The sequence below is a fragment of the Lactuca serriola genome, chromosome 6 (genome assembly GCF_051521515.1).
Source record: "Lactuca serriola cultivar US96UC23 chromosome 6, Lser_US96UC23_V15, whole genome shotgun sequence".
Lineage (NCBI taxonomy): Eukaryota > Viridiplantae > Streptophyta > Magnoliopsida > Asterales > Asteraceae > Lactuca > Lactuca serriola.
This window is the reverse complement of record NC_136413.1, coordinates 85,053,031-85,125,119: the sequence shown is the minus strand read 5'-3', so window position 1 is coordinate 85,125,119 and position 72,089 is coordinate 85,053,031. Positions and strand designations below refer to the sequence as shown.

The 72,089-nt window shown below is 37.9% G+C and overlaps 1 protein-coding gene and 1 long non-coding RNA gene across 5 annotated transcripts; both read left to right on the top strand.

Annotated features, from left to right (window-relative positions):
• Positions 1-25,766: 25,766 nt before the first annotated feature.
• LOC145059454 (uncharacterized) lies at positions 25,767-53,790 on the top strand. Of its 4 annotated transcripts, none has more exons than XR_013686781.1 (3): positions 25,779-27,654; positions 27,748-28,916; positions 53,570-53,790. It is a non-coding gene; the product is annotated as an uncharacterized LOC145059454 (long non-coding RNA). The 4 variants fall into 4 exon arrangements; XR_013686780.1 differs by lacking the exon at positions 53,570-53,790 and adding an exon at positions 32,035-32,434; XR_013686779.1 differs by lacking the exon at positions 53,570-53,790 and adding an exon at positions 29,589-30,463.
• Positions 53,791-55,902: 2,112 nt separating this feature from the next.
• Positions 55,903-61,163, top strand: KINESIN-12B (phragmoplast-associated kinesin-related protein). The gene is made up of 16 exons (XM_079007304.1): positions 55,903-56,414; positions 56,544-56,681; positions 56,779-56,862; positions 56,964-57,089; positions 57,176-57,235; positions 57,324-57,470; positions 57,604-57,699; positions 57,800-57,942; positions 58,028-58,177; positions 58,260-58,389; positions 58,464-58,680; positions 58,787-59,394; positions 59,469-59,567; positions 59,648-59,800; positions 59,901-60,692; positions 60,862-61,163. The coding sequence occupies exons 1-16, from the start codon at positions 56,085-56,087 to the stop codon at positions 61,099-61,101; spliced, it is 3,513 nt and encodes a 1,170-aa protein (XP_078863430.1). The 5' UTR covers positions 55,903-56,084; the 3' UTR covers positions 61,102-61,163.
• The last annotated feature ends 10,926 nt before the right edge of the window (positions 61,164-72,089 follow it).

Here is a 72,089-nt window from a genome sequence, read left to right as displayed (position 1 = left end):
GAGGATTAAAAACATAAATTTCAAGCCTATTGGGCTAAAAATGTAAATTTCGGCCCAATAAGGCCCATTATGCGAATTTTTCTGTTTTGAAGGGCCAAAACTGTGAAATTCTGTAAAACAGTGGACTATAAGTGTCCCAAACCCTTTTCAAAGGTTTAAAATGCTTTTTAAATTAAAAAGGACCAAAGTTGCAAAAATTTTCCATTTTGGGCCAAAATTGTCAAAATTGCGAAAAGATGGGCTAAAACCGAGAAAAACTGCATTTTCAGGGACTTAAACTGTTTTCTTTGAAAAATATGCTGGAAAATATTAATTTCAATAATTTTTGGTGTTAAAATGTCAAGAAAAATAGTTTAAGGACCAAACCGGGAAATATTCAAATAAAAGGGGTTGAAAATGTAAATTTTACAAATAATGAGGGGCTGAAAACAGAAATATTTCAAGGCTGATTCATTATGTACAATGTGGTCAAATAATGACACCTCAACTACCAACGAAATACAACTCATTACAATACCAAAAGTCGTTGTTAAACGAATTGGCTCGGTCTCGAGCCAATGAAAATCCACAACTACTAACTCTTTGATACATACAAATAACGATTGGTAATACACATACATGCGAGTGTGCACAGACGTCTACGCACCATCTTCGGGCCCCAAAAGTGTAAAATCTTGTTTGTTGGGCCTAGCTAGCCCAATGACCTGATCTTAAGGCCCGAAGACATTTTTTTTCTACGAAGTGTTGAGTTTTACCGACTTGGCACAACGTAGGGTGACTTTCAATGGCTTGTACCATTGGACCCCAAGGGCCATGGTATTGCTAGAAAAGTCTACACATTTTACGAGGCGGGTCGGGGACCCCTCGCACACATTTTTCCCCAGCCGGTTAATAGAGTTACCGGGGTCTTCGTGACCTCTTTCTCTTCGGATGTGGGACCACTCATAGTCCGGGCGATTGGATAACGTGATTAGTACTGACGACGCCTTCGGGAATCGTTGGTATATCTATAAACCGGGCATTTGTGTAATGCGGGTTTGTAGTAAATAATCAATGCTCGAGAACCTTCCAACGTCGCTTGGGACCGATACTACTATTTTTGTAATGGTTTCAACGCAACTCAATGGATTTCAAAAGAACTAGGGGAACATCGGGTTTCCCTAGGGTTTTTATCACATACCGATTTTAAACGCATACATCTTAAATGAACAATTTTTGCAAGTATAGAAATAAACAAGCATACCTATGGATCTTCACAAACATTTTTGAAAGCTTTTCTTTTCAGAAAATATCGGATTTTCTGGTGGTTTTTCAAACAATATAAACATTCGATTTCAAACACTACTTATGAACTCACCAACATTTCATATGTTGACGTTTTTCAAAATACTTGTATTCTCAGGAAACCAGTGAGTCAAGGGAAATCATGCTCAGTGACGGTTGCAGTTTATTTTTGAATGAACCAAACAATATTAATTTTTGGAAATGTAATATCTCAAACAATGTATGACATGTAAACACTACTGGTTGTATCATGTTGATGAATGGTGACGAATGTTGTTTTGTTTCATATATATTCAATGTTATGGTATTCAATTGAGTCACGACAGCCCCCGGACGTTTCCGCCGTCTGGTTCGGGGGTGTGACAGGTTGGTATCAGAGCTTTGTTTATAGTGAACTAGCATGTCGAGCCATACATTGATATGCAACTATAAACCAAAAAGAGGGACTAACATAACTCTGAACAAAACAAATGAATAAAATACACTTGCTTGCATTAGGAGTAAGGACCTAACGCTGAATCAAACACCATAATACTGGTATCTCGGTTAATTCGGGACTGTTCTTAGTAATACCAAGGGGTGAATGTAGCCTGATCAACTACATTCTCTCCAAGGTAAAACTAACACATGTCTTGATGAGATCGGAATAGCCAGGGAACCTAAAAATTTTACCCTATATCACCCAAAAAGAGAATATTTGCTTAGTCTGTGTAATAGTCATAGTACCCTAGGAATAATGTAGCATAATTACGTACTCGCGCAGACAGCATGGCTGGTTTTCATCACCCTGGAGACCCCTACTTCCCTAATCAGGGAAACAACGGGTGGCTAGAGGAGGAGGAGGAGCCTGAGGAAGAGCCTGAAGAAGAACCTGAGGAGGACCCCGAAGAGGAATCAGATGGGGAACCGGAAGCAGAAGTCGAGGGCGAGCCTGCCGAACCCGAAGAAGACGAAGAACCTTTCGAAGAGGAGCTCGATGACAGCGAAGGGGGTGATTCGGATGCAGAGTCTGAGGTCATCGACCCCCCTTACCCGATCAGGGTGCCTGCTTATCGTGTGGGACCCACTGGACCTACCCCTCCTTGGGGCATGGATCTTTGGAGATGGAGCAGACAACAGGGACAGCGACCCCCGTTTGGCATGTCACGTGAGTTCTTTGACTTGAGGGACGGAGGACCGGCCGACCGAGCCCTACCGGTCATGGTGAGACGGTTACGGGACACCGGCGACCTTGCTCAGGACACTGCTGATCAAGTACGCCAGCTGTGGACTAGAGTCGAGCGTGCGGAACAGGAGACGCGTGACGTCCTCCGGGAGTTTCACATGAGGCAGGTAAGGTGGGAATCTCGACTTCAGGATGCAGAACGCTTGGTGACTCGTTTTCAGGGAGCGTCCACATCTTCGGCACCACCTCCTGACGCAGCTCATCGCGGTTAGGGATAGACCTATCGTAGTAGGAGATTAGTAACTATGTTATGTACTCCGGCTCTATGTTTAAGTGACTACACTACTCGTGGAGCCGTTATGCTGTCGGATTAGTGTTACTTATGTATGCTCCTACGAGCAAATTTTCTTGTACTAAATGCGGATAATATTAATAAACTTTTGCGTGTTTTGCTATGATATTCACAGTTGTTATGTGTTGAGTTGTTACGATTATATGCTTGATGATAGTAATGCTTAGGTTCGTACCCTACACCTAGTTAGTAGGATCATAACCTCACCAAAACCACGTACACTCAACATCTTTCCGTTTCATGACAGAAAGATGCCTCGCCCAGCTACTCGCGGAAATCCCGAACCAACCCCGCCGGAAGTTGACTCCACTGCTTTCCAGGCAGCCGTGTCTGCTGCGGTCACAGCGGCTATGGCACAACTTCACCGAGGGAACAACGGAGGAGGTAACGGGCAAGGATCCGGAAGTTCGAACAACGGGACGAACCAAGGACTCACTAAAACGTGCACCTACAAGGATTTTACGAACGCTAAACCCCGAACTTTCAACGGTACCGGAGGAGTGATCGCCCTAAAGCGATGGATCGAGAAGGTAGAGTCGGTGTTCGAGATATGCGAGTGCCCCGAGCAGATGAAAGTGAAGTTCGCGGCCTGCACTTTTGTGGACCAAGCACTCACTTGGTGGAATGGGCATGTGGAAGCTATGACACTCCCTGTCGCCAACTCTATTCCCTGGACGGAAATGAAAGAGATGTTGACGGCTGAGTACTGTCCCCGAGGCGAAATACAGAAGATGGAGCAGGAACTATGGAATCTCACGGTGCAGAATGGGAACATCGATGCTTACATATCGAGATTCAGCGAACTATCTCTGTTGTGCCCGGGTATGATCACATCAGAGGGGAAGAAGATTGAACGATTCATTTGGGGATTGACATCCCCCATTCAAGGGAACGTGATAGCTGCTAACCCTGAAACATTTGACAGCGCGAAGAGATTGGCAAAGAGGCTCTATGATCATAACCACAAAAAGGGCGAGAAACCGGTAGAGACTGAGAAGAAGAAGGAGAGCGATGGTAAGAAAGGATGGAACAACAAGAGGAAGGGGCGTCAAGGTCCCGAGACCTCTAAAAAGCAGCAAACGGTGGCAGTTCACGCTGTCACTGCGCCGGTACCAGTCACATCACATGCTCCAGCCTCAGCTACTTCAAATACTTCAAGACCCTATTCCGGCACTCATCCCAAATGCAACAAGTGCGGTTTCCATCACCAAGGAGAATGTAGGGAGTTCCATTGCACCAGTTGCAACCGAAGGGGACACACTGCAAAGTTCTGCAGGACTTATCCTTCTCAGAACCAGAGTCAGGGAAACAACCAGAACAACAACAACAATCACCGCAACACCAACAACACCAATGCCGGCGGCAACAACGCAGGGCCTAGCCACACCTGTTTCGGGTGTGGAAGGACGGGACATTTCCGTCGAGATTGCCCTAACAACAACAACAACTCCGGAAACAGAGGAACAGGAAGAATGCTGACTATGGGTCAGAGTGATGCAGTTCAAGATCCCGCAGTTGTGACCGGTACGTTTCTCCTAAACCACACTTATGCATGCATCTTATTTGATACCGGAGCGGAGCGAAGTTTCGTAAGCGAGAAGTTTAAACATCTATTAAAACAACAACCCCAAAAGCTAAATGAAACCTATACGGTGGAAATGGCCAATGGGAAGACCGAATCCACTAGGGAAATCTACACTGGATGTACCCTAACCCTTAACCAGCACGTCTTTCGAATAGATCTAATGTCAGTATCAATTAGGAGTTTTGATGTGATTATCGGCATGGATTGGTTAAGCCCCCACCATGCTGAGATTATGTGCCACGAGAAGGCCGTTCGCCTTCGTCTCCCGAATCACGAAACCCTAGTAATTTACGGAGACAAACCTAGCACGAATCTTCGCCTCATCTCGTGCATCAAAGCACAAAAACATCTGCGAAAGAACAACTTAGCGTTCTTGGCCCACATAGTGGACAAGACAAAAGAAGAAACTAACATTCAAGACATTCCGGTAGCGTGTGAATTTCCGGACGTGTTTCCCGAAGATCTTCCAGGAGTACCCCCAGAAAGACAGGTTGAGTTCCGAATCGACCTCGTCCCAGGAGCAACTCCTCTCGCTAAATCACCATATCGACTGGCTCCTGCTGAAATGCAGGAATTGTCCAGCCAACTCAGTGAGCTTCTGGACAAGGGATTTATCCGACCTAGCTACTCGCCATGGGGAGCTCCGGTGCTCTTTGTCAAAAAGAAGGACGGATCTTTCAGAATGTGCATCGATTACAGAGAGTTGAATAAACTCACTGTTAAAAACCGCTACCCACTCCCGCGAATCGATGATTTATTCGACCAGCTCCAAGGAGCTAGCTACTTTTCTAAAATAGATCTACGGTCCGGATACCATCAACTCAAGGTCCGAGAAGAAGATATTCCTAAAACCGCTTTCCGAACCCGCTATGGACATTACGAATTCGTCGTAATGCCCTTCGGTCTAACAAATGCACCCGCCGCATTTATGGACCTGATGAACCGAATCTGCCGACCGTTCTTGGACAACTTCGTCATTGTGTTTATCGATGACATCCTCGTCTATTCTCGAAGCAAAGAGGAGCATGGCCAACATCTTCGACAAGTCCTAGAAACGCTGCGATCGGAAAAGCTTTACGCCAAACTCTCCAAGTGCGAGTTCTGGCTTCGGAGTGTGAATTTCTTAGGCCACGTAGTTAGCCAAGATGGGATTCATGTGGATCCCTCTAAGGTCAAAGCTGTGGAAGGATGGGCAACTCCGACTACTCCCACGGAAATTCGTCAGTTCTTAGGCCTAGCAGGCTACTATAGAAGATTCATCCAAAACTTCTCAAAAATCGCCAAGCCACTTACCTTGCTTACGCAAAAGAGTGTGCCATTCAAGTGGACAGACAGACAAGAGATTGCGTTTCGAAACTTGAAGCAAGCTCTTTGCAGCGCTCCTGTACTATCTCTACCTGAAGGAACGGAAGATTTTGTAGTATACTGTGACGCGTCAAATCAAGGCTTAGGTTGCGTTCTCATGCAACGTAGAAGAGTGATAGCGTATGCGTCCCGTCAACTAAAGGCGCACGAAGTAAATTACACAACCCATGACCTAGAACTGGGAGCTGTGGTCTTCGCTCTAAAAATTTGGAGGCACTACCTGTACGGTACAAAGTGCACCATCTTTACGGACCACAAGAGCCTCCAGCACATCTTGAATCAGAAGGAGCTGAACATGAGACAACGAAGATGGGTGGAATTGTTAAACGACTACGAATGCGAGATCAAGTACCATCCAGGCAAGGCCAACGTGGTAGCTGACGCATTAAGTCGGAAGGAATACACAAATCGACGTACGAAAACGCACGCGATAACGATTCAGTCTCATCTGACCGTTCAAATTGCATCAGCCCAGGCAGAGGCTATGAAAACGGAAAACAAAACTAGCGAGGCATTACGCGGAATGGAGAAGAACCTGGAAGTCAAAGAGAATGGGGTATACTACTTCATGAACCGCATTTGGGTTCCAAAAATCGGAGGATTCAGGGAGATCGTTATGAAGGAAGCCCACAAGACACGATACTCCATTCATCCTGGTTCGGACAAGATGTATTTGGACATTAAGCAGCACTATTGGTGGCCTAACATGAAGGCGGAAATCGCAACTTATGTTAGTAAGTGCCTTACGTGTGCCAAAGTAAAAGTGGAATACCAGAAACCTTCCGGATTGTTACAGCAACCGGCAATCCCTGAGTGGAAATGGGAGGGGATTTCTATGGACTTCGTGACCAAGCTGCCCAAGACATCGGACGGATTGGACACCATATGGGTAATAATCGACCGACTGACGAAATCTGCCCATTTCCTGCCAATCAAAGAGTCCTACAAGATGGAGAGGCTGACGCGTTTATACCTACGAGAGATTGTAAGACTTCATGGAGTGCCAAAATCCATCATTTCGGATAGGGACAGTAGATTCACGTCACGCTTTTGGCAGTCGCTCCACAAGGCAATGGGAACTCATCTTGATATGAGCACCGCGTATCACCCACAAACGGACGGTCAAAGCGAACGAACCATTCAGACGCTTGAAGACATGCTTCGTGCTTGTGTGATAGACTTCGGAAAGTCTTGGGATACCCACCTACCGTTGATCGAGTTTTCATATAACAATAGTTATCATTCGAGCATTAAGGTGGCCCCTTTCGAAGCACTGTACGGGCGTAAATGTAGATCACCGTTATGTTGGGCTGAAGTAGGTGACACCCAGCTAGCAGGAACACATACGTCGGATAGGGCAATGACAGGACCGGAAATCATTCGCGAGACCACAGAAAAGATTGTCCAGATCAGAGCTCGATTACAGGCATCGCGTGACCGGCAAAAGAGCTACGCTGATAAACGGCGAAAGCCCTTGGAGTTCCAGGTCGGTGATCGAGTATTGTTGAAGGTCTCACCCTGGAAAGGAGTTATACGTTTCGGAAAACGAGGAAAGCTAAACCCACGGTACATTGGACCTTTCGAAATCGTCGCCCGAATAGGTCCGGTAGCCTACAGACTACAACTACCCGCGGAGCTAAACGGTGTGCACCCCGTGTTTCATGTTTCTAACCTGAAAAAGTGCCTATCAGATGAAACTCTTATCATTCCTCTTGACGAAATCGAAATCAATGAGAATCTCCTGTTCGTCGAAGAACCAATCGAAATCATGGACAGGGAGGTGAAGCGTACTAAGCAGAGTCGCATCCCGATCGTGAAGGTACGGTGGAACGCAAAGCGTGGGCCAGAATTCACGTGGGAACGCGAAGATCAAATGAAGCAGAAGTACCCTCACCTATTCTAGTTTTCTCAAAACTAGCTTTCAAACAGAATTTCGGGACGAAATTCCCTCTAACGGGGGGATGATGTCACAACTGTAAATTTTAAGCTATGTAATCTATACATTCAAGTTAATGAGAACCAAAAACTTCAATCAAATACAAGATACAAGTACTATAGATAGTCATCAAACAATTGGAGACCCTAGAAGTTTTGGTTAAGTCCATTTTGGACTAAGACTTCTTTATTGGATCCAAATGGACCAATAAGCTTCCAATTGGACTATCATGGGTTTAGAACCCTAATTGGGCTCTAATTGGACCCACATTCGTTTATTTCAATATTTTAGGCTAGGTAGAACCTAGAAGGAAATAAAACACAAGTTTTGACCCATAATTAAACCTAACCTAGCTTAATAAAGCACAAAAATCACAACTTTATTTTATAAGTCCAATAAATACCCTAAACTACCTCTAATGTTGGGCTTAGGGGCAAAAGCCCAAATTTTTCCTCTTTCCCCTTCATATTCTCGGCCCAAGGCCCAAATCCAAGGGAGGTTGACTTTGGTTGCCACCTCACTATTAACCAAAGGATTTCCATGCAAGAAAACCCATATCTCCATGCAACCATCACCTCAAATATCATTTCTTCTTCTCTCCTCTCTCACTCTCGGCCATACACACTTACACACACCAAAATATCTCAACTTTCTCTCTAGAACACTCAAAGAACTCTCCTTCCCTCCCCTCTCCAAAAATCTCGAAATTTAGGGACTTTCCAAGAGGATTTTGCAAGTAAATCATCATCTAAGGTAAGATTATGCATAGATCTATGGTTTAAATTCTTTTGTTATCAAAATCTCTTCCTAATCCATGTAAAAACCTTGATCTTGCACTCTAGAAACCCCATAATCTCGAAAAGTTCATCAAGGAGTGCAAGGGCCAAAAATCACTTCATTTCTTCCAATTTTTCTTCAAGAACCGAAACTACCCACTCAAGGTGAGATTCATACCCCTATTTTCTGTTTTTAAGAGTTTTTGTGGGGGGGAATACAAGTGAAAGTGTAGATCTATATGTATTTGTATGCCTTGTATGATTTCCATGCTTATATGTATGCTTATATGTGTTTTAATGTTGGATCTAGCCATTAAACCCCTCAAAACCGAGATATAACTCATGTTTTATGATATTAGCTTCAAATATGTTACTACATAATAAGTGATACTAGATAAATAGCCAAGTGGTTAGCAACAATTTTCTTTAAGCTAAAAACACACATCTTGGGCCAAAAATGTGAAAAATACAAAATTAAGGGCCCAAAATGACATTTTACAGATTCTGATAGTTGAAATGTGTCAAAACAGTTTCAATAAAGCTATTTCTGGAATTTTATTCATTTTGAGGATTAAAAACATAAATTTCAAGCCTATTGGGCTAAAAATGTAAATTTCGGCCCAATAAGGCCCATTATGCGAATTTTTCTGTTTTGAAGGGCCAAAACTGTGAAATTCTGTAAAACAGTGGACTATAAGTGTCCCAAACCCTTTTCAAAGGTTTAAAATGCTTTTTAAATTAAAAAGGACCAAAGTTGCAAAAATTTTCCATTTTGGGCCAAAATTGTCAAAATTGCGAAAAGATGGGCTAAAACCGAGAAAAACTGCATTTTCAGGGACTTAAACTGTTTTCTTTGAAAAATATGCTGGAAAATATTAATTTCAATAATTTTTGGTGTTAAAATGTCAAGAAAAATAGTTTAAGGACCAAACCGGGAAATATTCAAATAAAAGGGGTTGAAAATGTAAATTTTACAAATAATGAGGGGCTGAAAACAGAAATATTTCAAGGCTGATTCATTATGTACAATGTGGTCAAATAATGACACCTCAACTACCAACGAAATACAACTCATTACAATACCAAAAGTCGTTGTTAAACGAATTGGCTCGGTCTCGAGCCAATGAAAATCCACAACTACTAACTCTTTGATACATACAAATAACGATTGGTAATACACATACATGCTAGTGTGCACAGACGTCTACGCACCATCTTCGGGCCCCAAAAGTGTAAAATCTTGTTTGTTGGGCCTAGCTAGCCCAATGACCTGATCTTAAGGCCCGAAGACATTTTTTTTCTACGAAGTGTTGAGTTTTACCGACTTGGCACAACGTAGGGTGACTTTCAATGGCTTGTACCATTGGACCCCAAGGGCCATGGTATTGCTAGAAAAGTCTACACATTTTACGAGGCGGGTCGGGGACCCCTCGCACACATTTTTCCCCAGCCGGTTAATAGAGTTACCGGGGTCTTCGTGACCTCTTTCTCTTCGGATGTGGGACCACTCATAGTCCGGGCGATTGGATAACGTGATTAGTACTGACGACGCCTTCGGGAATCGTTGGTATATCTATAAACCGGGCATTTGTGTAATGCGGGTTTGTAGTAAATAATCAATGCTCGAGAACCTTCCAACGTCGCTTGGGACCGATACTACTATTTTTGTAATGGTTTCAACGCAACTCAATGGATTTCAAAAGAACTAGGGGAACATCGGGTTTCCCTAGGGTTTTTATCACATACCGATTTTAAACGCATACATCTTAAATGAACAATTTTTGCAAGTATAGAAATAAACAAGCATACCTATGGATCTTCACAAACATTTTTGAAAGCTTTTCTTTTCAGAAAATATCGGATTTTCTGGTGGTTTTTCAAACAATATAAACATTCGATTTCAAACACTACTTATGAACTCACCAACATTTCATATGTTGACGTTTTTCAAAATACTTGTATTCTCAGGAAACCAGTGAGTCAAGGGAAATCATGCTCAGTGACGGTTGCAGTTTATTTTTGAATGAACCAAACAATATTAATTTTTGGAAATGTAATATCTCAAACAATGTATGACATGTAAACACTACTGGTTGTATCATGTTGATGAATGGTGACGAATGTTGTTTTGTTTCATATATATTCAATGTTATGGTATTCAATTGAGTCACGACAGCCCCCGGACGTTTCCGCCGTCTGGTTCGGGGGTGTGACAAGAAACAGGTTTGTTAATGACAACTGTAAAACTGGAACCGAAATGATGAGAACCGATTCTGATTCCTAAATTTTAAAATCGATTGGAATTAGGACCGGTTACGAATAACTTTGTTTGAAACTTTTTGAACCTGTTCTTAGTTAATATTTATATGAATTAATTTTATAATGTTAAAAGTAATTAATTGTACTTGTTAAAATTTAAAGATCCTCTAATGTGAACTAAATCAAAGCAAAAAAAATGTATACCAAAGCCCTATCATTTAAACATATATGTATCATTAATCATAGATTTTTTCTATCTCATTTTACAGTCTTGTTTTCTAATTAAACGTTTTTTTTGTTTAAATTTTATTTAATTTTTTTCAAATAAAAATTTTCAACTACCTAACTAATTGCCTTTTATTATCGCAAGGATTTTCAAATACAATTTCATATAATTCATTGAACTGCAAATAAACCAAAAACGATATAGACAATTTATATTTAAAGATACATTTGAGAGTATAAACACTAATTTCAACTAAAATATGACATTAATATTCTTAGAGCCAATTTAGGACTTCAAACAAAAGCAATCGTATGTTTTAAATTATGTCCGGTCAATTTTCAATATTTTTTAAAGTATTTTATGCTTTTTAAATATCATTAGAATATCTAACAAAACATAAAAACATAAAAAAAAAAAAAAAAAAAAAAAAAAAAAAAAAAAAGAACAAACAAAAAAACAAAAAAAACAAAAAACAAATACCAAAGACCACTCGTTGAACCTAAAAAAACACATAGGACAGAACACTCATCTTTGAAAATACATATCCATATCACAGATTCTACAAGCATTGTGTTCAATACCAACTAAATAATAGTCAAAATAACTAAAACTCTAAAAAGAGTCGACCAAAAAAAGAGATTTAAGCAGCATCAAAGCAACAGGGGTAAAATCGTCTAATTTTTTATTAAAAGATGAAAAGGAAGAGATAAGCAACAAAATGAGATCTGAACCACTCCAAGCCAGCACGGGAAAACCTGTCCAAGTTTGACAAAATAATAAATAGGCCCACAACTCTGTGCTTAACCTCACTGAAATACTTTACATACAATCTCTCTGAAAGCCTCCACCTCTCATCTAGGTTTAGCAGATTATCATGAATGCCTTCCACAGCTCCTTCAAGGTCTCTCGGTTAAAGCTCAACAATTGAAAGAACACAGAGTGAGATTAATGGATGGTTGTGTATTACATAAATGTACACCAGTAAATCAAATCTCTGTCTTTTTAAATAGATGCACCAACATATAGAATGGACACAAGATTTCAAAGTGTTATTTGAGTAGATTCTTTAAGCTGATATATTATTCTCTACATGTCCAATTTTTCCATTAGCTTTCATTCTTGTCATCAACTTGTCAAAGCCAATATAATTCATTTTACAAAACAAATTTCAACATGAATTACTTTTTTTTTTAACAAAATCTCTTTTTTACACTACAAAGTGACTAAAATATTTTAATACTTCAAATAAGTTACCTAAAGTCGTCATCTAACAACATGAGCTGGTAGGTTTGTCCATCCATCATATTCATTATCCCAATACACCATGTTGATTTTATATGCAAGGACAATATGAAGCAAAAGCAAAATGACAAACTTCAAAAAGAAAAAGGCCAAGGAAAGAGACTAAGAAAAAAACTGTTGGATAATACCAAAATAATAATAGAAAAGCTAGATCTTGGTCAATCACAAAAAAAATGAATCCATACCAAGTCAGAATTGATATCATCTCCTGAAAAGTAAATAATATGGTAAGAATAATCAATTTTTTTGTGAGAAACTCAAAAACCAATTTGGTTGGATAGGATGAAATCATAAAGGAATGGAATGATAAAAGAAAATGATTAACAACCATTACTTCCATTCAAGAGACCACAAACCCCACATAAATTGAAACTCTCAAACTAATAACTCCTTTTGAGAACATAAGAATAGTTATAGATTAATCAAACAACGGGAAATCACAAATAAATATGTACAAAGATGAAGTTTTGTACCTGGCTAGATCCTTCAACTTAATCAAGATCTAGCTTTTCTATTTTTATTTTGGTATTATCCGACAGTTTTTTTCTTAGTCTCTTTCCTTGGCCTTTTTCTTTTTGAAGTTTGTCATTTTGCTTTTTCTTCATATTGTCCTTGCATATAAAATCAACATGGTGTATTGGGATAGTGAATATGATGGATGGACAAACCTAGCAGCACATGTTGTTAGATGACGACTTCAGGTAATTTGTTTGAAGTATTAAAATATTTTAGTCACTTTGTAGTGTAAAAAAGATATTTTGTTAAAAAAGATAATTCATGTTGAAATTTGTTTTTTAAAATGAATTATATTGGCTTTGACAAGTTGATGACACGAATGAAAGCTAATGGAAAAATTAGACATGTAGAGAATAGTATATCAGCTTAAAGAATCTACTCAAAGGTTAGTAAAACTTTGAAATCTTGTGTCCATTATATATGTTGGTGCATCTATTTAAAAAGATAGAGATTTGATTTACTGGTGTACATTTGTGTAATACACGACCGTTCATTAATCTCACTCCGTCTTCTTTCAATTGTTGAACTTAAACAAAATGTCCCATTATGGTATTAATCGATGCTTTGTGTATGGAAGATGTGCAAACTCTGGATTTTGAATGGCAGAGGGTAGTTGTTTGGGCCTGTAAAAATGATGTATATTGAAGTAGGATTCAACCAAACCAACAATGTTTTCGGCCAAACACCATCAATGAATCATGCTTCCATACCACATTCAGCAATATTCAAGATTCCGTACCTTTAATTCCATATACAAAACTCAGGGATAGGTTTATGATAGAAAATAAGAGGTTCCATGTATACACTTCCATATATAAAAATTAGTAATATTGATGTTTCACACCTCATTAAAGGCTTCCATACATGCACCTAATTAATACCAACACACTCTTAGTGGTCAAATCTAAGACCGAAAATAAATTTGGAAAGATAAAATAGCAGAGAAATTAAAAATCTATAAAAAGTACCTTTGATTTGACGATTTACTAATTCTCTCTATCAACAGATAGCAACTTGAAGTTCATGACCTAATTAGTTTAGTAAGAATTGAATCCAAAATAATGGTTAAAACTAAGATTCAAATCAATTGTGAGTGTAAGAACAATCAGAAAAAAAGCTAGTCAGACAACCTACAACAAAATCAAAGAGCAATTGGAAGCTAAGAAGGCGTTTCCTCAGCACCTCAAAATCCCAAAAACTAGGCCAAGAAGAAATAACATAAGTTGGAATTTGCTAAAATACTTAGAAATAGCAAAAGCCATGAACAATCAAAAGCCATATAACTTGGGGAATTTATGGAAGAAACATAACATACCTTAAAAATCATAAAAAAATCAGCACATAGAGAAGATGGTTCGGCGATGGAGAAGCTAGGTTTTATGTTTTAAAGTGTCTTTGCGTTCTTCCACTTCCAAACCTTAAATCTTTTAATGATGATTAAAGGTAAAGATAACGGTGGTGTTGACGGCTTTTCTAGGAGAGATAGAGGAGGATGACGGTGGTGTTGAGGGCAGGCATCAGGGGGTGACTGATGTGCGATGTTATAGTGGGATGCCTTTCGCTAACATCTCGAGATGATTTTCTTGAGAACGATGAAGAGAGACAATGTCACACCCCAAAACCAGAATGGCGGAAATGTTCTGGGGTGGAAGACGTCATGTATAGCATCACAACCAATGTATAATAACAATCATAGCAACGCAACCATTACATTGAATACTTAAATAAAAATGTTTACATCAATTTGGAAATTGTCTGAAACTTGTTTGCATTTCATCATACAGAATATATATAGAATATAAACATTAAACTCATATTGCTCCAACTCCTCAAAAACCCAGCAGGTACCTGTCTACTGATTTTCTGAGAATACAAACAGTTTAAAAATATCAGCATAAAGCTGGTGAGTTCATAAGCAGTAATTTGTAATGAAACTTGTTGATGAGCTAGCAGAAATGTTTGTATAGTTTTAAGAAAATCCGATATTTTCTTTAATGAAAATGTAGTGTTATCAGTTCTAAAGTAAACCATGAATATTTGTATGTTTCCAAGAAAATCCGATATTTTCTTTGGTAAAAATCTAGCGTTATCGATTCCGTATAAAACCATGAATGTTCGTTACTGAAAACTATAGTGATATGCGAAAATACTACCTCACATGACTAGCCTAAGCCAATCATGATGTATAAGTATTTTGTATGTGAAGCCATTTCATAATTGGTTCTGTTTGAAAATCCTGGTTTTGGCCAGTGTACGTAGTGTGTTTTAGTTCTATTTAGTATAAATAAAACCGTTGAAGAGTGTCAGATTGTAAACTCAAGGTGATTTATACATAATGTGAGTCGTATAACCATACTTGATATGACTAGAGACCTTTCCAACGTTCTACAGACGTCGAGTTAAATGACATTTGTCACCCTGGGCATGCCTACCCAACTGTAGCTAGCAGTTCGGGTGTGGGATTGTCAGTCCCGAATAGATCTATTCACAAATCTCACGCTCTCTCTCTAGGAGACTCTGGTTATACTATGATAGGATTTATCCCTGTACACCTAAGGGTACAGTAGTGAAGTAGCTCCTAACAGTATCGTACAACAACCATAGTAAAAATCTAAATGTATACCGTTCGTAGAGATAATTATAGTTATGAAAAACGTGATAGAGTAGTGGTGCAAACTGTAAACTATTCATGTTCTTAGTGCATACGTTTAGTAGTGAAAGTTTCTATACTTGTTATGTTTAGAAAAATACCAAACTATAACGATTATAGTTTGCATGAGTAACGTAGTGAACAACGAATCCAGAAAACTATGAAATTTCAGTGAAAAACGACCCTTATGCTCAACACAGTACAAAAGGGTTAAAGTATGAGAATTTCATGAGTTTTGAAAACATTTATGTTTAGCTTGTATCCCCCCCCCCCCCTCTGAAAACATTAAAAATACGGAAAAATGTAGGGGTATGAACTCACCTCGGGTGATCTGAATGAAGGATCGATACGGAATGTGGGATGTTCAAGTGAAGCCTTGAACACGATTTGATCCTAATCAACAAGTAATGACACATAAAGGATTCAAATGATGGTATTTCACCACCAGATGTGATGAAGAACCATTCTAAGAACTTGGTACTACTTGCACTAAGTGTTAGGACCTCAAAGGATTGCATGAGTGAGGTGTATGGCCATTTTAAAGGTGTGTACGGCCATGGGTGTGCGGCCCAAAGGGTTTGCGGCCATACACTCATGATGGGAGGTGCTTTTGAGGTGTTTTCAAGGTCCATAATTGCATCCATGAAGTTTCCTAGGCCCATACTTGGTTGTAGTACAAGTTTAGGGTCTTAGAAATGGGTTTGTGGTCCTATGGTGTGTGTGCATGGTCGCACAAATGTGTGTGATGTCGCACACATGAGTGTGTAGCCGCACACAGGAGTGTGCTACCGTACACATGGGTGTGTGGTCGCACTCCTTCAATGAGATGAAGAACATGACGGGACTTTCATGATTCAAGGCCTAGATCAAGAGGTTCTTTATGCACAACAAGTTAAGGGATGGATTACTCATGTTTTTGAAGCTTTGGAAGGTTCAAAGTTGGAGAAAATTGAGAGGAAATGATGTTGTGTGCTGCCAAGGTGCTAAAGGAATGAAAGGAAGGGGGCTACCTTTTATATAGGAGTGTGAGTGCTATCAAAAGTGAGTGTGCTGCCAAGGGAGTGGGTGTGCGGCCGCACACCCGTGTGTACAGCCGTACACTCCTCCAAGAGGTGTGTATGGCCCAATTTTCTCATTATTCAACACTCCGACTCATTCCTAAACTCAACCTTGGTTATATATACAAGCTTAGAACACTTAAATGACCCCTTGAATAGCACTAGAAATCGACAAAACAAGTTGAATATTGATTGAATTGATTAATTGTACATGATTGAAATTCCAGGTTGTCACAGACAGAGACACTCCTTTTGGGTTCATTCAGATTTCAAAAGAAATTGAATTACCTGCCTAGTTAGAGTCGTGAGGTCGATCCGTGTGAGTGTGTGGGATGTAAACCATCCAACGGAGGTAGTGAAACTTACAAATGGTCGACATAATGGTAGGATTGAGCATTGGTGGCAGTCGAGTGTAGGGTTTATAAGGCTAAGAGGAGTGATGACTCTCTTGGCACCTTGCCACATAAGCAATTTAAATGTCACATCGTTTTTCTCCTTTTAACACCTACATTTAACATTTGGTAAGGAGTGGTAACACTCTTAGCACTCAACTTTTTGTATTTTCTTTTGTATAATTTAATTTAATTACTATATTTTAATAAATATATTTTTTGTATTTACTTTTTGTGATTTAATTTAATTACTTTATTTTAATAAAAAAATTATTTAATATTAAATAATATATACAATAACTTAAAACACAATTTAATACTACTTAAGACCTAAAACATGATTTAATACATAAAAAACACACACTAAAGCAACGGGTCTTCCTCCGAATACTGGCCTTCCAATTCGTCTTCCGGTGGCATATTTAGATCAAGATTGCCCATCGTTCAAAGATGATCGGTCAAATGGCGGCGAAGATCGGTATGGATTACTGCACTCTGAATTATCCTCAATCTTTACATCCATTCTTGACCACCATATTCTAGTGGTTGTGTCTCTGAGATGACTTCATTCTCATCGTACACACATATCGTGTTTCCTTCATGTTCTACTATCATATTATGCAATATGATACATGTATACATCACCTCTGTCATATTATAAATATCACGAAACATGGATGGTTTTGCAACTATCTGCCAACGTTTTTTTAGTGCTCCAAACGCTCGTTCAATATCTTTTATTGCTTTTTCTTGGACTCTCTTAAATTTGGCCCTCTGAGGGTCATCCGGACATGACAAACTTTTAACGAAAACAGAAAGGTCAGGATAGATCCCATCCACAAGATAGTACCCAAATTTGTATTCTGTTCCTCGGAGTACAAATGACGAATCTGAGGCAGTACCGTCATACACCTTGTTGAATATTGGTGAATTATTGAGAATATTAATGTCATTAAGCGAACCGGCACTGCCGAAAAAGGCATGCCAGATCCACAAATCCTGTGACGCTACAGCTTCAAGTACGACCGTGGGATAATGATAATTTCCCTTTGTGTATTGTCCTTGATATGCTTTAGGACACGCATTTCATCTCCAGTGCATGCAATCTAAACTTCTTAACATCCTAGGCAAACCATGCACATTTCCATGATGAGCATACAATTGTTGTATGTCATAAGCAGTAGGCCGACGCAAATATCGTGGACCATACAAAGACATGATAGCTATGTAAAATTCATGAAGACTTTCTCGGGCAGTACGTGCAGGCATTCTAAAACTCTCGTCTAGTGCATCAAGGGGTGGCATATGCTAACATACGAAATACAACAGTACATTTTCGAATTGGATCAAAGCCTAATGTACCTCTTGCGTCTGCGCGTTGCTATATATAATCAGACACTGAAGTCACACCTTCTACAATACGCATAAAAAATCTTTATGCATCTGAAACCGTCTGCGGAAATAACATCCTTCAAAGAGAGCATTCTCGTCAAAATAATCTTGCATGAGACGTTGGTGGGCCGCTTCACGCTGTCTTTGAATATATCGTCTTCATTTACGTTGATCGTTGCTTGATTCAATGTTGTTAAGACGTTGTTGTAGCATATTATGTACGGAGACGACGGACTGCACTAAACTATCAAGAACATCGTCCGATGAAGATGACGAAGCCAACATTGAAGTAATAGTTTTTCTTTGATACAACTTGATTCAATGTTTGAATAGTTTTGCTTTGCTACTATTTGGAGTTAATGTGTTACATATATATCATATATCGACTAATGCAAGAGTGAAGTGACTTGATTCCTTATTTGATTCCCTGCAAAAAATATTCTCTGCCAAAAAATATGAAGACAAAATTGCATAGATTGCATGCATTACAGCCAAAGTTAAATAAAAAAGGGTGGCATCATGTGATTACATAGATTCCATGCATTTTACTTTATATATATATATATATATATATATATATATATATATATATATATATATATATATATATATATATATATATATATACAAGCGGATCCAATATAGAGCCCGGGATACCCCTAAAAAAATTTCATGTAGTGTAATACATTCGAGATGGTTTAGATCGAGTGTTACAACATATTTCTTCTCAAGCCCTAGCTATGGCAGCCAAGATAGAGAACCTCGATTGATCTCGGACTTTACAGCCAAAAGGAAGGAAGTAATCGGTATAATAGTCAAAGGGGAGGACATTTGAGAGATTAGGATAAATTACTTTCAAATATTCGAGTCTTGCAGGTGCTAAAACGGTAAAGAAACCAATGCATTGATGCTTGTTGTTTAGAGAAGACAAAGATAGAGCAGTCTCCGAAAAAGTCATCTTTAGTCCTTGAAGATGCCCATTCTGACGGAATCTACCCTAAACCGAAATTCTTTAGCAAGCTGATTTATAGAATTAGCACAATACCCCCTTGGACATATAAATCATATTTATATTAAATAAATTGATTTTTTTAATATTTTAATTATTATTATTATTGTTATTATTTTTAACTATAAAAAAATAATATGACATACCAAAAATAGAAACATGCATTACACATCTTTTTTGACTTTTAAGACCGTCATGGATACCATATTTACCAACAACAACCTAAGTATGACTCATGTGAGATTTTATGAATAGTATTTTGATTTGCAGTTGAGAATGTTAAGACTGAAAATGTAATTTTTTTAATGAAATTATGGTTTTTTATTGTATATTACGTGATTTTATTTTTTGTACACCTCTTTACTTTGATCCTGGATCCGCCATTATATATATATATATATATATATATATATATATATATATATATATATATATATATATATATATATATATATATATATATATATATGTAACATCCCAAAATATCAAGAGTAGAGTTGAAGGGCTAAAAGAGTAAATTGGGAAAGAGTGACTCGGCGAGTAGAGTCGCGATTTGGGTCGCGTGTTAAGTAGCCGACTCGGCGAGTCAATGAGGTGGACTCGGCGAGTAGGCGCTGAGTAGAGAAAACCCTAATTCTCGGGGTTGAGCCCTATATAAAGAACATTATGTTTTCCTCCCAGCCTCTTTATCACCCTTGAGTCCCAGAAACCCTAAAAGTCGTGGAAACACCATTGTTGAGCAAATTGGAGCTTGGAGAGGTGGTTATTGAAGAGATCTTAGAGAGAAGAGGCTTGGAGCAAGGGGCTTTGCTTGGAATTGAGTTTCATTGCAGTTGGGGGCGTTCTTCTGAGGTAATATCTCGTTTTTGAGCTGCTATTTCCTTGATGCATCATTTTGGGGGTATTAGAGATTATATATTTGGATGTGTTGGAGTTTAGAGGTTAGATCTGAGGTTGCTACCTCAGATCTGGAATGGAGAAGAGTTGGAATGCATGAAAGTCCCTGTGTTGAGTGTTGGATGAAGCTATCATGTCCCAAACCTTAGCCCTAATGTGCAAAATGCATAGATTTCTTTGGATTCACGTAAAGTTTGCCACTTTACGTGATGGATGAGTTGTATGAGGCTAGATCTATGTTTTGGAGCAATTGCATGGCCTGGAATGCTTCTGTATGGATTCAGACTGGTGGTACTCGGCGAGTCACATGGGTGTACTCGACGAGTTGCTTGAAGATGAGCTGGAACTCGACGAGTTGGAAGAACAAATCGACGAGTTGGATGAAGATGACCTGGAACTCGGCGAGTTGTATGAACAACTCGGCGAGTAGGTTGAAGATAGCCTTAGACTCGACGAGTCTGTTCTTGGACTCGGCGAGTCTTGTCGAAGAGTTCCAATATTTTCTGGTTGAGTCAAGAATCGGCGAGTCAAGGGATGACTCGGTGAGTTGTGGGCGAGTGGACTCAGAGTTGTTGGACTCGGCGAGTCTCGGGGTGACTCGGCGAGTTAGGTCGCAGATTGAGGGAAGTTCTGAGTATGGGGACTCGACGAGTCATCGGGTTGACTCGGAGAGTAGAGTCAGTCAGGGGTTGACTTTGAGCTTGTCTTTGACCAAGGGTTGACCAGTGGTTTCCAGGGGCATTTTGGTAATTGTTGATTATTGTTTTGAGTTCAGTGCATTGGTGGTTGTCCAGTGGTGGAGATCGTATCAGTGATCGGATTGAGATCCGGGTAGTTGTTGTTATGTTATTGCTTTGATATGTTTGCATCCTGAGAGCTAGGATGGTATATGTTAGAGACCTGATTGAGATCGGTATCCTGAGAGATAGGGTGATGCTATGCTAGTGACCTGTTAGGTCGGTATCCTGGTTAGGAAGGTGATATGTTATGTGATCTGTTTTGATCTGCTTGTTGACTGTGAATTGCTATATGATTGTATGTATATGTGCACATGGTTGTTTGGACTGGAGTTGGGTTGAGGCGGGTCCTGCTTTGTGCTGTAGGCCAAGATACCCAGGGCGGACCGGTTGTTCCGAAGGCCCAGCGAGCGGTCCAGATAGGCTGTAGGCCCCAAGAGGGCGGACCAAACGTGCCGAGGCTCGGAGAGTGGACCAGTCATACTGTAGACTCAGAGAGTGGACCAAGTGGATTGAAGGCCCGGTACGGGCGGACCAATCACACTGCAGACTCGATGTATGTGGAGAGTGGACCCGGTGGATTGAAGGCCCGGTGTGGGCGGACCAATCACACTGTAGACTCGAGGTTTATGGCTAGACTCAGAGGGTGGACCAGGTGGACTGTAGGCCGGTGCGGCGGACCAGTCACACAGTAGACCCGAAGTGCATGGCTGTTCAGTGAACGGATATGTTATGGCATGTTATGCGTGTATGGTATTTGTGGTTGGTATTTTGGGGATATCTCACTAAGCTTTCGGGCTTACAGTTGTGGTTTTATGTTTTTCAGGTTCTTCAGGAGATCGTGGCAAGGCGAAGGCGTGATCGTACCGCTCCTCATGATTTTGTAGTATTGTGATTCTGGGAACACGTTAAATGTTTTGTATTGAAAACCTTCTTGTAAAGATTTAATGGAATCGAGATGTCTTTGAAAAATTTAAAATTGGTTGTATTTTCGGTCGTTACAATATATATATATATTAAATAAAGGAGGTTACAAACACTTCAAATTTAAATAAAAAATATTACATTAATAGTAGATGAAACATACGACTTAAAAAACTACAACTTAATAATAGTAGACGAAACATACGACTTAAAAAAACTACAACTTAATAATAGTAGACGAAACAAACGATGTAAAAAAAACTAAGACTTAATAATAGTAGACGAAATACACGACTTAAAAAAACTATGACTTAATAATAAACGAAACACACGACTTAAAAAAACTACAACTAATCCTAGTTGTATTCTTTAGCGAGATCCCGCTTGGCCTTGATAATAACCCGACGTTCCTCCTCGGACAATTAATCTCCCATGGGTTTTAAGTAAAGTTCAAACACACAGTTCTTTTCCTTTTTAGCACGGTTCATTTCTTTTAACTTTCCCACTTCCAAAAAACCCTCAAGCTTATCGTCTAACCCTTTGATTGAGTTTCTTATCTCCTCCACTTCAGTCGACGAACTTTGTGCTCCTTTCAACTTTCTTTTTGCTTTATCTCATCCCATAGGACGAGTTGGAACTTCATAAGGACAGTCGTTGTTGAGGTCAGTCCCTCCGATACGTGCATCAGAAGATTGACTGTGGCTGGACTCCGAAGTTTTGCTTCGTTTGGACATCCCAGCGTAATCGTCTGGACTTTTTAGATCTAGCCATTTTTTATTGCCCTTCACAACTCCCCAAAATGATTCATTGACAAAAGGTTTTCCAACTTTCGCCTTGTAAATCTTTCGAACCTTAGTCATGACATCCACCTCAGTTGCACCGCTTTGAGGATTTTTCATCGCGTTCATGTATATTCCGTTGAACTCTATTGCGGCTCGGTTGGTGTTCCTCCGCTTCGAGTAAAGTGAATCGGGGTTGCGGTACTTCTTATTCATGCGGTTGCAAAAGTTAATCCAAACTTTTTGTTTGAAGGTTGTTGAGTCTTGGTCTTTCCCGTGGATCGGGTCCTCCGACACATCTAGCCATGATTGAGTTAGTGCCTTTTCTTCATTATCCGTCCACCCTCTACTTGGAGCCCCCCCCCCCCACCCACCCTTTTCCTTTTTTCTTTGTGTGTGTGGTTCCATTTCGGGCTCTTGAAAGGATTCTTGAACTGGATCTTCAACGGGGCCTTCATCAGAAGAATCAGATGACTCGTCGAGTAGGCGGCGTGGTTGAGATTGAAAGTTAGTTTGCGGTTGGGGTTGAGAAAAGAATTGAGTTTCTTGAACTGTTTCAAACGGATCAAGATCCATATCCGGACGAGGTGTTGGTTGAGATTGGTTGTGGTAAAATCCCATTGGTTGAGAAAAGAAGGGATTAAATGGAAACATTTGCGGAGCCATTGTAGGAAAGTAGAAGTTAGCGGGAGAGTGAATTGGTTGATCAAATGATGGTCGATAACATGGTGGTGATGGAAGATTTGGGGATGGAAGGTTTGTTGATTGAGTGTTTGGAGGTGGAAGGTGTAGTGATAGAAGGTTTTAAGATTTCTTTTTGTTGGTTCTTGGGTTTTTTTTGTTTGAGATGAAGACATTTTTTGTGTTGGAGAATTGAGATAGTGATATTTTGTGTGTGTGTGAAATGTTAAGAATGTGGTATGATTTATAGTAGTTGAATGGTAGATGAAATTTTTAATTTTTATTTGTTAGAAAACGTTTAATGGTAAATGAACAATTGAATTTGCATGCAAATAAAGTGGCTGGGAAATTAAATGAACAATTGAATTTGCATGCAAATAACCTGCCGAAAGTAATTTGTGCAGTAGAAAATAAATTAAATAGTCACTGGGACAAAAGTAAATTAAATAAAGTCACTGGGAAAAAGTAGTCAAACTGTTTGCATGCAAATATCATCAATTCCTCTGCGCCAATCAAATTCTTCTACTGTCTTCTCTCTCTACACGCCATACAATTGACGAGTGAATCTTGGCAAGTCCCTTAGCGAGAGCAGGGGCAGTGTTTTCTTGTTTATAGTGAGTCTTGATGACCTGGTGGCGAACCCCACTCCATTCAGCCTAAGGAACGGGGGTGCATAAATGAGGCGAGACACAATATATAAGAGAATGAGGCAAGATTCAATAGGCGAAGCTGCAATTCAAAATTGATTATCATAACAAAATGGGTGAAATATTGGGAAATTATTCGTCAAATGTGATGAATGCTTCTTCATCTTTGACCATTTCAATTTGAAGATACATGAGACTTATTCGACCGGATAAGAATTATTTTTGTAATGCATAAAGTCATTGTACATGATGCAGTAGGGGATGTACCTCTTAAAATTCAGCATTTGAGGCTAAATGCTTATTAAGGGGGGTGTGTGTGTGTGTATATATATATATATATATATATATATATATATATATATATATATATATATATATATATATATTGAATTATTGAAATTGAAATGCTTATTTTTCTTTTAAATTTAAATAAATAAACAAAAAAATAATTAGGCTTCAATTTCAATTTAGAAATTTAAAAATTAAAAATAAAGTTTTATTAATGAAATTGATATCCATTTATTATTAAATATATTATAATTGTTATTTTTAAATATTATGTATAATTTAATAAAATGAAAAAAAAACACATGAAATGATAAAATAACATGCATACAAAATTTAATTTAAAATAACGATAAAATGAAATATGACAAAACGAATGAGAGTGTGTTATTAGATAAAAAAAAGTTATTTACTAATGTAAGAAAATGAGTATTAGGCGTTGCTCCACAATATTAGTTAATGAAGGAAATCAGAGGATTTGAAAAAAAAATAGGAAACTTTGGTGTTCCTATTTATTTATTTTTTATTTTTTTATTTTTGGGAAGAAGAGGAAAGAAAATAAGGTGTTGTTTGTTTTTTTTAAGCCAAAATATTTGTAGTCTACGGACCACATCTGTAAGCCTCTGCAGCAGAAGAAGTTGATCAAATGTCTGTAGTCTGTAATAAAAAAAAACTGTTTGTTTTTAACGTTTGTAGCTGTTGAAATAAATTGATTTTTTAGATTTAATTTCATATCATAAAATTTAAAAATGCATTTTCAACAAAAAAAAAAAAAAAAAAAAATTGCACGGCGGACCATTTTTTTTTGTTTAAGTTAAAATGAGGTCTGAAGACCTTTGAAGACAGTGGTCCATGTTTGCGCCAGGAAGACCTTGCGCAGACGTTTTTTGATCTGCGCACTTCCAAAAAACATACACTCTGCGAGGACATATGTCTACGCATTTTCTGCACAGCGCTGACAAAAATAGTTGCGCAGATCTTTCCAAAAAAAAAAATGAAAGAAAGAAGAGCCCTGAATATCCTTCCAATTTCCAAACTTTCCTCCCAAAATGGGAGGCATTGGAGAGAAAGAAACGCGTTAAAGATAAAAGACTGCATATTGACGGAACTAACCTTACTCTCTAATAAATGAAAGTTTTTTTTGCCACTTGTCACATTCTCATTCATTTTGCCACATATCATTTTGTGGTTATTTTGAATTAATTTTTATTCCACATATAATTTTGTAGTTTTTCTATTTTATTAAATTCCATATGTTATATTTAATAATAAATGCATATCAATTTCATTAATGGACTTTCCTTATAATTTCAAAATTACTAAAATAAAATCTCATTAATTTACTTTGGCTATTTATCTAAATTATTTGTTTAAATTTTTAAAAAAAAAAACACTTTAATTTTTATATTTTAATATTTTTCTCATTTTTTTATAAATTTAAATTTCTCAAATATTTATATATATTTAATTGTTTTAAATACACCAATATCTTCTTTTCTAATAAAACAATCCTTTTAATCCTATGTAGCATCTTCTCGTGCTAAAGAAATTTCAAAGTAAACTAGCTGATTTGCCCCTCAACTTTTAAAACCTGTAATATCTTTATTCCTACGTGGCATCCGTTTATTCCCCAAATCTCTCATTTATTTTGGAAACTTGGTTCATTTTCTTTGATTAGATCGTCAACAACATACCCCCTTAATATGTATGTTCCTCTATGTGATTCGGTTTCTGATTTTAAAGTTCTCAGCATAAAATTAGGGATATACCGAAATTGATTTCTATCTACATCTCAAGAAATCAACAACCATGTTGCAGCTTTTTATGGATTACGAATACACCTCTCTATCTCATTCCTTCTCTTATCTGCCAGAGAATTGATATGGTTCAAGTTTTCATGAGGGTTATTTACGACTATGTGATGGTCTCCGAATCGATCCTCCATTCCATCCACAGTACAAACGATTTATTAGAGGTCGATTTCGATTTTGTAGATTTACGTTTTTTTGTTTAAATTCTTTCCATTTTTGAATACCCCCTACCCCCAACAACCCAATCGATCTTCTCTTCTCTATATATCAAGAATTTATAGCTATTGGTGAGAGGTTTGTTATATTTTTGTCGAGTAGACAGAGATTTGCCTAGATCGCTATGGGTGGAAGGAAAACCTTAATCGTTGTAGGGGAAATCATTTGGATTTCTGCATATGGAGTTCCTTTGACACTCTTCTTTTTCTTTAATTTTTGCTTATTTTTCATCTTCTCAACCAAATATCTTTGGTCTCATGTGTAGTGTCAGGTCTATAGAACATCACCAGAAAAGGGCAATTCTATAAGTATGCTTACATCAGTTTTGTAGTTTCGTTTTTATGCTTGCCAGACAGGGATCACTGGCCTAATCAATTGGTGAGGGTTATTTTGCATATGTTGTTGAACATGGTGAAAAGGTATGTGTATTTGGTAGTTTTAAGGTATGTGTATTTCTAACTTTTATTATTAGGATTTTGACAGTCTCCTATCCTTGGTGTCGAAATTCTTTTAAATGAATTTTGTATACTCAAAGAATAAGGATTGGGTTATTATCAGATGACAGGCAAATTGTCTGTCAAACCAATTTTCATGGGGCAATAAAGGTATATATTATCTATTAGTTATGTTCTCTTGTGCTTTAATGCTTAAAATATATTTTTGTGTAGCTGTGTATTTGTGTTTAGAGATAAATGTATTACCTCATAACAATCATGTTTGGAATTTAGCATGTAAGCATCTGGGTGTCAAATTTTTATTTTTTTATAATTTGGAATCATGTTTTAGTTTTTTGTTTCTGGATATGACTATAAAAAAGTAGTTTCATAATTAAGATGAAAATGTATGTATGATTGTTCATATTTATTAATTATAATTATAATTCTAAAACAATTATGTGTAGTAGATTGTACATATGAAATTAATTAGGTGTGTTCTGTAAAGTTTTAAGATACATTGTAGAACAGATCAAATATATGATATTTTATACAAGAGCATGAAGATATATTGTAAATTTTAAACAAACTGAACAAGGTTAAATTGGAATAGGCTGCTATGTTTGACTTTTGATAGCATCTTAATTTTTATTTTTTCCTGTTACAACGTTATAGTTTGAAATATCTATCTATTTATAATAATGTTCTTTAAATAGAAAGTACATTATTATTTCTTGCATTTTTTATGGTTAAAGACCCGCTTTGAATTACCTGGTTAGGATTTGGATTAGTTGAATGCACTTTTGACCACCCGAAATGAAAACCAAAATGGATTATAATTTTATTTTAATTCTTAATAGGTTTTGAGAATATTTTTTTATAGGTTTAGGATGAGTGATATTCTAAAGCCTGGACGCATATTACCATAGACGGAGAGACTTTGTCTCTAGACCAAGTAGTATCCTATTTGCTTGAGGTAAGATCAAGCCCCTATTTTTTTTTTGTTTTTTATTAATTCTTTTGGTTTATATTAAGTAAAAAAAAAATTAATAAATATATTTGACTACAGGGGCAAAATGGAGTCCAGAAGATTAAAGGAATTGTTGTAGAGCCTTTCTTTATGCCAACAAATAGATTCTTTTACTTATATACAAAACACTTCCTTTTTACACTATGTTTACGAATAAAATCACTTTTTAAGAACCGGAATGTTCCATTTCATTCCAATATTTGGTTGCAAAAAATCTAAAAACTTGCAAAAGATTATTGGAATCCATAAAAGTCTTATGAGTGTTGGAAAGGTGCATGCTATAGTTATGAGGTAACAACATTTTAAAGTGCTCCTTCAAAAGAAAAATAGAGATAAAATACTCATGAAATTCAAATATGGGTACTTAAGTGTTAATCTCAATCAATGTTCTTGCTCTGAAGTTTGACTTAATGTAAAATTAATATCTCAATTAAGAAAGAGAAGATGAAATTTTACCCAGTGTTATCAAGTAAAAATATACGTTTGCTCTCAAAATTTTGATGAAATTTTACCCAATGTTATCAAGTAAAAATATACGTTTGATCTTTTTAGATAATCTAAGTAAATGGTGGTAGGACGACAATGTACTTGCATGAAATGGTCAAATTGCAAGATCAAAATTTTAAAGTACAATATATAATGTTTATCTTTGTAACCCTTCATGTTTGATAAATAAATTAGATGATTTAGCTTTTAAGTAGTTAAAATTTTCATGTTTTAATAGAAGTTGTTTGAGATTCTATTTTTTATCGGTTCAAAAAATCGTTATATTTTATTTTTTATGTATGAACATTCTCTAAAGTTTTAGTTAATCCATAAACATGGAAAATAGTATTTTCTTTTTTGTTTAGTGTTATGGCACCCAAAACATTTAGACTATGTTTGAATTTAGCTACATACATAACGTATATCGGATGTTTAAATAAATATATATTAATTTTAAACAAACAATACAAAAGTTTTAGAAAACTTTAATCTTATTAAATAATAAAATTTTAAAAATATTTTACCCGCGGGAATTGTGACCTAGTTTATATAATACATGGGTCTGACACCTAGTAACCTAATAATAAAAGGATACATCCCATATATAATACGTTTGCGTCTTCTCCACGGCCTGCAAAATCGTTGTATCTGTGTCAATCGAATAGGGTTTCTTCTTTCTCCACTTCGAGCTCTGCTGTGCAACACGCATTCTGTCGCAACAGGTACTCTTCATCTCTATGTTTCAATATTAGTAGTTTCTTGTGTGGCTAACTATTTGTATGCTGATTTTATTCATCTACATTATCTGTTTGTCTTCATGGTATTGTGTTATTAAGACCGAGATAATGCAAATATGAACTTGAATACGTATTTTTCTGTTTTCTACTTGGCATTCATGCATTATTAAGAACTTAAATGTCGAAGTACTCTATTGTTAATTTATTGTTGATGCACGTCTAAAATGTTGATGATACAATTAAACCTTTGTGTTGGTTCTCAGTGGTCTTGTTCTTGCTAAATTACTCTGTTTTTTCTCATTACCTCATAGAGACTAACATACATAACATTCGTATTCATTTTTTCAATAACATTAATTCTATAAATGAGGGTATAATTATAAATGTCATTTATCCATAACAAGGGACTGTAACTTTTTGAACATAGGGACCAATTCTAGAGCATTAATGATTTCGACCTTTTTGTTATTACTTCTTCTTTCTTCTTGTTTTTTTTTGTCTGGATCACCCACGATTCATATATATGTTTAAGCTGTTATTTAGTTCCCAGTTTCCGTACTAGGTTGCACAAATTTCCTGTAAACTCCAGCATTGTTCCTATTTTTGAAATTAACAATGCTGCTTAATATATATAACTGAAAATATTTGATCATGTAGACTGCCCAACACAAATTATTTGTGTGAGTGGAAACGTTTCTAGGATAAAGTAAGAAAAATAACAAAAAGAGAGTAAATTGTTTGTGGTCAATTGGATAGAAGACAAGAGCAGAAGGGTTCTTTTGGAGAGTTTGAGAAATTGGGAATCATGATTTGCGGTTTTGAGATTGTGTTTCTATCGCTCCCTCTAAATTAAATGTAAATGTTTTGTTATGATTTTGGTGGTAGCACAGAATTAAACCAGTTTCTTGTTGACAAATGGACTGCTGTTTGTTTGTTATGTTAATAACTTTTAGTTGGAAATTGAAGCCTCATGCATGAATGCCTGAATTCTTTGTTTTCATGGTAATTTTTGCTATTTGATCTAATTATATTTGTTGCTAAAAAGATTGTGCAAGTATTAATTTGCTGATATCAGTTTCACTCTTAGTACGTATCATGCTTATTAGATACTATATCTTATCCATTTTGAGCAGGCGCTACCACACATTGCCACTATAATATAACAACAAAGAAAAGACTTTTTAACCCAAATCAAGATTTTCACAGAAAAAATTTATAGTTTTTCAAAGTACTTTTGAAAATCTACTCATCAGCAATGTTATCCGTTTACACAAAGCAAACTTTATTGGGCTAATCGGGTAGAGGTTCAAAGTGCAATGTCATGATATGAAATGCTATAAATTCGGTAGTTTGACCAAACATAATTGATTTTGCTTATCATTTTAGAAATAGTGTTGAACCAAGAGAAAATAAATGCTATGAACAAGATCACTCGTAAATAAGATACACTGTGTGACACAGCAAAAAAATGCTTTAAATGAATGAAGTTTTTTTTTTTTTTTCTTTAATGGTACCCATCTGATGTCAATATAACAAATGATAAAAACAAATAGAAAGACTATACCATTGGTTATTTCTTTTACCTATTCGTTGGTGAAGAAAATATTAAAATAAAGACAAATAAAAAAACAAACAAACAACCAAAGCTTTTGTATCAAACCCAGGTTGGGTTATATTTTAATATTTAAAGGATCAAAATGGCAGTTTTCTTTCTGAGATATGTTAAATTATTTTGAGTTTTATATTCTACATTGAATGAAACTTCAATATCCAATTCGTATAGAAAATTTTATTATAACTTTTGTATTTTGTTATGATTTAAGATAGGTTTAAAAATGGGCTTAAATATCTTTTGATTTTATATATTTTATCATAGATTACTCGTTATCAGATTTTTATCTGTTGCGTATCATTTATAATAACTTGTGATAGAATAAAAATACTTTTAAATTATATTAATTGTATTTATTTAATAAAAAATAATTTTGGGTCGGGTTGGTATGGTGCCATAAAAACCGCACTTCCTCTTCTGCCACGTAGCCGCCATATGGATGACATGTCAATTTTACCACACAAAGTGTGGTTCTTTGCCACACTCTAGGTGTGGAAACTATGGTAGAGAGAAAGAGGTGTGTGTGTGTGAGTGTGTGTGTGTGTGTGTGAGAGAGAGAGAGAGAGTACGGCTATGAAGTACCACAGCAAGCTCAACTGCAATAGAAACCGCATGGAGGGGACGGTGTGCGACACTGTTGAGGTGGCAAACCGCGGTAGGAACCCCACCACACCCTATAGTCTAATGGGAATGAAAATTTGGATTTAGTTTGGTTGTATAGGTAGAAGAGTAAGAAATTAGTTTTTTAATGGATAGTTGTGTTGGTTTTGGTTATGAATAAGGATAGTCTAAGTTGCATTAATTTCAACATAACAAATGATGAAAACAAATAGTTAAATATTAAATAATATTTTATTTGAAAATAATATTAAGTGAAAATAGCTTAGTTTGTTCACAAAATACGAAAGGGTCCCCAAATCAGCTAATAAACCGAGGAAGAAATTATAGAGTAGGTTACACATCGAAGGTGTCAGTCAATATCAAAGGAACTAACAAGGCTACATCAGAGCCTTTTGTAGCAGCATACCAATTCTAATATGGTAACAACGACAAAGAGGAAGACGACAAAGTCTTTGGAAGTGAACTATGATTATTATCGAGACAACTGTCACCACCATTGGTGGAAAACAAATTTTGCATCTTTCAGTTTCTAATCCAAACAGTTGTGCTCAATTCAAATTTTTGATCGGATGTAACACCCCATCTTTGAAGTAACTTCACATTCATTCCTTGAGTTTTAAGTATGTCATTTTTGGTCCTCGGATTAACATGAGTAGAACGGTCCAGACATGTTGAAGACCCGATGAGGTGGTCCATACATGTTGAAGGTTATGTGAGCGGTCCAGACATGCTGAAGGCCCGGTGAGGCGGCCCAAACATGTTGAAGACTATGTTTGCATGTTGTTTGTGGTATATGTTATATGTTGTGTGTTGGTATTCTAGGAGAAATTCACTAAGCTTCGTGCTTACAGTTTTGGTTTATGGTTTCAGGTAATTTCAGTAGATCGTGTCAAGGTGAAGGCGTGACTATACACATTCTCGCGTTTTTAGACTTATGATTTCTAGGAAACTCTGATAATGTGAATGTTTTGAAAAATATGTTGAAAGTGATTCGGATTTTAACGTAATGTTTTGGAAACAGTGGTTTTGTAAATACTTCTTAGAAAAAGGGTTGTTTTGAAAGGTTTAAAATTGTTGAAAATTTGTGATGTTACATCGGAACTAATAACTAGTTCCCCAAAGGATACAAGTGATGTCGTTGGAAGTGTTACCAATAACCTCTTCGCTTATTAGTTAGTTGTATACTTCACCGTAGGGCCGGTCTAAAGATATAGTGGGCCTATGACGAAAAAAATGGACCCCTTAAGTCATAAATATAATAAAAATTAAATTGTAAATAAACACACCGTTATAAAATTCACTATTAATATTAAAAAACACAAATACGATCACAACATACAAAAACAATTAATTTAAAGAAAAATACTTTCTCCTAGGAGTTTTAGATAAGACTCAGAGTCCGAGTACCGATGCCGAGATAGCAAAAATGAGAGTTGCCTATCCAGAGCAATACCAAAGTGAGTAAGACTCAGAGTCCGAGTACCGATGCCGAGATAGCATAAATGAGTCGAGCGCCATATGCTTCTGCCGTTGGCTCGATCATGTATACTATGACATGTACTCGCCCTGATGTGGCTTTTTCTTTGAGCATGGTTAGTCGATATCAAGGGAATCCTGATAGAGCTCATTAGATAGCAGTAAAGAACATTCTTAAGTACCTATAAAGGACTAAGGACTGGGTCCTTACCCTTGGTGGGAGTGATGACTTGAGAGTAACAGGGTATAGTGATGCTAGTTTTCAGACCGACCAAGATAATTTCTGCTCTCAATCGAGGGTTGGGTATTTACCCTGAATGGAGGAGCAGTGACTTGGAAAAGTTCCAAGTAGGAGACCCTGGCTGATTCAACATGAGAATCAAAGTACATAGCAGCGAGCGAAGCATCGAAGGCGGCAATATGGTTAAAGAACTTCATTGGAGACCTTGAAGTTTTACCAGCCATAAAGGAGCCTATGGAGATTTTCTATGATAATGAAGGTGTGGTTGCCTTAACCAAGGAACCGAGGGATCATGGCAGATCCAGACACATTGACAGAAAATATCACTTCATCAGACATTGGGTAGAAGAAGGACTCCTCGTAGTCAAGAGGGATTGTCATAAGATAACCCAACATATACCTTTACTAAGGGACTGAATAAGGTTAAGCATTTTCAACATGCTAGGAGCATTGGCCTGAGGGACGATATTAGTTTTAGTGATTAGATAGATAGTTAGAAACATGTAATAAATAAATGTAATTGACATTTGATGATTAAGTAATGGAAGATTTATTTATGAGTAAAGTTTATTGTCTTTTATCAATTATTTATTTTGTGTTTCACTTTTGCATGTTTTACTTCCTGAATAATAGGATTATTCGAATTATCCAAAGTCAATCATACTTTAGAAGTAAGTTATGAGGTTACACTGTCATCAATTGGCTTGTAGATTGTCTAAGTGTTAGACATAGCAATAGTTTGCTGCAGCGTTCATAAGTATTCTTGAAATAGGATTTGAGTATTGGATTAAACCCATGCTCATATGAATCACTTCATGAAATTTATCACAAGTGATTGTGAGACGATAATAACATATAGTCTATAAACCGAGATATATTTGTTGCTTACGAGTTGGTTGTGCATTGATGTTATAAAACGTATGGTTGTGTACGATTTAATGAGTATTGTACATGCATATAAGTCAAAGTTTATCTCTTCCTTTTATTCTGAGAGGTTAAAAGCGATATCTTGGGGCCCTCGATGATTTTTTGTTGACTTATGTGTCGGGCCCGGTCAGGACTCAATCTGTAACGACCATAAAATTTACAACCAATTTAAACATTTCAAACACAACCCATATTCATTAAGTTACTACAAAAAGGTTTTCAGTTCATTTATTATCAGAGTATCCCAGAAACATCAACATAAAACTGAGGAGCGATACGATCATGCCTTCGCCTTGCCACGATCTCCCGAAGTACCTGAAACAATACACTGAAACTGTAAGCCCAAAAGCTTAGTGAGTTACCCCAAAAATACTACATATGGCACATACGCCCTTCCAGGCCATAACATCACATACGCCCTTCCAGGCCATAACTCCATGGGATCTTCCGATCCGAATGTCTCAGGGGATTTCCATCCCATAACTCTGTTGACCTTCCGGTCCATACTCTGTTGACCTTCTGGTCCATATCATCTTGACCTTCCGGTCCTTACCATACGTAGCATACATAGCACATACATAAATATCATCTTAACCTTCCGGTCCTTATCATATATAACATACATAGCACATACATATCACATAACCGCATATAACATGATGACCTTCCGGTCCATAACATATTGCTCATATTGTAACATAACACATATAGCTCTCATAACATCTAACAACATATATCTCATACTCTTCATAGCACATAAGACTTTCCGGTCACACATATACCATCCTAACTATCAGGATACCGACCTTAACTAGGTCTCTAACGTATAACATCCTAACTACCAGGATACAAACATAGCAAAGCAATAACATAACAGCAATACCCAGATTTCCATCCGATAGAGGGCCGACCTTGGTGCCGTAGACCCTGTCAGTATAGTGAGGATAACTCACTTGTAACTGCCGACTGAAGAATAAGATCACGTTGCTCCGACCACCGACACGAACTCCACCATTGAACATTACCAAATAACCAAAACCAGTAAATACCAAAATACCCCCGGAAGTCAACTGGTCAACCCTTGGTCAAAGTCAAAGTCCTCAGTCAAAGTCAACCTTCCTGGTTGACCCTACTCGCCGAGTTCCTTTACTCGTAAACTCCCAATCACGACTCAACTCACCGAGTCCAACAATCTTTGAGTCTCATCCTGCTCAACTCACCGGGTTGCCCCTCAACTCAACGAGACGCGGCTTAACTAGAAAAGGCTAGGGTTCCACGACCAGACTCGCCGAGTCCAAGAGTCCAAGGCAATCTTCAAAAGACTCGCCGAGTTGTTCTTCCAACTCGCCGAGTCCAAACGTGACTTCTTCAATCAGACGATCATATGCCATTCCATTGCTTCCAATACATAGATATGGACTTCAATCAGACGATCATATGCCATTCCATTGTTTCCAACTTTACGTGCATGCAAGGCTCAACAAGCTCCAACCAAGCTACAAGAAGGTTTTGGGACAAAGGCACTCTCAAACAAGCCCAAAGACTGATGCTTTCTGCCCTTATGGCTCCAATACAACCTAGATCTGAAGTTGCAACTTCAGATCCAATCTCTAAACCCGAAATAGATCCAAACCAAGCTAAAGAATCCCTAAAACAACCACCATTGATGACAATAAGGAAAAAGGCTTAAGGCAGTGGCTTCTTACCCCAAAGATGAGTCTAAACTGATGTAGACTTCAGATCCACAAGCCCTCTTGATGCTATCCTCAATTTCCTCCAACTTCTCTTCACAAATTTCTCCTTCCAAGCTTCAATTTTCTCAACAATGGAGCCTCTCACGATTTAGGGTTTCTCTGGAACACTCAGGGAAGATAGAGGCTGAAATGAAGGTATATCATTCTTTAAATAGGGTGCAAACCCTGAAAATAGGGTTTCATATTCCAGCACGGACTCGTCGAGTCCAGCCTCCGACTCGGCGAGTCCGGTCACTTAACATGTTCCCGGTACACGCTTAGACTCGATGAGTTGCAGCTCCTACTCGCCGAGTTCCTCTTTTCCAAACTACACTTTACCCCCATGAACTCTTGATTCTGACTTGGGATGTTACAATTCTCCCCTACTTAAATTAGGCTTCGCCCTCGAATCCTACTGTAGCACACAATTCCAGATAATACCCCCACAACGCAGCCACTAATCTCACACTGACTCTGGTTTCTCCAACACTGCCATCGGATTCCAAAAAAACAACTCTTTCCTTACAGAGTCATGACAACTGCTTCAAGCCGATCACCGGCTTCTTTCTCTGACAACCATACTTATCAACCAATGATCACCCGATGATTCTTCCATCCTTCCCAAATCACACAATCACTTGTCTCTTGCAAACTAGATATCACCATGAACCACCGGGTCCTGGCCTGGTACCAACTGCTATCCCTTTTCCTCGACTGGCATATCCTTTATCGAATTCACTTCTGGGACTTATCCCGCTTCCTTTCCGAATCCAACTCTTTTTCTTTCCGTGCTGATAGGATGACACATCCTTCAGCTCCTGAGCAACTCTCATGAGCTCTCCTCTGCAATCACATACACATGATGAGCCTGCTTTACATCCTCGGGTTGGAAAAACCCGACACACTGACGATACCATCAGACATCCCCAGGATGAATTACCACTATATACATAACCCATGATCGCTCCCATACCTGGATTCCAAGGACCTACCCTTGCATCCCTTCCAGACTCCTCAGGTCCGATACCACTGGAATTCCTTCCATGACCTCAACAGATACCCCATCCGGATGCGCTTCCAAACCACTGGTGTGACAACCGTCAAATTCTGGTCAATTCAAAGTCAAATAAAGTCAACAAGTCAAACCGGTCAACCCAACTAACCCTTGTGTACTAAGGCTTACATTATGTATTTACTAAACAACTCGCTATTCTAATGAGAGATCATAAATCGAAAAGTACGTACATCTAGATCTCCTTAACCTAAAACTATGGTAAGTGTCGAGCCAAACCGATAAAACAATGTTGCATACTCATCGAGAGTGTGTAAGATCCTTAAACAAGGCTTAACAGGGTTTACAGACCTTGCATTTCGAAGTCGGACACTCAAAAAGGTCACAAACGAAACCGCTCTCAATCATTTTCACTCTATCTCTTCTTATCGAAAATCTCTCCCAAATCTCTCCAAGAATGTGAATTCTCTCCCAAATCTCTCCAAGATTGTAAAATCTCTCCCAAATCTCTATTTGTATGAGAAATCTCTCCAAGAATGTGAAATCTCTCCCAAATCTCTCCAAGATTGTAAAATCTCTCCTAAATCTCTCTTTGTATGAGAAATCTCTCCAAGAATGTGAAATCTCTCCCAAATCTCTCCAAGAATGTGAAATCTCTCCCAAATCTCTCTCCATATGAGAAATCTCTCCCAAAATCTCTCTCAAAACCCCTTTCAATTTATTTTTATCATTTGAGGGCATCCCGGTACTTAGTTTGATGAGAAACCACTCAAAGAGGGGAGATAGTTTGGAAAATAGTTCCTTTGGGCCGAAGCCTCTCTATAGGGGCCAAGCCCTCTTGGATCCGAGGTCACCTAAGTCGAGTCCGTTGTCACCTAGCCGCAGCCGCAGCCACCGACCGCAGCCGCATGAAGCAGCCGCATCCGAGGTTCGCTTCTGATTCCCCTGGCTTCGGACCGCAGCGCCTTCCTATTTTGACCTCTGCATCCGCACCTCCTTCTCCTCGGACCGCACCCAGGCGATGTAAGTGCTCCGGTCTTGGCTGCTGATGACCGAGACTTTGGTCCTAGGCTCCGGATTTCACCCTTTTTCACCCGGTTTTTGATTAATTCTCCATTTTAAACCCGTTTTTAATTATTTTAACGCGGGATTTTCTCCAGAAATCATATTTTATCATATAAGACCCTAAATAATCATAATTTGGACACATTTTCATAAAAATATTTATTTGAGAATAAAATCTTTTAAGTGGGATCTTGGGGTGGAGTGTGAATCTTGCCATAATATTTGACACAACCACCACCCCATACTCATCCCTTTGACCAATTCTTGTACTCCTCCCCACTCCTAGTCACCTCAAGGCCTTACTCCACTCATTTTCCCAACAACTCACGTCCAAAAGAGCTGGAGAACCATCCTTCACTCTTCACTTCACACATTTTCCCCATTTTCTCCAAGTATCAAACATCACTTTTCTCTCAAATTCCCTCACTCAAATTTCGAGATTTAAGGGTTGATCTTCAAACTTTCTCTCATTATTGGTAAGTTTCATCACCCTTATTATGACTATTACACTTCATTTTACACAAATCATTGATTGTTTGCACAAATCCATCATAAATTATGCTAGATCCTTGAATCTTCAAAGAGATCCTTCAAGTGTTCTTGAGTTGAACACTTCTCTCCTTCAACATCAATCCCCTGAAATCACTCAAGGTGAGTTCATACCCCCTACATTTTCATGTTTTCTCAATTTTTTAGGGGGAGGGGGGGGGGGAATACAAGTTAAAACACCAAGAACATAACTAAAATTTTCTAACAGCTTTCATCAGAAAAGTTGGACTCCATTCACCGACTGTTTTGGACAAATTAAACATTTTATTTTTCAAAACTATTTTAGGTGCAAGTAGTTCCAGTTCTTAGCTTTAAAATGACTACTTGCACATCTCCATACGATTTTTCTACAATTTATGGTGATTTTTACAAAACTGTCTATCATTTCAAACATCAATCCGGACCAGTCTGTGATTATGGACTTTTTCACACAAGTTAGAGGTCATTAAAATTTATAATAAAAATTATGAACAAACTAGACTCATTTTCCAAACTCTCAGAATTTACGGATTCTGATTTGCACCTTTAATTATTTTTCTATGAATTTTCTAAAAACAGAATAGAAATGGCAATACTAGAAAAATGTTTTCAATTTCATTTACACCTTGTAACTTGTTGAGCAAGGTGTGTACCTTCATGTAATGATATGTTATTATCATATATGTCATCTTGTCTTATTATATAGACATACATCAGAAAACAAATGGATTCTTACCTCCATAAGTATGGTAAATATATAAATGGTATTACAAGGCTATATCCATTAAAATACAAACATTGGTAAATTATGACAAGTATAGTTTATGCTCACTACCCAAACAAATATTTAATAAACTATAATAGGTATAGTTGAGGATTCATTTACATAACAAACACATTATTAAAGGTATTACACATACAAAAGCGTTATTACCACTATGAATAATTATGATAAACTATAATAAGTATAGTTAAGTCCATTATACCCCCACAAACGAACACGCTAGTTATAATCAGTATAGTTATGGCATATATATATTACAAACAACGTGATAAACTATAATAGGTATAGTTTATGTTTCATCTACACTACGAACTTAATTACAAGAAAAGGATTCACCATCACCACCACTTTTGATAAGCTATAATATGCATAGTTCATGTTCACTACCACTATCGCTATTTGATGAACTATGATATGTATAGGTTATACTCACCATCACCACCACTTTTGGTAAACTATAATATGCATATTTCATGTTCACTAGTCACTATCACTATCCGATGAACTATGATATGTATAGTTTATGTTCACAGCCACTATTACTATTTCGTACACTACACTAGGGCTTGGTTCCGGTTTTTGGATTTAAGTCCACATTCAATTTCGCATTGTTAGTTTTCAGCTATAATTTCTAAGTGTATATGCTAGAGTTATATAGAACCTAGTCGTGATTGGCTTAGAATTGGTGGTTCCGCCTTATTTCCTGTTCCTCGTTTGGTTGTGGGCCTAGGGCAGACAAGTGCCACGGTGCTCACACCCCACTCTACATTATCCCTTGTAGAGTAATCGCTATTTTATGCATCCCATATACTCTGAATCTGATCACAAGGACTATCTAAGTCCATACACCACCTTTCACTAACATGATCAATACCCGGGGCCAGACCTACTGTTTGCTACTGCATGGTGACATAATCACCCATTCTCCGCATACAGATCCACTAACGCATACAGAGTCTCCAGCATGACTGGACCGTCTTACTAGGCCTTCGGCCTGACTGGTACGCCTTCCGGCCTTCAGTCTCCCCGGTCCACTCAAACTATCCATACATCATCCCAAACTATTCCTATTGGGAATCTCTCCCATACATACTGTTCTAGCCCTCTAGGGGTTCCGAACTCCAACTCCATTCCATATAACCAGATCCCGACCTAATCCTAGGCCTCACAACAACCAATCACCCTATCCGGAATCCTTGTTCTGTACTCCGCCCCATCAATCTGTCACTTACTCATACCAACCCACACTCTTGGCGGACTGAAACACTGTTGGATCCCAAATAGCTAATCAAACTCTAACGCTTATCGATCCTCCTGAGAATTTCCAATTCTCCCCACTTAGAGCATTGTCTTCCATTCACCGGTGACCCATCCAACATCACTTAACAACCCTACTCAACATATTTCCCTTATCTATGAACTGATTTCCTCTAAGACGAGCAACCTTCACAAAATCACTTCCCGACATCGCACATCACGAACCCTATGGGAGTTCGACTCTCCGCTGAACACTTCTCAAAACGCAATTGCTATACCCGACATCCTGACCGAAAAGCTTAGATCCCCACCAACCATCCTCCTGGATGTTAACCAACTACGACTCCCAATACCAAAACCCTCAATCATACGATAACCAGGCGAAAACACGAACAACTACAATACCATGAATCATGTGAACAAGACTAGAAGATATACAATACTCCTCAATGATCACAAGATGACAAGATGACAAAAAGAAAACATACCCGCAGCTGCATCTGGCTCTACCCTGACCTCCTCTGCAGTAAGTTGAAAAGCTCAACCCTGAGCCCTCGGAGGCTGCGCTCCACCCTGGCCCCAGCCAGTAGTCCTCAAAGTGACCGGTGCTGGAACCTACACCGGCCTGGAAACTAGTTGTGGACAGTTGGCCCTCATGTGGCCAACCTGATGGTACTGATAACAAATCCTCATATCCTGAACCGGGTCTGACTGACGGCAATCCCTCGCATAATGTCCCACTCTCCCGTACTTGCGGCACACACCACCGGACCTACAAACTCCGGTATGACCCTTCCCGCACTTCTCACAAGTGCGGCCGCTCTGACTGTCCAACCTGGAATCAACGGTATTTGACCGTTTTCGGCGCCGAATGCGACTGCACCGGGGCCTGCCTCTGCTCTCTCAACTTTCACTCAATCTCCAACTCACGCTGCCGAGCGGCCTCCTGCAACTCCAGTAAGGTCTCGCACCTCTGCATAGACACAAACTGTCTGATATCCCCCTTAAGCATACTCAGATATTGGAACATCTGACTCTGATTCGAAACAAACTCAGGGCAAAACACCGCCCTCTCAGTGAACATCCTGGTGATCTCCGTCACCAACTCTGAATCCTACTCCAGTTCCAAGAACTCTTGAGCCAACCTCTCCCTCTCAACCTGTGGAACATAACGGGTACTGAACATCTTCCGAAACTGATCCCATGTAACCGCAGCCCGCTGCGCATCAGAATACGATCCCGTAGTCAACCTCCACCAATCCTTTGCCCCGAGCCTTAAAAGGTTCAGAGCACACCTCACCCTCTGATCCGCAGGGCATGAACACGTGAAGAAACAACCCTCCACGTCCGACAACCACCTCATAGCAATGATCGGATCCTAAACTCCATCAAAAGCAGGGGTCTTCGTATTATCGAAGTCCCGATACTGAAAAGCCCGACTGGCTCCTCCACCTGTTGCTGTTATAGCCGCTGCAGCTGCCACGGCAGCCGTCTCTGCAAGAGCCGCATAACGCTCATCAAAATAGTCAACCATGGCGGTCCTGATCAACCCAAACATCTCCGACATCTCCGCCCTGGACATAGCAGCAATCTCATCATGCAGGATCTCATGAATCCTGGCATCCAACTCATCCGTACTCATCTGACCAATGACCTCGGGTGGCGCTGATCCACCCTGACCGCCCTCTTTTGATCCCGATCCTGACCCGGATCCACCCCCGGCATTCCTCGTAACCACCATACTGCACCGCCAGAAAATCAGATGCTTCCCCAATAACCCGGAAACCAACTCCCAACCTGACGCTAGGGGTTGTGACTTCCTTGATACGCATATGGGTCATGTGCTTTCAGTAGTACGGGCCCATACTACCTTCCACACCTACCCATATTTATATCAAGTATCATCACAACACCCTAGCGATAACATATACGTGGCAACACTCAATCCTCACCTCTAGAGGAACTGCTAACTACTTCATATAACGGGGAACCCTAGGCTAGCAAGCATCATATAATCAAGCAATTCTATCATGCAATTCCTGAAGATCCCTAGCCTAGTACTAGCATGTTGTTCTAACATATCACATAATCAAATAACTTGTATGGTATTTTGGGGTCTACTTACTGGCTCTGGCAGATCGTACCTCCGCATCCTCCTCTACTTATTTTTGAAAACCATTTCAATTTCACTTTGAAAACTCTCCTTGATTTGAGACTGGATTCACACGAACGTTCCTCCAATTCACTCAAACCAAGGCTCTGATACCAACTTGTAACGACCATAAAATTTACAACCAATTTAAACTTTTCAAACACAACCCATATTCATTAAGTTACTACAAAAAGGTTTCCAGATCATTTATTATCAGAGTATCCCAGAAACATCAACATAAAACTGAGGAGTGGTACGATCACGCCTTCGCCTTGCCACGATCTCTTGAAGTACCTGAAACAATACACTGAAACTGTAAGCCTGAAAGCTTAGTGAGTTACCCCAAAAATACTACATACAACACATACGCCCTTCCAGGCCACAACAACACATACGCCCTTCCAGGCCATAACAACACATACGCCCTTCCAGGCCATAACTCCATGGTATTTTCCGATCCGAATGTCTCAGGGGATTTCCATCCCATAACTCTGTTGACCTTCCGGTCCATACTCTGTTGACCTTCCGGTCCATATCATCTTGACCTTCCGGTCCTTACCATACGTAGCATACATAGCACATACATAAATATCATCTTAACCTTCTGGTCCTTATCATACGTAACATACATAACACATACATATCACATAACCGCATACAACATGATTACCTTCCGGTCCATAACATATTGCTCATATTGTAACATAACACATACAACTCTTATAACATCTAACAACATATATCTCATACTCTTCATAGCACATAAGACCTTCCGGTCACACATATACCATCCTAACTATCAGGAGACCGACCTTTACCAGGTCTCTAACATATACCATCCTAACTATCAGGAAACCGACCTTAACTAGATCTCTAACGTATACCATCCTAACTACCAGGATGCAAACATTGCAAAGCAATAACAGAACAGCAATACCCGGATATCCATCCGATAGAGGGTCGGACTTGGTGCCGTAGACCCTGTCAGTATAGTGAGGATAACTCACCTGCAACTGCCGACTGAAGAATAAGATCACGCTGCTCCGACCACCGACACGAACTCCACCACTGAACATTACCAAATAACCAAAACAAATAAATACCAAAATACCCCCGGAAGTCAACTGGTTAACCCTTGGTCAAAGTCAAAGTCCTCAGTCAAAGTCAACCTTACTGGTTGACCCTACTCGCCGAGTCAACCTGTCGACTCGTCGAGTTCCTTTACTCATAAACTCCCAATCATGACTCAACTCGCCGAGTCACCCTAAGACTCGCCGAGTCCAACAATCTTTGAGTCTTATCATGCTCAACTCACCGGGTTGCCCCTCAACTCACTGAGACATGGCTTAACCAGAAAAGGCTAGGGTTCCACGACCAGACTCGCCGAGTCCAAGGCAATCTTCAACAGACTCGCTGAGTTGTTCTTCTAACTCGCCAAGTCCAAACGTGACATCTTTAATCAGACGATCACATGTCATTCCATTGCTTCCAATAAATAGATCCGGACTCCTAGGGCCATATTCACACGTAAAGTTTCCAACTTTACGTGCATGCAAGGCTCAACAAGCTCCAACCAAGCTACAAGAAGGTTTTGGGACAAAGGCACTCTCAAACAAGCCCAAAGACTGATGCTTTCTGCCCTTATGGCTCCAATACAACCTAGATCTGAAGTTGCAACTTTAGATCCAACCTCTAAACTCGAAATAGATCCAAACCAAGCTAAAGAATCCCCAAAACAACCACCTTGGATGACAATAAGGAAAAAGGCTTAAGGAAGTGGCTTCTTATCCCAAAGATGAGTCTAAACTGATGTAGACTTCAGATCCACAAGCCCTCTTGATGCTATCCTCAATTTCCTCCAACTTCTCTTCACAAATTTCTCCTTCCAAGCTTCAATCTTCTTAACAATGGAGCCTCTCACGATTTAGGGTTTCTCTGGAACACTCAGGGAAGATAGAGGCTGAAATGAAGGCATATCATTCTTTAAATAGGGTGCAAACCCTGAAAATAGGGTTTCATATTCCAGCACAGACTCGTCGAGTCCAGCCTCTGACTCGGCGAGTCCAATCACTTAACATGTGCCCGACACATGCTTAGACTCAACGAGTTGCAGCTCCTACTCGCCGAGTTCCTCTTTTCCAAACTACACTTTACCCCCACGAACTCTTGATTCTGACTTGGGATGTTACACAATTGATGTGTTCAATTAAGCTCAATGTCAAACAAATCAGAAATCAGGAAATAAACAGTTGGACATTGAGTATGACTCTATTCCATGTCTTTGTCCACATGATATCTTGAGAACAGAGGATTATATGATCCCTTATCTAAAGGACGCGTTATTAACTAGATAGAGTTTGATAACGACTTTTGAGAGCTACGATTGCTAATCGGATTTTGAAGTCGTACTTGCAGTTATAGTTATTAGACTTATCCAAGTGGGAGACTGTTGGATTAGGTGTCTAAGCCCATAACTATAATTTGTATGTACTTTACCGGATAGTAGTATGGTCATTTTGGATTGCCTTCACTATAGCAACTGGACATAATAAGTTTTGGAGAAAGAGGTTATTTAAATGGTTTATTAATATATTATAGGAATAATATATTAATTGAGAAATCATATTAATTAATTAGTATTAATCAGAAATTAATTTGGAATTAGTTTAGTGATCAAAAGAGATTGATTAAAAGAACGGGGACTGATTATGTAAATCGGTAATAGTTATAGTTTGGGCTAATGGATCCTATTGGTATAGGGTGGACGAAAATCTATGGGAAACCCATAGAGTTTTCGTCCAAGGCTTACCTTATGGGGATCCATGTATTGCTTAAGGCCTAAGCAAGGGAATTAGGGTTTCCAGTTGAAAACCCTAGCAACCTCAACTATAAAAGGAACCCCCAGCCTCATGAAATCGACCACTGCTTCCCTAGAAGAAACCCTAGCCGATTTCTGCCTCTTTCTCTTCTCCTCATTCTTTTGCTTGTGGTGTTTATAACTCCATTAAAGGTACAACGCATGACACACTTGTTGGGTTTTGAGCATTCTAACACTCCTAAGTGTACATGCAACCCTAAATACATTGGATCTATGTTTTCTCTATTATACATGCAAATATGAACTTTCCAAGGTATTCATCCTAACTAGCATAATAACATTGATTCATATGAATATCTCAAGTTAGAATTACATACCTCTTTGATGTAGAATGTCTTCATGAAGCTTGAGTGCCTAGTGCCCCAAGTGTGACACCTCAAATGGTTCACACAACACCAAATACACTTGAAATAACTTGAGAGAATATACACACTTCATGAAAATCGGCTAGCCCTTTCACTCACACATAGTCGCCTATTTTGTCAACAATAAGATGCTTATATAGTTAGTGACAATTAGGGTAAACCCTAATTGTCATGGCTTTCCATTTCCTTGGATCCATGGGTTCAAATATACCATGGAGCATCTTATGGGTTTTTAGCCCAACTTGACAATCCATGAAGCATTAACCCACTATACAAGTATGGATGATTTATACAATCAACCCGTATATTTAATTAGTCTTCTTTTGATCACTTAATTAATCCTAGATTAATTCTTGATAAATACTAATTAAATAATCTTATCAATATATTAGAACTTATAATATATTAACAAACCTTAAGTGTTATTTCTCTCATTATAGTCTATCCAAATGCATGATGCCATGCAACCCAAATGGACCATGCCGGGTCGAGTCAAGTTTTACCAATTATAGTTATGGACTTAGACATTAATCCAACATTCTCCCACTTGGATAAGTCTAAAACTATTATTGCAAGTATGACTTCAAGAACCGACTGGCAATCGTAGCTCTCAAAAGCTTCTGTCGAACTCTGACCTTGCCGACGATCTCTGACCTTTGTCAATGACTTGTCCATTAGATAAGGGATCATATATTCCTCCATTCTAGATATCATTTGGACCGAGACATGGATTATAAGCATTCTCTCTGTCCATTCGTTGTTTCCCGATTTCCGATTTATGACGACTGACTAATTGAACAAATCAAATCAGTCTAGGCCCGACCGAGCACTTACATTTGTCATCACCAAATCATCGAGGGGCCCACAAATATCGCTTTTATCCCGAAGGTAAAAGGAATGGATAAACTTCGACTCATATGGCTTGTTCTACTACTTGTTGAATCATACACAAAGGCATGTTTTATAACATCGAGTTACCAATGCGTTTTCGTGCAATCAATGTATAACCAACTCATAGGAACAACTCATATCTCTAGGTTTGAAGAATATAAGATATTATCGTCTCATGATCACTCGTGATAAAATCCATGAAATGATTCGAGTGAGCGTGGGTTGAATCCAATACTCAGAACTTATGAGCACTCATGAATGTTGTAGCACCTATTGGCTATGTCCCATACCTTGGACATCTACAAACCCAATTCATGACAGTCTTGCCTTAATACCTACTTCCAATGTATTATCGACTGTGGATGGTTTGAATAACTTAATCATTCAGGAAGAACAACCTAGTTATTCTGGAAGTCAAAACATGCAAAATGAAACACAAGAATAATTGAATCCAATATTGTCTCAGAACTTATGAATATAAATAAAGCACCTTTTATTTATCACCATATGATTACACATTATTCATTGCATATTGTTTCAGCTATCAACTTTATACTTGAATTAAAAACAATAGTAGTCCCATGCTCCAAGCATGTACACTATGTTTTTTTTCTAAACACTAGTCATGCCATACACCAAGTATGCAAACTAAGTTTGTCTATGATCTTTACTTTGTGAAAGAGATCAATTGAACATAATTCCAATGATTCTCATTTCACACTCCCAATTCCTTACTGCAAATGCAAGAATTCCAAATTCATGCCATTTACTGAAATCTGTTAGATTCTAAACTTATATGCATTGATCCTCTTGTAACGATTATGCACAAAGTCACAAAGACTTGACAACAAACATTACCGAGCATTCCAAAGGAGATCAAATCCATGGAAACATCCTTCTTGCATTAATTTTTTCTAATCTTACACAGATTGAATAATTTCTAACTTTGAAACATTTCCATATTCCATTTTGACTATCACTTCTGAACAAGATTTGCCTCCTTACAGATTATGTCAATATGGTCCTTCCAGAATTAACACTATACTTCCAACTGTCCTTGAGCAACCAATCTTTGGTAAACCTTAGATTGTCCTCGACAATTACTTAATCATTTTAGTCATATCCAAATTCTAGACCTTTTCCCTTCTTAATGCCCCAAACATTTGGAAAATTTTAGAAATGATGAATATTATAGCACATGCAATCGATCCTATATCTGAAGCATATGGGACACGATTCATGATGTCTCACATAAAGACATGATACTAGACCAGTCCTTTTGCTACAATATTTCTATTTGCCAAGTTCTCATAATTTCATATTATGAAAAGGGATGTCGTAATTATAATCAAATTTGAGAAAGCAAATAATAGATCCATATATAGAATTTCCTTATGTTGAGCCATTCCAACATGAAATTCATATATATATATATATATATATATATATATATATATATATATATATATATATATATATATATATATATCATTGACTAAATACGATCAAAACCTCAATCTAAGCTTTTAGATTTGAGATGAAGTATAATTTCTTCTCCCTTAATTATAGTAAAACAACTTTTCCCAATTTAAACCTTTTGTTTTCTATAATTAGCATTGCTAACTTGCGACCTTTATCATAATTATCATGCTCCTACTAACATGATGATTATTAGCATAACACTTATGCTCCCACTCGCTTTGACATGTACTCAGAAATCAGCTGATACTAGATTGCTTTGATAAAACTTTATCAAAATCATACACCTTGCCTTAGATAGCACACTTGTGTGTCTAAACAATTATGAAGAGGGATGCCGTAATCATAATGTTTAGACCTTTTTGCCATTTCTCACAAGTCCATGTTAGTGTGTCGGTTAACCACACACGCTCCACTAACGACTTTGAGAATGCAAATATCACAATTGCTATCTAGCTACAATCTACTTAGCGAAAGTGTTTCCTCACCATCATTTTCATGAATCAGAGAGAAACCTTATGACACTTAGATTTAATGGTGTATGTGTTCTTATCCATGTGAATTGTCAAAACCATAGTCACAAGACAAGGATAATGACAAACCCAAACTCATATGGACTGAACTCAATCTTAATTTCTTGCCATTTGGCAGCTCAAGGGCCTGCCATTGCTTCCAAGTTGTTGTGCAACCAATTAAGAAATCTGAGAACTCATATGCAAAGCCAACTTTAATTGGAATGGGAATAGAATATGTCAACACGATAGGTTATAAAGCTCAAGTCGTGTGCTAGTGAAGAACTTTAGGTTTTATTCTTGATTAGTTATTGAGACTTTCAAGACCTTTAAGACTCCCACTGTCCTCTTGACATATAATACTTTCTTGTCAGATATTCAAGAGATAGTGTGGATTCTAATCAAGACAAAAACTTCACACAATTGGCCTTAGTTGGTCTTTGTTTTATCCAAAACATCACAACTTACCAATTTCAAATGTACAAGAGTAGAAAACTTTTACTCTTACATTTGACAAGTGTTTTAAACCTTCTTTAAGACATGTCACTCAAGTTACAATCTTAGAGTATAACTCTAAGAATTGTTTTTGGAACGAAGTATGAATCATCTTATTGATTTAACAACTTCAACAATTCATAACTCCTCTTCTTAACTATCAGAATGCACTTAGAGGATGAATTGTGATAAGGTCTCAAAATCATTAAGATGGTCTTAAAACGTGATACTAAAGTACTCTCCCATCTTTTCAGATTTGTGAAACTTTTATCTTTCTGCCTAAGTTGATTCTTATTATTCGCTCTGCCATACATTGGGACCTTTTCCAATGTCTAAGAATTACACTTAAGCTTGTATGTATAACCATATTTACTGAGCTATAGTAAATTATGACGAATAGTCTTATCGATCTTTTGTGGTGGACTTAACCAGTGCACAAGAATGTGTACTCGATCCCTTAGTCCTTTACTTGACTCACACATCCATGTGAACAAGCAGTTAGTCTTAATTTTTCCAATGCTTGAAAGTTCTCATTCATCATGTTATACAACTTGCATGATTCCAAGTTTCTATCCAACTGAAACTTAGGCGATGAGAATCTTTCCTTATTTGGTAAATTAGACACTACCACAAATGAAAGAATCAAATTCATATTTCCAGTCTTGCTCTTAATGGAATCTTATAAGCAACAAAAATTTTCACAAATGCCATTGTAAGGATATTTTAAATCAAATACAATAAAAAATTTTCCTTTTATTTTAAAAACTTTGCGGAAAAAACTATCCTTAAAGTGCAAAAGCACATGAAAACTTTATTGTTATCTATTCCTAAACAATATATCATAACTCCTAAGAAGTAGCTCAAGAATCCGATCTTCAAACTATGCAATAGAAATCCATCTACGCGATCAAATTCAACATATTGTTTCTTTAAGTTTCTTCACTTTTCTTTGATTCTTAAACATCAACATGTGATCCAGTCACATCATGTATCAAGAATCTTAGAATAGAAACTTAGCAGAGTTAGATAGTGGATTTTACCTGAATTAGAGTCAAACTTATTGACTTTAACATCCTTAGGTAAAATTGGCAGCTTCGCAACTAGTGACCCTTCCTTTGGCAATAGATACCTATGGACTCTTGATAATGAGACTATCTCAGACTTAGCCTCTCTCTTTACCATTTGGTTAACCGAGTTGACTATGGCCGATCCCTTTCCATTGGGAAGAGAGAGCTTTACTAGATATCCAATGTTACATTGTCAATGTCCATTGAAAGTTTGGGAAGTTGATCTTCCAATCACTTTTGCTTTACCAATGTTCCAAATCATTGCTGATTTAGCAGCACCAAGCAAATAGATAAGATCATTAGGGGTCTTGTCATAGTCTATTTCATAGGTGTCCCAAAGGAACTCACTATGTGACTTAGAAAGTGATTGATCATCAACTTCCTCTAGACTTTGACACCCAACCTCCTGGCTTGTCAATATGTGACTACATCTCCAAGATGTGATCACACATAGACCTTTGTTTGCCAATAGGGCTTGAGTGACCTTAAAATTTTCAAGAACTTGTGGGTTAGTGAGAATAATTGGAGGAGGTGAAAGAAGTATGATTTCCATGGGACATCATCTTCATTTAGGAAAGTTTGTTTCAAGAGATTTGGGAAGATCATAAATGTCTAAACCAGACATCTTTTGGGAGATATTCAAGATAGTTGTTTAAAGTCCCTAATATAACATCCAATATGAAATATTAAGGCTAGGACCCAACACAATACTTTTATAACTTGGAAGAGGAACGCCGTAATCTAAGCTATAAAATATTTGAAGGTAGGTGAATGACGATTCACCAATTTCCACCAAGATAAATGAAATGTATTATTAGGTTTTAATTGGTTTTGAAACTCCTAGATTCTTTTGAGATTCATTGAACTTTTCAATGGCATGTTTCAATCTCGAGTGTGCCCTTCAGGTTTTGTGAAATGGGATGCCGAGGATCACAAAACAAGGTGTGAAGTAACCATGCAAATTACTTGGTACTCTTAAGTGTTTACCCCTCAACCGATGTGCCGGTTAACCACACATGCTCCATCAATACTATGATAAACATTAAGTTACCCTTTTCCTACCTTGTTAAATACGAGTTAGTGTGTCGGTTAACCACACACGCTCCACTAACCGACTTAAACAAAGTGCAAAGTGTAATTTCATGGATTAGCACCTTATTCACATTTTCCTAAGTAACTAAGATTGGGTATTAATAAGAGTTTAGTTACTTAGTATTTATCATTAATACTTTTAATGAAGGGAGAATTATAGTCCTTGTCCTACCCGTTCGGCTAACGACCCTCCACCAGTCAAGGAAGCGGTGGGTGAGAGTGGACACCCATTAAACTGCCATTTTATAGGAAGTAACCTTATACCCCCTTATAGATCGACTTCGTGAATGAGGTCTACTAATGGTAAGACTGATTTGCTCTTATACATATATATTATTAACTTATAATATTATAAAGTATAAGGGTTGAATTTTAACTTTTAAAATTCTAAGGGCTTAACTTGGAATTAAAGTATTCATAAGAGAAAACTTTTCAAATTCCAAAACTTGAGGGCAAGTTTTGAAAATATTCAAAACTAATTAATTCCATAACTTATGTGTTTAAAGTAATTTTAATTAAAAAACTCTTCAAGTTCCATAACTTGAGGACAAGTTATGGAAGACTTTAAACTATTAAAGAATGTAACTCTTCTTCTTTATAACTTATGGAACTAATTAAGGTTACACATTTTAATGATTTAATGAAGTGACTCTTGAACCTCCATAACTTGAGGACAAGTTATGGAGTCATAAAACCATTTAATGAGGACAAGACTCTTCATTTTGTAACCATTGCCAACTTTTATGAGTTTTAAGAAACTTTAATGTGACTTTTCATGTAACTTGAGGACAAGTTACACAAACACATTTTAGAATGAATTTTTAGATTAAAATGGATCAAAGACACATAATCAATCAACATTTTCTATTAATCTAAGCAACTCATATGATCAAGAAAATTGGAATCAAACTTTTTCATGTAATTAGCATAACACTTAAACTAATACAAAACATGAATCTATTGACAATTATCTTTGAAATTGGATTAGTATGAACATTACCACATCAAAAATAGGTTTACAAGTCCAAAAACAACTTTTGGTAATGTTCCTAGTCCAAATCCAGCCAAAAAACACGAAGATATGCATTCTGGTACCACTGTTGGGTTTTGAGCATTCTAACACTCCTAAGTGTACATGCAACCCTAAATACCTTGGATCTATGTTTTCTCTATTATACATGCAAATATGAACTTTCCAAGGTATTCATCCTAACTAGCATAATAACATTGATTCATATGAATATCTCAAGTTAGAATTACATACCTCTTTGATGTAGAATGTCTTCATGAAGCTTGAGTGCCTAGTGCCCCAAGTGTGACACCTCAAATGGTTCACACAACACCAAATACACTTGGAATAACTTGAGAGAATATACACACTTCATGAAAATCGGCTAGCCCTTTCACTCACACATAGTCGTCGATTTTGTCAACAATAAGATGCTTATATAGTTAGTGACAATTAGGGTAAAACCTAATTGTCATGGCTTTCCATTTCCTTGGATCCATGGGTTCAAATATACCATGGAGCATCTTATGGGTTTTTAGCCCAACTTGACAATCCATGAAACATTAACCCACTATACAAGTATGGATGATTTATACAATCAACCCATATATTTAATTAGTCTTCTTTTGATCAATTAATTAATCCTAGATTAATTCTTGATAAATTCTAATTAAATAATCTTATTAATATATTAGAACTTATAATATATTAACAAACCTTAAGTGTTATTTCTCTCATTATAGTCTATCCAAATGCATGATGCCATGCAACCCAAATGGACCATGCCGGGTCGTGTCAAGTCTTACCAATTATAGTTATGGACTTAGACATTAATCCAACAACACTAAGCTCTTGAAGGTCAATATCTACAATCAATAAGAAAAGGTATTCTTCTATCTATGTTTAGTTATCAATTTCGAAAATTGCATGCTAGATTAGGGTTTTGCTTTGGATAATTAGTTTACATGTATAACTTGAGAAAAATCTAAATCCAAAGCATTAGGGTTGCATGTGCACCATAGGAATGTTGTTGTGCTTAAAACCCATCAATGTTAAGCTAGATGAGGCTTGATATCGTCGACTCGAGTTGATGGTTTATCTTGTCTTCAGGATTTAGGTGAGTTTTCTCACTATACTATATAAAATGCTAGCTGTATTTGTGACTCTTGCATTATGTGTTGGGCTGGGTCCATTGGTATGCGTGTAGGGTTGGGCCCATTGGCATGTTGGGTTGTGCCTGTTCATATGTTGGGCTAGGCCCATTTGTATGTTGGGATGGGCCCATTTGTATGTTGGGTTGGCCCCATTGGTATGGTGAGTTGGGCCCGTTATTATGGGTTGGGCCCAATACGAGGGCTTGACCCATTGATATGTGTGGTATGTGATATTTTGGGGAACTCACTAAGCTTTGTGCTTATGGTTTGTGGTTTAACATTTTTTAGGTACTTCCAGTTTCAAAGGGAAGAGCCCGATTGACTGCACAACATCCCCTGATGGCTTTTCTACATTGGTTATATTTGTTTTACTATGATGTTTAAGAAATATAATTCACTCTTTTGGTTTTGGAACATATTATTGTGTGGGATTAATGGTTTAAAAATAAAAAGTTCTATCAAAATTTTTGGGACATCACATATATGGATTCAATGGTAAGGTTGACAAAGAGCTTCTGTAGTGAGACTCTTAATATGTCTAGCTTAACAGAACTATTAGTTATGTGAGACTAGCTTAACAACTTACGAGGTTAAATTGTTTAATAATTGTGTTGTGAAGTTTTATTAGTTTGGAAACAAATGGTTACCGAGTTTAGTTACTAGTCAAGTAATTGATCAATATGGTTGATATAATGGTGAGTTTAGACAAATTCGAACGAACTTGATATATTGTCCAAATAGGTCTGTACAAGTAATGAGTTGTAATGTGTAAAATATAATTTATAATATAAACTTGAAATACAAATCTAGTTATAAATTATAAAACCAAACAAACCAAACTGAGACTATTAACACCAAGCAGTGAACCCAATCATGAATAATATAACTTAGGTAAGTAAGAGTGTCGAACACATGAGAAACAAAGATGCACTCCTATTATAATACCTAATTGTTCATCAACTTCAAAAGAAAGCATATAAAGGGGATTTTATGATAAGCGTCACTCAAATAAATAAGTAAATAAATAAGCATGACATACAATATGGAAAAGAGATTTGATTGTACTCATATTTGGATTTAATCATTCCTTATTCTTTGAATGACTTCTATTATGTGCAATGTATATTGGTATGTTGTTTATCGATTCCTAAAATGATTAGGTCAATTACTAACATCCTTAATCATATGTTTCTAAGTTATCAACCAATATTGATAACTTTCCTAGATCAATTCTAGTAATTCGTATTATACAGGACTTAATTGATATGATCGATCCCATCGCTAACGGTTAACCTTTCAAATTGTCCATGTCATTAATGCAATCATGAACATTAAATCAATATGCATATATCTAACCTAAGGATCCCTTCTCAACTTCCTACCTTATTAATGCAAATTCCAATTGCTCTAATGTTAGCAAAACAATATGATACAAGAAATATAATCCAAAATCAATATCTATAACACCCACTCTAGACGACCTTAAGAAATGACGTTTTTACCGTAAATCCATTTCAAATTGGGTCCATTTGTATCTAGGCCTGGCAATGGAGCGAGTTTTGACCCTGATCCGATCCAAACCCTTAAGAATTATATGGGTTTGGAGCATAGTTTTTGATTCGTTTACCCGTTAACGACCCGTACCCGCTAACCCTTTTATTAAAAGGGTCGGGTATGGATCATCACTGATCCGCTCCGTTTATAACCCGCCCCTTATAATTTTTGAATTATTGGTTTATATTTTATATTTCTTAAAGTTTAATTTTAATTTCAATCGAAAGTCCAAAAGGAAATGCCAAAGTCCAAACTGTTTATACATAAGAATGGAGGAGTCGACTTCTAGACTTCCAGTCTTCTACTAAGAATTATGATGACGTTTCATTTATATTTCATCAAGCAATCATCATATTTAATTCATAAATCAATAAATGCATTCATCAACCGAAAGAAAGTTTGTCATTGCTATTCTCTATCACTACAATTGACAGTAAAAAAAAATCAGTAGTTACTACAATAGATATTTTTAATTCCAATTGGAAGTCCTCGAGTACGTAATGTGTTTTCTAAATCAACATTTTTTTTATTTAAGAAATATTATTTTATGAATTAAGTAATATGTGTTTGATAATTCAAAAAGCCTATGGGTTACAGGGCGGGTTTGGATATCCGTTGATCCGGTGGATAAGGGTATGAATTTGATTATTCAAAACCCTGCGGGTTACAGAGCGGGTTTGGATCAGATTTTGAAATTTGTTAAAAATGTTTGGATCAAGGTCGATTCGACCCAAACCCGCTCTATTGCCATGTCTACATTTGTATTGTATCCCATATCTTGCGTAGCATGAAAATAATGAGAAACATGAATTTATTTATTATTTATTATTATTATTATTATTATTATTATTATTATTTTATTTTACAATTCAATTTCGTAGTGGACACATTAGAAACTGTATATCTATTTAATTATTTTTGGTTATTCTTTTAAAAAATAAAAAAATGATTATATTAATCATTTTCTATTTTCTATTAAAATAGTGAAAGTAAACAGTGGAGGAGTTAATTAGAGGATATGTTATTCATTTTACAAACTAAAGAACAATTAAAGCAATTTTGTGATCCCCAATTTGATTTGAATTTTTCGATCCGCCCAAACCCCTTTCAAACGGCTACAGCTTTCTGTCTCTCTCTTTACAGTGTCTGTACTGTGTGTGTCTCTCATAATTTCTCGCTACTTTGTCTGTCGGAACCCTAAATCTCCTTCACTATCTCGATCGCTACTCTGAACAAGGATTTTGCAAAGATGAAGCGTTTTATTCAACCAAGAAGCCCCATCTTGAGAGAGAATTCTGTGGATACACCTCCATCAAACCCTACTTCGACAAAGCAGAGTAAATCTTCTAGTCGAAAACATAAATCCCCCAAAGAAAATGCTCCACCTTCTGACCCCAACGCCATTCCAGATTCGTATCCTTCTCCATCGTTTACTGGTAAACCATCTCCCGGTGCTTCCAGTAAATTGAAATCTCCACTGCCACCCAGACCTCCTCCGTCTAATTCTCACAAGCGGAAGCTTAGTAATGATTTTCTTCTTGAAAATGGTGTTGCTGGATCTTCGGATACTGGGGTCAAGGTATATTTATAAGAGACGATCTTATCTTTCCGAACTGTAAATTGCTGAGTTCTTCAAGAAATTGTACAAGAAAGCCGGTCTTAACATGTAGGAATATATCTAATTTTGTTGTGATCCGGATCAATTTAGGTTATTGTGCGAATGAGGCCACCAAATACGAATGAAGAAGAGGGGGAAGTTATAGTACAGAAGACATCTGGTGATTCTTTGTCAATTCTTGGGCAGACATTTACTTTTGATTCTGTAGCCGATGCATCCTCAACTCAGGCACGTTTTGTGTATATTTTGATATGAAATGCATCTAGATTTTAACACTGATGAAATGATTATTGTGTTTCTGTTGAATTCAATTTGTCTTTTTCAGGTAGATATATTCCAGTTCGTAGGAGCTCCCCTTGTTGAAAATTGTATTGCTGGATTTAATAGTTCTGTGTTTGCATATGGGCAGGTATAGTTTATCTTCCTTTTGACTATAAATGTATCAACTTTCTTTCTTTCATTATTCATGGCTATTTATATTAATACACACCACAAATAAAATTTGAGTAGACTGGGAGTGGAAAGACCTACACAATATGGGGTCCATCCAATGCATTGTTGGAAGAGGAGTTATCTAGTGATCAACAAGGATTGACACCTCGTGTGTTTGAAAGACTATTTTTTCGCATGAATGAGGTGAGATTGTATGTTAAGTCTATATTGATATTTACCTTGATGTTCACTTAAATCTGTCCTCATGCATTAAAGGAAATTTTGTATAGGAACAAAATAAACATGCTGACAAGCAACTCATGTATCAATGCCGCTGTTCTTTTCTTGAGGTAACATGATAATTTATTTATCATGGACAATTGAACTTCTGTTGTTACAAGTATCTTAAATCTTAATTCTGGGAAACTGTATTGACAGATCTATAATGAACAAATTACTGATTTGTTGGATCCAGTTCAAAGAAACCTTCAAATAAGAGAAGATACTAAAACAGGTGTATATGTTGAAAATTTAACAGAGGAGTCCGTTTGCAGTCTAAAAGATGTGACAAAACTTCTGAAAAAGGTTTGGATACTTTACTCTTGCTTAATGAAAGGTTTCCATTATAATGAGTGCCACAACCATCAGTAATCGATCATATCAAGATTCTTCATTTGTCTCTGGTTTATGCTTTTCTTAATACGATAGTTGTATGCAGGGGTTGTCAAATAGAAGGACAGGAGCTACAAGTATAAATATGGAGAGTTCACGCTCTCACAGTGTGTTCACTTGTGTTGTTGAATCACGATGCAAGGTAATAATAGATGGTGAAAAATTTCAAGTTATTTGCTTTTGTGGTGTCCTATATAGTAATTTTGTCTTGTGTTTTCATATCCACAATTCAAAATTTATAGAGCAAAGATGGCTTGAGTTCCCTCAAAACAAGTCGAATAAATCTTGTTGACCTTGCTGGATCCGAGAGACAAAAGTCAACAGGTGCAGCTGGAGAACGCTTAAAAGAAGCTGGGAATATTAATCGTTCACTTTCACAACTCGGGTATGACATATGATTTATATTATGTTTTTGTTGATTTCATTTCTGTTGATCTATTCTAATATTCATTTATGTTTGACAATTTCAGAAACTTGATTAACATTCTAGCAGAGGTTTCCCAAACAGGAAAGCAAAGGCACATTCCATATAGAGATTCCAAGCTGACATTTTTGTTGCAGGAATCTCTTGGTGGAAATGCAAAACTTGCCATGGTCTGTGCCATTTCACCTTCAGAAAGGTAACAATAACATGAAAAATTCTTTTTGATCCTTTTATTTCTGTGTGTTTGTTTTTAAACCTTTTATAATATAATGAAACAGCTGTAAGAGTGAGACTTTTAGTACATTGAGATTTGCAAAACGTGCAAAAGCTATCAAGAACAAGGCAGTTGTTAATGAACAAATGCAGGAGGATGTGAACACACTACGTGAAGTGATTCGACAACTAAAGGTACATTTTCCATTTTTTTTTAATTCAAGTTTATGATACAGCAGCTACTGATTGGAATTATTGATATATAACAGGATGAACTAATACGCATGAAGGAAAACAACAATTCACCTGATCCAAATACAGGTTGGAATGCACGTAGAAGTTTGAATCTTCTGAAATACAGCTTAAATCGTCCTATGATGATGCTACCTCATATGGAAGATGACGAGGATGAAGAAATGGAAATTGTTGAGGAAGCTGAACAAGTTCTTTTGGAAGCCACTGAAGCATGCAAAAATATGGAAACAGGTAGATGTCATCATGTGAAAATTGAAATCCAGTTTTCAACCTTTCTTTATTGTTTACACTTTTAATCCATCTCCATGAAACTAAATCAAGTCAAATTCATAAACAGGTCTTACAGAAGAGACTTCTGAACAAGTTGACAAGTCTGAATTAGTTACAACTGCTGATGATAATGAAGAAAATGACACATTTACCACTCCTACCCTTACAATACTACCATCTGAAGTATCCCCAATCCTCAAGTGTCCAACTCCAAGTGTTTCACCAACAGTTACTAGTAGCAGCAGGAAAAGTTTAAGGACTTCTTCAACATTTACTGCTTCCCAAAATGCCCTTGCAAACAATATTTCTGAATCTATCATGCTTTCACATAAACAGAGTAGTGCTTTTGGACAAACGGATCGTTTGGCTGCTAGTCTGCATCATGGGCTTGAAGTTTTAGATAAAAATAGAAAAAGTTTTGCTTTAGGGCGTTCATCATTCAGGTTTCCATGTAAACCAGTTCAAAAAGATGTTGGTGTTCAAACTTTTTCTCTAGAGAATGTGTTATCTGACGAGATAGAGAAATCCATGGAGTATTTGTGCAACAATTGCAAGAGTAAAACATCTGAATTAGTAGAAGATAAAGATACACATGAACATGATACTTCAAATCTGCAGTTGGTTCCTTTTGATGCGCCACAATTGGTTGAAAAATCCAAGCAGCTAGTTCCAAAAGTAATATTTTTTAACAGAAAAAAATTATTTATTCATTTTATTTTGAGATTAATTCATGTGTAACATTCTTGTAGGTAGTGGAAAAAGTCTTGGCTGGAGCTATAAGGAGAGAAATGGTGTTAGAAGAATTCTGCACTAGACAACACAATGAAATTATGCAACTTAATCGTCTGGTATTATGCTTGTTTTCAGTTCCCTCAATGTTGATATGAAATTACTTTTTTACCCTTTAACCATTTTCATACCATCACAGGTGGAACAGTATAAACATGAACGTGAGTGCAATTCGATTATTGGGCAACTGCAAGAAGACAAAATCGCCCGTCTTGAGAACTTAATGGATGGTGTTTTGTCAGCTGAGGAGTTTGTAAATGAAGAATTGACATCTTTAGCAAATGAACATCAAGTATGCATACATACGCCTTCCAGATTTTCTCAACTTTCTATGGTTCTTTCATTTTTACTATTTTAAAATTTTCATGCTTCTTTTTTTACATGTAATACAGACTCTGAAGGAAAAATACGAGAATCATCCGGAAACTCTAAGGAAAGAAATTGAGTTGAAAAGAATACAAGATGAATTGGAACGTTACAGGAGCTTCTTTGATATGGGAGAGAGGGATGTTTTAATGGAAGAGATTCAAGATTTAAGGAGTCAACTTCAATCTTATGTAGATTCTTCACCAAAATTCTCTAAAACACAAACTCCTGTTTTACAAATAACATATCCATCTGAAACCAATGAATCCCCTTCTTTATCCACAATCCCAGAGTCAACCGATGAACAGAGATTTGAATCAGAGAGAATCCGATTCAATGAAGAAGAGAACAAATGGATTTCTCTTACACAAGAGTTGAAAAGTCAACTAGAAGCCAACCGATTGCTTGCTGAAAAGCAAAAACAAGAACTTGAAACAGAGAGAAAATGTTCACAAGAGCTTAAAGAAGCAATGCAAATGGCAATGGAGGGTCATGCAAGAATGCTTGAACAGTATGCTGATTTAGAGGAGAGACATATGAACATGCTAATAAGGCAACGAAGAATTCAAGATGGAATTGAAGATGTGAAGAAAGCAGCTACAAAAGCTGGAGTAAGGGGTAATGAATCAAAATTTATAAATGCCCTTGCTGCTGAAATTTCAACCATAAAGGTGGAAAGAGAAAGGGAGAGAGGGCGTTTTAGGGATGAAATTAAAGGGCTTCAAGAACAATTGAGAGATACTGCTGATGCTGTACAAGCTGCTGGTGAATTACTTGTGAGACTCAAAGAAGCAGAAGAAGCTGTTGCTTTTTCAGAGGTCAGTTTCTATTTATTTATTTATTTATTTATTTTTTAACAAAAACAAAAATTTTAATTTTATCAATTATAAATGAGGCTATGTGATTACTTAACTTCACTAAGTATATCTATTTATAATCTAATTGAAATCATGAAGTTCATAAACTGACATATTCTAACATATGTAGGCACGTGCTAGAGATGCAGAAGAAGAAACACAGAATGCCTACAAACACATTGAAAAACTCAAGAAAAAACACAAGAATGATACACCAATATACAATCTACAGGAGTCAAACATCAAAGTTGACCAACAACAACAACAAAAACAAAAACCCAGAGATGAGTTTGACCAATTCTATAATGTGGAAAAAGAAGAGTTGACCACATTACCAGAGTTCTCTGGATACGATAGATGCAACATATAAGTACAAAAATTTGTTATCAACATTTATTTTGTACAATACATAAATTCTTTTTTCAAGCATAATATTCCGTTTGAAATATTTAACCACAATAATGTCTACTCTTTTTTCAAGCCTCCATTGAGTTTGTAGGGTCTTTGTTGTAGAAAGACAAAGGGTGGTTAGATCTCATAATTGAAAAAAGAAATGGCAATGTAGTTTGATAACAATGTGGGATCATTTTGTCAATTGGATAGGGGGCAAAATTAAAAAAAAAAAAAGAAAAAGCATAATTTAGACATGGAGTTGACAAGTACCATTCTTTGGAGCCCCCTGAATATTGTTGTATGGTGAGTGTAGATTTTATGTGAGTAGAGACCATTAAACAAGTAGCTTGTGGTATTGTCTTCTTTGAAATGTATATCTCCCCTACTTGTGGACCACTTAAGGGTATATCATATATCATATATATATGTAAAATATTTAATGGACCAAAAGATAGGAACACAACAAAGTAGATAACATTCCTTGCCTAGCCTTACATTATCTAATGAAGAGATAGATAATAATCGACATTCATTTCTTTATTATATTTTTCTTTATAGCAAGATTGGGATGTTTAAAAAGAACATCAAGACAAGGAATGGGCCATGATGGTGACATCAAGAAAGTAATGTGTCTAGGATTGATGATAGTTATATTGCACCAAAGATGATTTTGATTTTGATTTTCATTTTGTATTGTCAAAACTAAATTGGTATTGGAAATTATGGTACGACATGTTCATGATAAGAACAAGGTAAACAGGTACCGTTTATGTGATTTAACGGTTTTTAAGACTTTGTTTTGTGAATTTTGTACTGTGTATTGAAAATGAAGGCATCATTTGTTGGAAAAGAATCGAATCTTGGAATGGACAAATCGAAAAAGTCTTAACTTGCTGTGTAACAAATTTTTTATATGCTAGAGAGTGCTTGATTCACAAAATGTTTTTTATTGATATATATTATAATATGACAAAAAAATTTAAATTCAAGTGTTCGGATATGAAGAAATTTTATTGTGTCTGTGTGTTTTGCTAGCTAAAGATAGAACCAAATTCAATAATAATAATTGGATAATTTTAAATTCACTTGGGTTGTTTCCTTGTTTTTTCATTTATTAAGTTTTTGCATGAATAAAATGGACCCAATGAAGTATGTATTGATAAAATATTGTACTTACCGAAAGAGCTTGATAATATATATATATATATATATATATATATATATATATATATATATATATATATATATATATATATATATATAGAGAGAGAGAGAGAGAGAGAGAGAGAGAGAGGTTTAAATAAGGACAAAAAAGGTTAAGAACCGTAAGAACCTCTAACTTTAGATATTTATAAAGGGTTTAGGGTAACCCTAAACCCTAAACCCTAACCCCTAAACCCTAAACCCTTTATAAACACCCTAAACCCTAAACCCTTTATAAACATCTAAAATTAGAGGTTCTTACGATTCTTAACCTTTTTTGGTTCTCATTTGAACCTTTACCTATATAGAGGAGGGTTCAATTGAGAAAAAAAGGTTGAGAATGAGGGAATCATTATCAACCACTCATTTATTTTTGCCGCAAAGCCTCGTCGTACCAGTAAAAATGGGAAAGAAATAGATATGTGTTTTCCAACAAAACATGTTTCCTTAAACTATGCTAATCATTACCTTAATATATACAAAAACATAGTTTTTTTGTTTTTTTTTTTTAATTTTTAAGAAGCTATTTTTATTGAAAAATGATTTTAAATATACCAAAATTCATGATTTTTTTATTCTCTACAAATAGACATCCATATTGATATAGTTTTAAGATAAAATAAAAAATTTGTTTTTTTTTTTTTTTTTTTTTTTTTTTTTTTTTTTTTTATATTTTCGGCTATCGTTATTCATAAGTGAATAAAAATGAATCAGATTTTTACTACAGTACATTCGTTATTCAGTTATGAATAAAAACTATGATTACTTTTTTTTTTCATTCATATATGAATATAACATATAATAAACATAGTATATTCATATTTAAATATTATACGATACATTCACTTATGAATATTACATAGTGTATTCACTTGTGAATATCAGATGATATATTCACTTATGAATATTAGATAATATTTTCATATATGAATATTACATAGTATTACATTGTATATCACATGTGAATATTACATAGTATATTCATTTATGAATATTATATGATATATTCACATATGAATATTACAAGGTATTTTCACAAATATATATAATTTTTATATGTTATTCACATATGAATAACATACAGACTTGCATATTTATTTTTTTTTGTTTTAATAATCATATCCTGAGAAAACATATTCATATATGAATATAACGTGGTAATTTAGTTTATGCATTTCATCAAACAGTTGGAGTGCATACAATTTAACTTTTTTTAAAAATGTTAAAAACATGATATTTTGACTATTTAAATCTTACAAAAGAGTAGATTGATAGAGAATTATATGAAATTTTTCAAAAAAAAAACGATTTGATCTTTTTCTAACCTCAATTTTGAAGTTTTATTTGATAATCGATGTTGAATGAATGATATGAAGTGGATTTTTGTTGATTATCGATGATGTTGATCTAATAACGATGGGAGTATAATTAATCATAGATGTTGAAAATCTGATCGTATTCAAGCACAATTGAAGGTTGAATTAAAAGAACCAAAAACGAATTTTTGTTGTTAACTGTTGAATCGTGTTGATTATTGACGAAGATCGATGATTGATTAGCGCTGGATGATGTTGATGATGGTTTAATTGAAGAAATCTGGATGATTATTGAAAGTTGGAGAAGAAATTTGGATGATGAACGATGAATAGGTTTGAACTGTAATCTAATTCTCTACAGATACGTATTTGAGATTGAAGGTTGTTATCATATTTACAAGTTTGCCACCGTGTCTTTTTATGCTTAAATAAAATGAGTGGCTGAGAATGATTCCCCCATTCTCAACCTTTTTTTATTTTCTCAATTGAACCCACCTCTACATATATATATATATATATATATATATATATATATATATATATATATATATATATATATATATATATATATATATATATATATATAGCTAGCTAGGTTCAAATGTTTCTAACAAATAGTATGTGCCAAAATGCACCAATGAGAATTCAAGAAACAATAAATCATTAATTAAATTAAAAAATGGTATAATGGTAAACTTAGTATATCTAATTATGGTAAAAAATCATTCAATTAATCCCTCCTTAATTAGTTAAACCCTAGAAAACCAACATCCCTTTATCAGCCAGTTGTCGCTCACAAAATTATTACACCTTCTTACCGCCGTTTCTTCGATTTTGCCACTGTGCAACACCGTCGGTAGCAAGCAGCGACACACCATTGATATTTCGCTCCGGTGCAATAGGGTAGTGACTATAGTCTTTTTACTTCCAGCGACATCCCCAGAGTATGGCATCGCACCGCTCCTTGACTTCTCATTCTCTAATCGATCACGAAGATTCAAGGTTCGGACCATGATGATTCTCCTTCTCCAATCTACTAGTAACTTTCTTTGTTCCTTTTATTAAAGTGTTTTTGATTTAATCGATTATATGTACTTCGTTTTGGGTAATTGTAACGCTCCATTTCTGGTATGTAAATTTAATTAAAGTATCTTCATTTATTAAGGGGTACTCGACGAGTCTGTAGCCCGACTCGTCGAGTAGAAGCGGGATGAGCTCGCGATTTAAGTTGGCTACTCGGCGAGTCTACCTATCTGGATGAAACCCTATTTTCAAGGGTTTGTACCGTATTTAAACGTCATTATAGCCTCCCACCCCAGCCTCCAGCACCTTTAGAGCATTTCCCCTGTAAACCCTAGCCCCCGTTGTTGAGTTTGAGTGTGTTTGTGCTAGTTTGGAAGAGAAGGAAGGAAAAAAGGTCCATAGAAGAGAAAGGAGATCCAGGAGTTAGCTTCCATCTGTTTCTCATTCAATTAATGAAGTTATTACCTTGTGTATTCCTCCATTAAACCCTCTTTAATGCTTGTTATGTCTTCTTTGGAGCCTTTTATGATTCAAAACTTGAGATATGGACTCTCCTTTGGATGAAAACCTTAGATCTAGACGTTATTGAACTCCAGGAGCTCTTTATAGCCACCTTTATGCAATCTTGGCCTTGTTCCAAACACTAAGTGCTTAGTATTTGTTGATTTTGGGTATTTTAGCCTTATACTCTTGTGCATGCACGTAAAGTTGGAAACTTTATGTGTAAAACCAGTCCTAGAAGCTCAGATCTATGATTTGGAAGCACTAAAATCGATTAGAATCGACTGTATAGTAATAGCATGCTTGGGACTCGACGAGTTGTTTTTCAGACTCGATGAGTTGTTCATACGACTCGGCGAGTTACAAACTGTACGTGTTCATATGTTGAAGGAGAACTTGACGAGAGCAGTCAAGCAGTTTCAGATTTAGCATCTCGGCAGCCATCGTTACGAGGTGAGTTTCCTTATAGTAGGAACGGGTCTACGACCACAATGCCGACCCGTCTAGTTAGTAGTAGTTTCGGACTTCGGTCCGAGGCAGTAGTTCAGTGTGCTTGATGTCTTTGTGATTCAAGCCTGTCTTTGTGTTATGTGTTATGGACTTTGGTCCGATGCAGTATGCAATATATTTGATTATGTTAGTAGTTATGATTATGCTATGCTATGTTGAGTCAGTTTCCGGACTTTGGTCCGATGCAGAGGGCAAGGCCCTGGTTAGTTCCGGAATTCGGTCCGATGCAGTTTCCGGACTTCAGTCCGATGCAGAGGGCGAGGCCCTAGTTAGTTCCGGACTTCGGTCTGATGCAGAGGGCAAGGCCCTAGTCAGTTCCGAACTCCGGTCCGATGCAGTTTCCGGACTTTGGTCCGATGCAGTGGGCAAGGCCCAATATGTGTTTATATGTTGTTGTATGGTATGTGGTAGTTTGAGGGAGCTCACTAAGCTTCGTGATTACAGTTTCAGTTTTGGTTTCAGGTACTTCCGCTAGCAAAGGGAAGAGCTCGGGTTGATGGCATCGCACCCACCACAACTTCAGTTTTATCCTGGGAGTTTTATTCAGACATTTTGTTATGATTGATACAGTTTGTTTTGACACAGTTACTATGAATTTTGAGTACTCATTCCATGGTTCTTGTTAGATATGACATTGGATGATGTGAATTTTTAGTAACATTAAAACAAAAATTTTTGGGTCGTATTTTGGGTTGTTACAAGTTGGTATCAGAGTCTTGGTTTGAGGGATTCAGGCATACTTTCGAGTGTGTTTGAACCCAAACTAAGGAAATGGTGAAAGATTTTTAAAAGAGAAACGTTTTCGAAAAGAAATTTTGAAAAGAACTTAGAAAGAAAAAGAGTTTTCTTAAAAAGGGGTGTGATGCATGCGATCAGCCGAGCTCAAGTAAGTACTACCAAATTACCCATACAAGTTTATGTTATGATTATCAGTTTCAGTAGAACAACATGCTAGAATAGGACTAAGGATCTAGGAGGATGCCTTATGTGCCTGCTATATGTGTTTCGGCTTTATGAGAATTGCATGCTAGTATTGAGTAGCCAACAATAGGATAGCCTGGTTAGGTTATGCCTGATAGTATGAGCTTAGCATTGTATGCTAGTGCAGATTAGTCAGAATAATAGCTAGAGTGGTGTATGCTTGATTGTGTACTCAATGCCCGAATGCTGCTTGCTTTGTGCTTTTAGGAGTTCTAGTTGTCTTTCACTGACTAGTAAACGAATATGTTAAGTTACATATTGCAAGGACTAAATAATTTTAGAAGGTTAGGTCTAGCTCTATTTCGCAGCTCTCGTTTGAGTCCAACCGTTATAGGGTAGGATCCCTCATTAGAAGAATTATCTAGTCTGAGTGATATGTAATAGTACTCGCGAGCTAGTTAGGGGAAGAAAGTGGGGACTTCTTATGCAGCTGATGGCAGAGAGTGGGTTGGTGATAACCATAGGGCTAGCCTAGGATGAGATTAGCATAAGATCAGCAGCAGTAGTAGAAGGGACTTGGTGGAGTCGAGGCAATTCTTGGGGAAGGTACATATAGATGTGGAAGGTAGTAGGGGCCCATACTACTGAAAGCAGAGGATTTGTACTCGAATCTAGGAAGGCCAAGGCGAAACCAGGAAACTTGTAGTAATAGTGATCCCTCGAGATATATTAGTATTTCTGACGTTGTCGTTATGTGTTTCAGAATGGTAGTTTTACGCCCTAGACCGGCAGTCGGCAGTTTAGGGGCCGGTGAGGGATCAGGACCAGGCTCGGGAGCTGAGCATTTGGATGACCAGACCAGGGAGTTTCTCTCTTCAGAGGTTACTCACATCATACTCGAGCAGACTCCTGTGATCTTTGGTTCGATCAAGGAGGGTATTTTAGAGCTGATGGATGAGAGGTTGAGCACCTTCCGTGCTGAGGTGGCGACCATGATGGGGTCGTGTACGCTCACTTTCAGGGAGTTCAGAGCCTGTGGAGCTCCTGACTATCATGAGGCCGGGACCCCATAGCATGTACCAGGTGGTTGGCGGATGTCGCCAATGCTTTCCGCACCAGCAGATGTCCCGAGGGGGACAAGGTCAGACTAGCATCCCGTCTTCTGAAGGACATGGCACGAGATTGGTGGGAGGACATCGGGCATGTCATCAGGGATGATACAACACTAGATGCAATGACTTGGGCGGATTTTACTACCCGGTTCAGAGCCGAGTTTGCACCGGTCATTGAGGTGCAACAGTTAGCCAAGGAGTTTCAGGATCTCACCCAGACTATAGAGACAGTGGCAGAGATTACTGCCAAGTTCAGGGAGAGGGCTCTTCTCATTCCTCAGTACGCAACTAAGGAGGAAATGAAGAAGGCTTGTTATCATGAGATGTTGCGGAGTGATATCCGCCAGTTTGTGAGCCGATCCAGTTGTAAAATGCTGGATGACATGATTGCTAGGGCTCGTGAGAGAGAGATTGATCTAGAGATGGAGAAGAAGAGGAAGCCAGAGGCAGTGTCTGGCACTGGGAGTTCGGGCAAAAAGCCCAAGGTATCAGATCATAGATCTAAAGGTCAGCAGAGCCACAGTCTGTGTGGCAAGTGTGGGAGATTGCACGACAGGGCGTGCAAGGCAGGGAGTCCCGGTTGCTACAAGTGCGGCCGGACCGGGCATATGAGAAGAGATTGTACAGCTACTCCCACCGTTACCGCGGTATCTGATCTGATTTGCTTCCATTGCAATCAGAGGGGACATAAAAAGTCCCAGTGTCCGAGTTTGCTAGTAGCAGCAGGGAAGGTGGCAGTACCTGCCCCTGCAACATTGAGGATTACAGACGGCCGTCAGGGCCGAAGTGAGGCGCCAATGGTGAAGAGTAGAGCTTTTCAGATGACAACAGAGGAGGCGCGAGCGATTCCTGATGTGGTGAAGAGTATGTATCTTCCCTTCATCTCTTTATTAATGTTGATTATTTCTTATGGTTATATGTTTTTTTATATATATAGGGTCGTTCTTAGTGAACGACATATCCGTTACATTATTGTTTGATTCGGGGGCTACCTGATCATTTGTCTCACTTGAGCTTAGCAAGAGGTTCGGCAGAGCTCCGAGGGAGCTGGATTGTCCACTTGAGGTTGAGATAGCTGATGACAGGACCGTCAGGGTCGCGAGAGTACATAGGGCTTATTCGCTGCAGTTATTTGATGAGCAGTTTTTAGTGGATATGGTTCCTATTCCCCTGCGAGGGAATAAGGTCATAGTGGGTATGGATTGGCTGAGCCCCAATGGGGGCAGTGATTGATTGTGAGCTATAGTTAGTGAGGGTCTGCACCCCTGGTGGGGGAGAGTTAGTGATTCAGGGCGAGAGGCCATAGCGCGGACCGATTCTTTGCTCGGCAGCGAGAGCTCGACGCTACTTCTAGCAGGGTTGCGTGGGGGACGTCGCCTATGTTTTGGATGCCTGGGAGAAGGGCAAGGTGACTGTTGACGATGTACCGGTGGTACTTGAGTACCCGGATGTATTTCCAGAGGATCTGCCTGCGATACCTCCGGAGAGACAGGTTGAGTTTCGGATTGACCTTGTTTCGGGTGCGGCTCCAATAGCCAAGGCGCCGTATCGGTTGGCTCCTCCAGAGATGCAAGAGTTGTCCACGCAGTTGCAAGAGCTGCTAGACAAGGGTTTCATCAGACCGAGCAGTTCACCATGGGGAGGCCCGATCCTGTTTGTGAAGAAGAAGGATGGGTCGCACCGTATGTGTATAGATTACCGGGAGTTGAACAAGGTAACGGTGAAGAACCGTTACCTACTCCAAGGTTAGATGATTTGTTCAATCAGCTTCAGGGAGCATCTTGGTTTTCCAAGATTGATCTACGCTTCGATTATCATCAGATGCGGGTCAGAGGTGAGGATGTTCAGAAGACAGATTTTAGGACCCGTTATGGTCATTATGAGTTTGTGGTGATGCCGTTTGGGCTCACCAACGCTCCAGCCGCGTTCCTGGACCTCATGAACCGCGTATGCAGGCCGATGCTGGATTGGTGTGTGATAGTGCTCATTGACGATATCTTGGTTTATTCCAAGACTCAGGAGCAGCATGAGGAGCACCTGAAGGAGGTGCTAAGGACCTTGAGGAGGGGGAAAATTTTCACGAAGTTCTCTAAGTGCGAGTTCTGGTTGTGCGTGGTGCAGTTCCTTGGACACCTCATCAACCAGAAGGGGATATTGGTGGATCCGGCCAAGATAGAGGCCGTGATGCAGTAGGAGGTCCCGAGGTCTCCATATGAGATTCGGAGCTTCCTAGGGTTGGCAGGGTACTACAGGAGATTCATCCAGGACTTCTCCAAGATAGCAGTTCCACTTACCCGACTGACTAGGAAGTCGGTGGTGTTTCGCTGGGGACCTGAGCATCAGGCGACATTTGAGACCCTCAAACAACGATTGTGCGAGGCACCGATTCTTCCCTTGCCAGAAGGAGTGGATGACTTTGTAGTCTATTGTGATTCTTCGATCACAGGGATGGGAGCAATGTTGATGCAGCGAGGGCATGTGATAGCTTATGCCTCTAGATAGTTGAAGCCTCACAAGGCTAACTATCCAATGCACGATTTAGAGCTGGGGGCAGTGGTGTTTGCCCTTAAGATTTGGAGGCATTACCTCTATGGGGTCCGCTGTACCATTTACATGGATCACAAGAGTCTGAGGTACCTCATGGATCAACCAAATTTGAACATGAGGCAGCGTCGATGGTTAGATGTGGTAAAGGACTACAATTGTGAGATCCTTTATCATCCGGGCAAGGCCAACGTTGTGGCCGACGCTCTGAGCCGCAAGGCGATGGTGGCACCGATCAGAGATATATGTCTGAGGATGACGGTGATTACTCCATTGTTGGAGCAGATTAGAGAGGCACAGGTCGAGGGCCTGAAGGAGGAGAGGCAGAAGTGTGAGAGGATTGTGGGCCAAGTAACTTCTTTCGATTATGACAGTCAAGGATTTTTGACCCTTCATGGGAGAGTATGGGTGTCGTATTGGGGAGGAATATGGCAAGTGTTGATGGATGAGGCCCGCAAGTCCCGGTTCTCCATCCATCCAGGGGAGACGAAGATGTATAGAGATCTTCGACCCGATTATTGGTGGCCCTACATGAAACGGGACGTAGCCTGGTACGTAGAGAGATGCCTGACCTGCAAGAAGGTCAAGGAAGAACACCAGAGACCCCACGGCAAGATGCAACCGTTAGACATTCCGGTGTGGAAATGGGAGGATATCACTATGGATTTCATCACTAAGCTTCCCAGGACGGCACATGGAGTTGACTCGATTTGGGTCATTGTGGATCGGCTGACCAAGAGCGCGCATTTCATACCGATTCAGGAGAGCATATCGGCCGAGAAGCTAGCCGATATTTATGTGCACGAGGTAATGGCATGACATGGAGTGCCTGTCTGAGTAGTATCAGATCCAGACGTCCATTTTACTTCCAGGTTTTAGAAGCGGTTTCATGACGAGATGGGGACTCGTCTTCATTTTAGCACCGCTTTCCACCCCCAGACGGACGGGCAGAGCGGAGGATGATTCAGACTCTCGAGGACATGCTTCGGGCATGTGTCCTAGATTTTGTAGGTAGTTGGGATACGTATCTTCCTTTAGCGGAATTTTCGTATAACAACAGTTACCACACTAGTATTGACCGCCCTCCTTTCGAGATGCTCTATGGGAGGAAGTGTAGGACCTCGATTTGTTGGGGCGAGGCCGGTCAGCGAGTCATCGGGAGCACCGAGGTGGTGCTCAAGACCACAGAGTTAATCCAGCAGGTCCGTAGCAGATTGCAGACTGCATAGAGTCGATAGAAGAGTTACGCCGACAGGAGGCGTTCGGACTTGGAGTTTCAGGTGGGCGATATGGTCCTCCTGAAGGTATCACCCTAGAAGGGTGTTATCAGGTTCCGGAAGAGGGGCAAACTGGGCCCCAGGTTCATTGGTCCTTTTAGGGTCTTGGCCCGGGTGGGTCGGGTTGCTTATCGGTTGGATCTTCCAGCAGAGCTTAGCCAGATCCACAACACTTTCCATGTTTCTCAGTTGAGGAAGTGTTTGGTGGACGAGTCAGCAGTTGTACCATTAGAGGATATTTAGGTTGATAGCAACCTGAATTATATCGAGAGACCAGTTTCGTTCTTAGATCGGAAGACAAAGACCTTGAGGAGCAAGGTGGATCAGTTAGTGAAGGTGCAGTGGCAGCACCGAAAGGGTTCAGAGTGGACGTGGGAGACCGAGGGGGGAGATGAGGGAGCATTATCCTGAGTTATTTTCGGAATCAACGACAACAGACTTCGAGGACGAAGTATAAGATGAGTGGGGAGAGTTGTAACGCTCCATTTCTGGTATGTAAATTTAATTAAAGTATCTTCATTTCTTAAGGGGTACTCGACGAGTCTGTAGCCCGACTCG

Excerpts from the sequence above, each read along its gene's own strand:
- KINESIN-12B (XM_079007304.1), top strand. The coding sequence starts at position 56,085 with ATGAAGCGTTTTATTCAACCAAGAAGCCCCATCTTGAGAGAGAATTCT. Across the intron at positions 56,415-56,543 it reads CTTCGGATACTGGGGTCAAG|GTTATTGTGCGAATGAGGCC; the intron begins GTATATTTATAA and ends GGATCAATTTAG. Across the intron at positions 58,178-58,259 it reads GCCATTTCACCTTCAGAAAG|CTGTAAGAGTGAGACTTTTA; the intron begins GTAACAATAACA and ends ATAATGAAACAG.